This window comes from Tuber melanosporum (assembly GCF_000151645.1).
Source record: "Tuber melanosporum whole genome shotgun sequence assembly, scaffold_96, strain Mel28".
In the NCBI taxonomy this organism is placed as follows: domain Eukaryota; kingdom Fungi; phylum Ascomycota; class Pezizomycetes; order Pezizales; family Tuberaceae; genus Tuber; species Tuber melanosporum.
The window spans coordinates 27390-93327 of NW_003299146.1; the positions used below are offsets into that span (position 1 = coordinate 27390).

General features: G+C 44.5%; 8 protein-coding genes; 2 read left to right on the forward strand and 6 right to left on the reverse strand.

Moving 5' to 3' along the window:
* Positions 1-21712: 21712 nt before the first annotated feature.
* Positions 21713-25587, reverse strand: GSTUM_00012092001 (uncharacterized protein). XM_002842340.2 has 2 exons: positions 24912-25587; positions 21713-24746 (listed from the first exon to the last, which is right to left on the reverse strand). The coding sequence occupies exon 2, from the start codon at positions 24663-24665 to the stop codon at positions 22335-22337; it is 2331 nt and encodes a 776-aa protein (XP_002842386.1). The 5' UTR covers positions 24666-24746; positions 24912-25587; the 3' UTR covers positions 21713-22334.
* A 3207-nt stretch (positions 25588-28794) lies between these two features.
* GSTUM_00012093001 (uncharacterized protein) lies at positions 28795-30294 on the forward strand (the record flags this gene model as incomplete). XM_002842341.2 has 2 exons in its annotated part: positions 28795-29063; positions 29120-30294. The coding sequence occupies exon 2, from the start codon at positions 30040-30042 to the stop codon at positions 30292-30294; it is 255 nt and encodes an 84-aa protein (XP_002842387.1). The 5' UTR covers positions 28795-29063; positions 29120-30039.
* Positions 30295-34119: 3825 nt separating this feature from the next.
* On the reverse strand, positions 34120-37026 carry GSTUM_00012095001 (uncharacterized protein). XM_002842342.2 has 5 exons: positions 36393-37026; positions 36155-36298; positions 35384-35751; positions 35166-35223; positions 34120-35000 (listed from the first exon to the last, which is right to left on the reverse strand). The coding sequence occupies exons 3-5, from the start codon at positions 35524-35526 to the stop codon at positions 34935-34937; spliced, it is 267 nt and encodes an 88-aa protein (XP_002842388.1). The 5' UTR covers positions 35527-35751; positions 36155-36298; positions 36393-37026; the 3' UTR covers positions 34120-34934.
* Positions 37027-38456: 1430 nt separating this feature from the next.
* On the forward strand, positions 38457-42492 carry GSTUM_00012096001 (uncharacterized protein). XM_002842343.2 has 4 exons: positions 38457-38637; positions 38731-38955; positions 39010-41354; positions 41411-42492. The coding sequence occupies exons 1-4, from the start codon at positions 38596-38598 to the stop codon at positions 42015-42017; spliced, it is 3219 nt and encodes a 1072-aa protein (XP_002842389.1). The 5' UTR covers positions 38457-38595; the 3' UTR covers positions 42018-42492.
* A 138-nt stretch (positions 42493-42630) lies between these two features.
* GSTUM_00012097001 (uncharacterized protein) lies at positions 42631-43390 on the reverse strand. XM_002842344.2 has 2 exons: positions 43289-43390; positions 42631-43225 (listed from the first exon to the last, which is right to left on the reverse strand). Exons 1-2 carry the CDS (start codon positions 43350-43352, stop codon positions 42942-42944), a joined length of 348 nt encoding a protein of 115 aa, XP_002842390.1. The 5' UTR covers positions 43353-43390; the 3' UTR covers positions 42631-42941.
* An 829-nt stretch (positions 43391-44219) lies between these two features.
* Positions 44220-47416, reverse strand: GSTUM_00012098001 (uncharacterized protein). XM_002842345.2 has 4 exons: positions 46435-47416; positions 46053-46375; positions 45818-45971; positions 44220-45759 (listed from the first exon to the last, which is right to left on the reverse strand). The coding sequence occupies exons 1-4, from the start codon at positions 47156-47158 to the stop codon at positions 44774-44776; spliced, it is 2187 nt and encodes a 728-aa protein (XP_002842391.1). The 5' UTR covers positions 47159-47416; the 3' UTR covers positions 44220-44773.
* A 1303-nt stretch (positions 47417-48719) lies between these two features.
* On the reverse strand, positions 48720-51718 carry GSTUM_00012101001 (uncharacterized protein). XM_002842346.2 has 7 exons: positions 51235-51718; positions 51032-51168; positions 50894-50968; positions 49734-50825; positions 49369-49678; positions 49313-49322; positions 48720-49259 (listed from the first exon to the last, which is right to left on the reverse strand). The coding sequence occupies exons 1-7, from the start codon at positions 51269-51271 to the stop codon at positions 49241-49243; spliced, it is 1680 nt and encodes a 559-aa protein (XP_002842392.1). The 5' UTR covers positions 51272-51718; the 3' UTR covers positions 48720-49240.
* A 1589-nt stretch (positions 51719-53307) lies between these two features.
* Positions 53308-54639, reverse strand: GSTUM_00012102001 (uncharacterized protein). XM_002842347.2 has 2 exons: positions 54084-54639; positions 53308-53973 (listed from the first exon to the last, which is right to left on the reverse strand). Exons 1-2 carry the CDS (start codon positions 54117-54119, stop codon positions 53701-53703), a joined length of 309 nt encoding a protein of 102 aa, XP_002842393.1. The 5' UTR covers positions 54120-54639; the 3' UTR covers positions 53308-53700.
* Positions 54640-65938: the final 11299 nt, after the last annotated feature.

A 65938-nucleotide genomic window follows, 5' to 3' on the forward strand; every position in this document is an offset into this window, starting at 1 on the left:
CTTGGAACAGGAAATAGCCTTTCAGGAGCTTAAGAGAGGATTTTCTTCAGCCCCAATTTTACATCATTTCTTCCCAGAAAGAGAAATAGTAGTGGAAATGGATGCTAGCAATTTTGCTTTGAGTTGCATCCTTTCTCAGTTTGTGGAAAAAAGACTATATCTAGTAGCTTTCAATTCCTGCAAACTAAATTCCACAGAACAAAATTATGAGATCCACGATAAAGAACTATTAGTGATATTGAAAGCATTCAAAGAATGGTACCAATATGTTGTTGAAACCGAAAAACCAAGAACTGTATATACTGATTACTAAAATCTCCAATTCTTCCTTACCTTAAAGATCTGGAGCGGGAGCCAAATACCTTGGGCGCAAAAGTTAGTAGATTACAACTTGAAAATTATTTACAGCCCAAGTACCAGAGAAGACAAACCTGATGTACTCAGTTGACAGCTGGAGTACTGTTCTGAGGAGAGAGTTGCACATTACGAACAAGTGATATTAAAGCCCAAACATTTCCAAATCAGTTCAGCAATGAGAACAGTAAAAGGGGAAATTCAAATATGCTTAATAGTGGGCAGCATAGCAGATGATACAAGTACAGGTGATATACAGAAAACAGCAAATTAGAATAACTCGGACCCATGATTCGAGTAAAATGATTAAACACAAGAGCAAGGTTACAAACTGAAGGTTCAGGGATGGCAGCAGGCTACAATCTCTATGCTATCCAGGAAGACATAGTCCCTGTTAGATGGAGATAACCTGATAAGCTTCAGAGTTGTCTAGGCCAACCAAAATTCGTTTCTGTAGACAGAGATTGTCTAGGAAGGCTCAGACTTTACTCATTTCGTTTATGACTAAGAGTGAAGTAAAAATAAATAAAGTAGAATTGAATTGTGAAGACAATATTATATTGTTAAGATCTCTTCTCCATTGCTTGATAATGTCTAAAGCTTGGGAGGCATTTTAATATTTATATTCTGCGTTTGAGTGTTTGCACACTACATCTATTTATTATACAACTATATATCTCTCTGATTATAACTTGCAACATTGGGTATTATTAAAAGATGTGAACACTTGGAGACCTTGAAAATCACTATACTCTCTTCAGCAATTACGTTATAACTAACTGGAAACTATACTGTTCCCAATAGTAGTTATCTGATCATTAGAGTCTTTAGACTTATGGCCTAGTTCTCAAGTCGAACTGAGTTGGCCCCAATTGTCTCTATCATTGATAAAGTGATCAGTTTCATCTGCAGGTTGCATCTGTGAAGGTAGTTGTAATTGCAACCTTTCTAGTTCGCCTGACTTTAAACCTTCATAACTCCTTACCCAACTGATCGATATTTTTCGAAGGATTTCCTACTAATTCACAGAAAGCTATTCTATCAGATGGACAAATATTTCCTCAGTTGGCAACCCTTCATTGCTCTGGGTAACAGGATTCCAATTGCTGTTGTAGTATTAGTATAACGTGTTCGCAAGGTGCTAATCATGTTATCGGTAATAGATACGATAGTTGGCAGGTGGCCTGCTCTTCCAGAGAGGAGGTGAGAGCTGAGAACTAAAGGAGGCTTTGAGGGTGTACTGGGGAACAAAGAAGTAACTGTTCAACCAAGTATATTGAAATACTGTCTGTCGAAGTCTCCCTTTTCTATTGTAAAAACAGGCGGTCTTTAAATACACAAATCTGTTCATATCTAGCATGAATGAAACTAATCAAAGGTATCAATCGATACACTTTGGTGAAACTAATTAAGTATCAAAGCGATACTTAAAACAAAATATAAAACAAAACCAAGTATCAAATGATACTTAAAACAAACTAAGTATCAAAGCGATACTTAAAACAAAACATAAAACAAAACCAAGTATCAAGTGATACTTGAAACAAACCAAATATCAAAGCGATACTTAAAACAAAACATAAAGCAAAACCAAGTATCAAGTGATACTTGAAACAAACCAAATATCAAAGCGATACTTAAAACAAAACATAAAACAAAACCAATAACCAAGTACCCGTACCGGTTACAATTAGGAGTCATCTCCACAGCTACAATGTGTTCCAAAACCTAGTTGTTGTTAGGCGGAGACAACTTGATAGACTTCAAGATTGTCTAGGCCAATTGAGATTCGTTTGTCTAGACGGAGATTGTCTAGGAAGGTGTAACGTGTTCGCAAGGTGCAAATCACGTTATCGGTAACAGGTACGATAGTTGGCAGGTGGCCTGCTCTTCCAGAGAGGAGGCGAGAGCTGAAAACTAAAGGAGGCTTCGAGGGCGTACTGAGGAACAAAGAAGTAACCGTTCAACCAAGTATATTAAAATACTGTCTGTTGAAGTCTGCCTTTTCTATCGTAGAAACAGGGCGGTCTTTAAATACACAAATCTTATTCATGTTTTTTTGCATAAACGAAACTAATCAAAGGTATCAATCGATACACCTTGGTAAAATCCCTTAAGTATCAAAGCGATACTTAAAACAAAACATAAAACAAAACCAAGTATCAAACGATACTTAAAACAAACCAACTATCAAAGCGATACTTAAAACAAAACATAAAACAAAACCAATAACAGAGTACCCGTACCGGTTACATTCCCCAAAACAAAACAACTGTTTAAACAAACAAAACTAATAATCATCAAAAGCGGATTCCGAGAAACTCATGGCTTCAGTTTCCGCTAAAAACTCTTCATCGTAAGTGTCACACCAGGGACAAGAGGAAACTCTAAGGAAACACTTAGACTCGAAGAAATCTAAATCACAGTAGTCATGAATACCAGATTCGTGCTGTACATCAATCCAAGCATGATCGCAATCAGGACAGTAGTCAATCCAGAGGATTTCGAAATAGTCTTCAAGTTGAATAGCATCGCGGTTCAACAACAGTCCAACAACCTGTTGTCGCTACCTCACATTGAGCTCCACATAGTTTGACATCGTTATGGTATTCGGATGGTGATTGGTGACTAGATAAGGTTGTCGAGAGCCTGCTCCATAGCTTGATTTTCCTCATCGCTGCTTTCGAACTCTGACTCAAAGTATGGTGCCCAAAATCCATCTCTAGCTTCGAGTTCTGCGTGCCATCGCTCAGTTTCTGGCATTGTAGGTGTCCAGCACATGGTGATATAGTTGATCGTTGGAGGGAGGGATTCGTTTGGCATATTGTCTTTCCACCATTCGTTTACCATTTCCATAGCGTGCTCTAGTCCTTCTAGTGGTTCCCAGCTGTTCTCGCTCGTCGGGTACCCTTTCCACTTGACTAAGAACTGATCATTTCCATGCCAAAGGCGGTGGTCTCGGATTTCTTCAACTTCCCATTCGTCTTTCTTTTCAATGATGATAGGTGCAGGACGAGAGTGGGTCCTTCCAGGGAATTTGGAGTCGTCATTTGGGTGGAATCGTTTGACAGCAGAGGCGTGAAAGACTGCAGTATTGCGGCGGTACATGCGTCCATCCATCTGTACAGTGTAGTTCTCTGTATGCTCGTCAAAGGATATGACTTTGAAGGGTCCATGCCATTTGGGCTGCAGTTTCTTACTGCGTCCGACATTTGTAATGAACATGTTACCGTGAACCATGAGCATATCACCTGGTGAGATGGAGACATGTTTGCGTCGTCGTTTCTGGGCAGTAGTGGTGCTTCGGAATCGGGCAGCCTTAACGGCTTGGAAAGCATCGTTCCGAATGGCTTGGTGGCGGTTTAAATGGTCATCGGAGGCGGGGACTGAGGAGTTCTTAAATAGTGTTGTAGGTAGGAGGGGGTATTGGCGGCCAAAGACTGCCTTATATGGTGACATTCCCAGGGTATCTGAAAACCCGGCATTGATATATACCGCGAGCTCAACAAGGGCTGGTTCCCAGTTGGTTTGTCGTTCATTGATCATGTTCCTAATTCCAGTTTTAACCTCGCGGATCTTCCGTTCTGCTTGGCCATTAGTCTCATGGTGTCCTGGGGCAGCCATAATGTGGTTTATTCCGAGAGAGGTCAAGGTTTGCTTCCAGAATCTGGCGGTAAAGCGGGGATCAGCATCACTGACAATAGATAAGGGGTACCCATGGGGGGTAAACAGGTATCATTGGAGGTTATTCCAGGTGTCTTTGGGGGAATCGGTAACCTTCATTGGTATGAGCCATGTGTATCCAGAGAATCGATCCACAGCTACCAAGATGGTATCATATCCTGCCGACTTGTTGAATGGTCTTGCGAAATCGATGGCATATGATTCGAATATTTCGCATGGTAGTTGCAGGGTCTGTGCCTTTCCTTCAGGTAGTTATGTTCGCTCCTTATTTGCCTGGCAGAGTTCACATTGTTTGATGAAATCGCGGAAATCCTTGCACATCTCAGGCCAGTAAACATATTCCGAAGCATATTGAAGGTTGCGGTCCGCACTGTGGTGTCCTTTGTTGTGAATCTCGGATATGACATATTCTCTAATTGTCATTCCATTGAACATATGGCCTTTCGGGATGTATAAGCAATGTTCTCCGTAACGGGTACTGGTAAAGACCATTCCGTTGGATATGTTGTAGGGGGCGAGGTCTCCATGCCTGGAGCTATCCATGGCTTTGAAGTAAATCGGGTCATGGCGGTATCCTGCTATCATTTGGCTTCGGAAAGAGGAGGTTAATTCTTCTGTGGTCGATCTAACATCTCGTTCATCCTCGATTAGGGATCCTCTTGTTGGTTCGATAGGGGCTTCCTCTTCCTCAAAGGTTTCATAGAGTTGACGCCGATGCTCGGGAATAGTAGGGGGTATGACCGAGACAATGGTTTCATTGTTATATACTCGTAAGGGTCCACCATATAGTGGTCGTGAATCGATTATAGGAGGAGATGATGGTGGGGCTGACTGTGGGGGGTGTAAATAGGATATTGCATCCACGTAGGCTGCTGCTTGTTCGAGTTCTTCAAGACCTTGGTATCGTGTTGGAACAGGATTAACGGTAGGAGGAGGTTGGGTCGATTCATCTTCATTGATCATCTCTTCTGCTCCTTCCACGGTGTTGAAGCTGGTGTTTTTGGAATCGTCAGCAGGCATATAGTATGGTCGCTGGTATCGGTTGCCGAACTTGATCTCAGTCTGGTGAAAAGGGCAGGTGTCGTGGTAACAGTGGGACCAGTGGAGTCTGCTTTGTTCAGGTTCGTGAGGAGGTGTGCTGCGGAGCGTGCAATTGTCTTTCCATTCTTCATCAATGTCCTTTCCTCGTTCTGTTCCGGCAGCACTGTACATGGTGTAAGAGAAAGGATTGGAGGGAGCGGTAGGGCTGGCGGTAGCCATTGATGGTTCTTGTTCATAGGAGGTGTCGTCAGGGCTGTCCTCGCTTTGTCTTGTGTGGTCGTGAACGAGAGGAGGGTCTACGATGTCTTGATTCTCATATAGGCGGGAGAGAGCATCAGCTAAGTAGTTCGTTCTTCCAGGTGTATAGATGATTTTTGCATCGTATTTGCTAATCTCGCCTATCCACCTCGTTCTTCTTCTTCCAGGTATTCTTTCTGTTTTAAGATTAGTGAGAGGTTGGTGGTCGGTGACAATAGTGAAGGTATTGCCCATGAGGATGTGGTTGAACGCGGCGAGGGCATCAATCACAGCAAGGGCTTCCTTGTCTGTTGTCCCATAGTTTATCTGTGAGTTAGTGAACTTCCTGCTGTGTAATGCCGCCGGTCTTGCCGTTTCATGGGAGGCCCCTTGCCCAACCCATGCTCCAACTCCAACATCCGATGCATCAGTAATAAGCCATATTGGTTCTGGTTTGCTGTAGTCAATAGGTTGTATAACGTTGGCGCTTTTTATCAATTCCTTGATGTTGGTAAAGGCTTGGTCATGAGTGTGGGTCCAGACAAATTCTGCATTGCCGGTAAGGTCCGTGAGCGGCGCTGTCACAGTGGCATGGTGTGGTAGGAACTGGGCAATATAGTTGACTAGTCCTAGGAATCGCATGAGTTCTTTTTGATTTCGGGGTGACGACCATTCCGTTAAACAGGCTATTTTTCCTGGGGCTGCATGTATTCCTTCATCATCTATAACATGTCCTAGGATATCGAGTTTATCGGCAAACAGGATTGATTTGTTTCTGCTAGCGTAGAATTTAGCTTCCCTAAGTTTGGTACAAACCAAACCTATATGGTAGGCATGTTCTGTTGCGGTGTTCGAGAAGATGAGGATATCATCAATGTAGACCCAAACAAAATGGTGGAGGTATTCGCTCAGGAGGTTTTCCATAATTCGCATAAAGGTGGCGGGCGCATTCATATCACCTTGTAGCATAACTCGGCTAATGAAACTTCCGAAGGGTGTTTTGAAACTGTTGTAGTGTTCGCTTTCTGGATCTAACCTTGTTTGGAAGTAGGCATCGCTTAGGTCAATCTTACTTCGGAATCTTGCCCGTCCAACTGCATTTAGAATCTGGGTCTGGTTGGGGATAGCGGAACTGTCCATAACCCTGTTTTCGTTCCGTAGTTTGAGATCAACTAAGGGGCGAATTCTTTTGCCATCTGCTTTGGGTTGAACAAACATAGGAGCGGCACCTGGGGCTTCTGCCCGGTAGATGACTCCTCTTCTTTGTTGTTGGTTGATCCAATCAGAAAGTGGGCTTTTGTAAGCGTCAGGAATAGAGTAGGTGGGTTGGTTCTTGAGATTGGAGGGGTCTCGGAGGCGGATGTGGTGGTTCACTTCTCTCATAGGTGGTAGTTCTTCAGGTATTTGATCAGGGAAGACATCTGAGTATTCGAACAACAGTTTTTGGGTAGTTGCTTCACAGACTGCGGCTCGGTATTCTCCGCTTGTTGGCTTGCATGAGACTCTGACCTTTTGATCTGGGAAATCGATGGTTGATTCCCCACACCTAATTATAGCTTTGTGGCGGTTTAGGAATGGCATGCCTATTAGGGCATCGTATTTGGCTAGGTTTCCAACCAGCATTTCCTGGGGGGGTAGGACTGCAGAACCAAGTTGAATGGTCGCGCTACAGGTTTTATGGCTTGTGGATCATGATCCCTTTACTGCCATATTGACTGGTATGGGATGGTTAAGGTCTCGAGTGGGGAGTCCATGGACAGAGACAAAGGCATTACTGATCATATCTCTTCCGATTACGCCAGTATCAAATAGGACTCGGGCCCTTTTGCCATTAATCAGGATAGTACCTTCCAGGGCGGTGTGTGCTTTGAATGTAGCCGGGGGTCGAACACTGTTGCATTCAACATCGATGTATCCAATATGGATCTCTTCATATTCACTGGATTGAGCGTTATCGCTTTCAACATTGTTGGCCGACGCCCCTTGCTTAATTGCTTTTCCTTTTCCTTTCTTCGTAGGACAGTTCTTTGCCATATGCCCTGTTTTTCCATATTCAAAACATTCTCCTTTTTGCCGTCTTGATTCTTTGGAGGATTTTTTTTTCTTTTTAAAAACCCGTAGGGTATCGTCTTCAGAGTTGCTGGAGATTTTGTGTCGTGGCTGGCTGTTCCTACTAGAGGAGGTCTGTGTTTTGTAGGCCTTGGTTTCATGGAGAATGGCGTCCTTTCGTTCTGCTCTTGCAATAATTACTGCAATATCATCGCCATCTTCCTCGAGTGGTTCTACTTCTCGCCGGAGGGTAGGGTGCATGGTGTCATAAAATCGTCACTTCAGGATGTATTTGGAGATACTCCCTCTCTCCATCCGGTCCTTATACATTATTAGGTCCGTAGCCACATCGGTGATTCGTTTGACATGCGTTCCGTTAACTTGCTGGAGCTGGTTGAATTTGTTGTATAGGAGGTGGTTGGTTATAGAGGATTGGAATCATCCTTTCAGGTAATCGAGAACTGTAGATCCTCTTAATCTTACATTCCCGCCGAAATCCTTATAGCATTGGTGGTATGCGTCGGTTGCCTTTCCTTCGCAAAATGATCCAATGATAAGTCCGCTTGTAGGGTCTTCCACATCTTTTCCTTGTAAGAGTAGGAAGTGTGAGAGTTCTGTTGCCCATCGTTCAAAGGCTTCAGGTTTGAGGTCCTTTCCTTCTCCCGTGAACTTTGCTGGGAGGTGGAGTTTAAACTTAGGGGGTTCAAATGCTGCGGGTACCTCCTCTTCTTCAGGCCTTGCCCGAGATTTCCCTCCTCCAGAAGGCCCTCCTCCTGTGCTAGCCATATCTGATTCGCTACTGGATTCAGGTTCGATTGGAGGTTCAAAGGAAGGTTTCTGTGCTGGAGTAGAAGGGAATTCTCCTGGAGGTTGTGTATCTTCCGTGTTTGCAGGATCGCCCGGCTCTTTAGCAGAGCGCCGGGGTTGTTTCTTTCTTGTAAGGTCTTGCCGTGGGATTTGCTTCCCACTCCTGGTCGTCAAAGACTCTATTTTGGGTTTGAGATGAAGCCGAATGTGCTGTGATTCTGCGGCTTCTCTCCGCTAGTGTTCTAAGGTGGATATCGATAGGTTGATCAGGCCTAAATCCAGGGACAGGTTCTTAACCACTTGCTGAGGTTAAAAAAATGTAACATGTTCGCAAGGTGCAAATCACGTTATCGGTAACAGGTACGATAGTTGGCAGGTGGCCTGCTCTTCCAGAGAGGAGGCGAGAGCTGAAAACTAAAGGAGGCTTCGAGGGCGTACTGAGGAACAAAGAAGTAACCGTTCAACCAAGTATATTAAAATACTGTCTGTTGAAGTCTGCCTTTTCTATCGTAGAAACAGGCGGTCTTTAAATACACAAATCTTATTCATGTTTTTTTGCATGAACGAAACTAATCAAAGGTATCAATTGATACACCTTGGTAAAATCCCTTAAGTATCAAAGCGATACTTAAAACAAAACATAAAACAAAACCAAGTATCAAACGATACTTAAAACAAACCAAGTATCAAAGCGATACTTAAAACAAAACATAAAACAAAACCAATAACCGAGTACCCGTACCGGTTACAGAAGGCTTAAACTTGGCTCATTTCGTTTATGACTACTAGGAGCGAAGTAAAGTAAAGTAGGTAGAATCGTAAAAACAATATTATATTGTTATGGTCTCTTCTTCGTTGCTTGATGATGTCTAAAGTTTGAGAGGTACTTCGATATTTATATTCCGCATCTGAGTGTTCGCGGACTACATCTATTTATCATACAGCTATGTACTTCTTCAATCGTAATTCACAATGTCGAGTTTTCTTCCAAGGTGCGAATACCTGTAAACCCTGAAAACCATCACACCCTCTTCGGTAATTACAATATTTCTTCTTAGGAAACGTACTGTCCCCAATAGTAATATCCCGATTAGCAGAGCCTTTAGACTTATAGCCTAGTTCTTAAGTCGAACTGAGTTGGCTCCAATTGTCTTCGCTATTGATAAAATGATCAGTCTTATCCACGGCTATATCTGTAAAGGTGGTCGTCATTACAACCATTGTAGGTCATTTGATTCCAACCCTTTGTAACTCCATACCCAACCAATAGATTTTCTTTGAATAACTTCCTATTCACTCGCAGGAAGCCACTCCACTAGACTGGTAATTAATCCCTCAGTCGGCAACCTTTGGTTGCTCTCTGGGTAGTAGGTTTCAGTAACCATTGTAGTATTTGAGAATCACCCCATGATTACAACGTGTTCCAAAACCCAGTTGCAACACTCAGTGAAGTTTGTTGGCTTCTTTGGTAGTGTCTTTTGGAGTTCAAGACTCTTCTGGTGTATGCGATTGTATCGGTCTCTAGTAGAGATCCTTTACAATTTGATACCATCTCATTATGCGAAATCGTCCCGTTACTTATGGCCCATACCAAAGGTCTCATACCTTTGAAGCCTAGTAACCCTCTGTGTAGTTGACAGAATTACTCCGTTCTACTTCTCAGGCCTAGCCGAAGGTCCCCTCTCATATATCCTGTGAACAGGATCCAGTCGGACGGACGGCAGCGACGTATATGGTGTTATTCTAACACCTTCAATTCTGTGGTAATATAGTCACAGGACGCAACTGAGATTGATATATGTGATGACGCGTGGGCTCCGTAAGGGAGCCCGAGGGGGGTGTTGGGGACCAGAGATTCCGATTCCAAGTGGGGTTACCCTACTTAGGATGGTTCCTAGGTATCAGGTTCTGGTATTCCTAACAGTTGTAGTACTCCATGAAGTCTATTGGCTTCTATGGTAGTATCCCTCGAAGTTCTAGACTCTTGTGATTATTTTAGGGTGAATGTGAATGTATTGGTCTCTCATTGAGATCCTTTACTATTCAATACCATCTCTTCATGTGAATGCGTTCCGTTACCTACGGTCCATGCCAAAGATATTACATCTTTGAAGCCTAGTAGCTTCCTGAGTAGTTGACATACATACTCTGTTATACTTCTCAGACCTAGCCGAAGGTCCCCTCTCATATATCCTGTAAAGAGGATTCAGTCAGATGGATAGCAGCCAGGTATAGGTTGTCATTCTGACACCTTCAATCCTGTAGCATTATAGACACAGGATACAACTGAGATTGATATGTGTGATAATGTGCAGGTCCTGTAAGGTGGCCGGAGAGGAGTGTTGAAGACGAGAGATTCCAATTCCAAGTGGGGTTATTCTACTTAGGGTAATTCCTAGGTATTAGATTCCACTATTTCTAATACTCCTGGTATAGGGATAGTTAATGGTTGGGACCAGTATTGCAATTGGGCCACTGGTCGGAACTTGTAGAAGGATTGCACTTAGAAGTAGATTAGTGGTCAAAAACCCTATTTCTACTGGTACTGGTATAATTGACGCAGATTATACCAGAGAACTCAAAGTATTACTATTCAACTACAGAGACGCAGACTGTCACAATAAAGCCAGTCATCAAATTGCCCCGCTAGAGATAGAAAAGGTTAATACTACTAATATGATGGAAATAGACAACCTAGAGGATACTGAAAGAGGTACGTCAGGATCCGGCAGTATGGATATTCCAACAAGTGCTATTACTATCCGCGAATTGAAACTGGTAGTCAGCCAGCTACTAGTATCAATAGACTAAAATACACACTGGTACAATGCAGCTGAAGTACCTGAATGAACTCTCATAATTAGTGCTATCCTAGCCCCTAAGGAATTTAAGAAATTGAATCCGGAATTCTTGAAGCAAATCCTAAAAGGCATTCCCAAGGATAGAGAATAGCTTAGAAAAAAAAAACAATTTGGAAAAACTACAAGATAATGGCAAACTTTTCCCAACAGACTGGACCCTATCCGAGGAGTTACTTTACTACAAGTAAAGACTATTGGTGCAAAAAGAAATAAAACCTTTATATAATAATAGCAGAAAGGTGCCATGATGCCTACATAGTAGGACACTTCGGACAAGAAAATGCACTTGAAATAATTATAAGCAACTTCTATTGGAAAGGGCTAGCAGATTGGTTAAATGAGTATGTAAGGTCGTGTGATGATTGTTAACATAACAAATCTCCATGATACGGAAAATATAGTCTACTATAACGGCTGTCAATACCCTATATAGTATGGACATCAATTTCCGTTGACTTTATTACACAGTTACCACAAAGTCAAGCTTCTGCCCAAATTATAGTAGTAGTTGACCAGTTTACAAAAATGGTCTACTTCATTAGATTAGAAGGGATACAGGAAATATAGAAGTTATACGGTTTACTAATAGTAATTGTCTCAGATATAGATTCGAAGTTTACTGAAGAATTTTGAGAATCCCTATACAAAACATTAAATATAAAAAGGAGGATGTCTACAGCATATGTCACGAACGTGGCTTAGTGAGGAAAGGGTTTTCACGTGACACATGGTTATGAGTCACAGTTATGTTATTGTTTCGCGCATATAACCTATTCGGGTTGTATGATTAGTTATGTGTGGGATTTGTGATGCTTTTGCACATGGCTCGAGTATAAGTCATGGGACATGTGCCTGACGAGTATGCCTTACGAGTATGCCTTACGGGCAAGCCTTGGGCATATGATTTATGTTTCGCACATGACCTCAGTATGATGTCATGGGTTTCGTGCATATGACTCAGTCGAGTCATATGACTTGTTTATTGCGTTATGATTTGTTTATGAGTTTTGCACATGACCTCGCTATAAGGTCATGGGTTTTGAGCATGTGATTACTTTGGTCACATGATTAGTTTGTTTTGATTTGGTTTTGCACATGTGACCACTTTAGGTCACATGATTAAAGGCGGGAAGAACACTATATAAGGAGGCCAATGTGGCCAAGGAAGATAGGTTCTTCACGCTTTGTTCTAAGTACTTTTCCTACTTATTACTTTAACGAATATAAAATACCTTTATGATCTTTATCCTTATTGCAACGTTATCGTTATGCCAAGGTAGGCGCTTTACGAAGAAGAGTTAGAGATAGCTTACGATAGGCGTTCCCGATAGAAGACAAAGGTCTTGTACTATCAGTAACGTAGGCAGAGACCTAGTGCTATCGTAGGACAAAGAAAGAACGAGACAGAACTGATAAGTATCGTTCCCCATCGCCAAGAACTAACTATCTGAAAGGGGATCGTTACAGCATAACACCTCCAGATGAATGGATAAACCGAGCAACCAACCAAGTACTGGAAGGTTACTTGCAAAGCTTTATCAACCATAATCAGGATGACTGGTACTAATTGCTACCTCTAGCTGAACATGCTTACAATAACTTGGCAATTAATGAACATAGAATGATCCCTTTCTACCCAAACCATAGATTTCATCCACAGACTGAATGGATGAAGAAATGCGAGATGTAAAATCCAGGAGCAACACTTTATGCAAACTGGATAAGAATCGATCCACGAGCAAGTAATGCAATCACTCCATCAGACTTGAGAAGCTATGGCCAAATACTTTGATAAAAAGGCCAAGCAATAACCTGACTTCAAAATCGGTGATAAAGTAAGTTTAAATACAAAGAACAATCATACACTTCAGAAGTCAAAGAAACTCAGTCCAAAGTTATATGAACCATTTGTGATCTTAGAGAAAGGAGGAAATCGTGCCTATAAACTCAATATTTTGGATCGATAGAACATATAACCGGTATTCCATGTTTCTCTGTTGGAACCTTACAGGGAATTGGTATACGCGGATAGACAACAACCTCTTAAGGAGCCTGAGGATATTGAGGGCAACTTACAATTGAAAATAGAGAAAATTGTAAGAAGCAAGATATGCTCTTATTGAAAGAAGGTAGACGGTCACTACCAGGAGGTATGCAAACTATAATACTTTATTAAATGGCAAGGTTGTTCTAAAGACGAGAATACCTGAGAACCTGCTACGGTTATGGACAACACAAGGGAAATGGTGGATGAATTCTGCTATGATAATTCAGAAATGCCATAGGGGATAGAGGAATGACGATGAGGAAAAGATTTTCCTATGTAGCCAAGCTAATGTGGAAGGGTTTTTACTCTGCTCTCATCAAGTCATAAAGGAATTAATATTTGAGGTTTAATAATTAATTATTTTAATTTCATTTTAAGTATATAAATTGTTTTATATATATCCAAAAAAGGTATTCGAGGTGAAACCTAAAGAGGACGGAGCTCATATTAGGAATACCAGAATCTGATACTTAGGAACCACTCTAAGTATAGTAATCTCTCTCAGAATTGGAATCCATGGCTTGCAAAAACCCCTTCTGACCCCCTTACAGGGCCCGCACATCATCATATATATTAACCTCAGTTGTGTCCTGTGACTATAATGCCACAGAATTGAAAGTGTAAGAATAATACTAAGTACGTTGCTGCTCTATATTCGAATGGATTCGATTCACAGGTTTTATGAGAGGGGAGCTTCAGCTAAGTCTAGAAAGTAGAACAGAGTATATTCACCAACTACCCAAAAGGTTACTAGGCTTCAGAGATGTGACATCTTTGGTATGAGCCATAGATAACAGGACATTTTTGCATGAAGAGATGGTATTGAATGATAACGGATCTCAACCAGAAACCAATACATTCACACTCACCCTACAATAACCTGAAAAGTCTAGAACTCCAAGGGATACCACCATAGAAGCCAATGAACTTCATGGAGTATTACAACTAGGTTTTGGAATACATTGTGGTTGCAGAAATAATTCCCAATACTAGAATAGTGACTGAAACTCTAGTACCACGAGCAACCAAGGGTTGCCGACCAAGAGATTATCTATCAATCTAGTAGAATAGCTCCCTGCGAATTAGTAGGAAGTCTTCAGGAAGGTATCTATCTATTGGGTAAGGAGTTATGAAAGTTCAAAGTCAGGTGACCTAAAAAGGTTGTAATTACAACTACCTTCACAGATACAACCCACAGATGAAACTGATTATTTCATCAATGACAAAGACAAATAGGGCCAGCTTAGTTCAACTTAAGAACTAGGCCATAAGTTTAAAGACTCTGACAATCGAATAATTACAAGTGGGGATTGGTATGATTCCCGGTTAGCTATTTTGCAATTACCAAAGAGGGTGTGGTGATTTTCAGAGTCTTCGAGTGTTTGCACCTTGAAAAATACCCAATATCGTAAGTTATAATTAAAGAGGTACATAGTTGTATAATCACTAAATGTAGTCCATGAATACTCAGATGCAGAATATAAATATTAAAGTGCCTTCCAAGCTTTTAGACATTATCAAGCAATACAGAAGAGACCTTAACAATATAATATTGTCTTCACAATTCTATTCTACCTTACCTACTTTGCTTTGCTCTTAGTTGTAATAAATAAAATGGGTGAAGTTCAAGTCTTTTTTGACAATCTCCATCTACATAAACAAATCTTAGTTGGCCTAGACAACTCTGAAGTCTATCAGGTTGTTTCTGCCTAACTCCTACAACCTTGCCTCCTTGGCTAGTATCCTACTACTCCCTCCATCCGCCATGTGGTATTCTGGGGTTTCAGTCTGCTGTCTGTCTATGGTCGATTTTTGGCTAGCAATCTACTGCTGGGCAGCATTACCTCTGCCAAAATATCCACTCCTTGGGCCTGGCACTGAGACTTCTATTCTCAATTGGCAGGTCGTAGTATTGTCCTACATCTGTGGCTTAGCTGGTTGGGTGTGTCTGGCCTGAGGGCACTTCACTGACTACCCACTTCGGGGGTGGTTATTTATAAATAGCAATCTGGCAATTTGGTGAGCAGTTGTTACCCTCTTTTGTGGCCCTTACGGGTCTAGTAATTTATGAGATAGAGTTTTTCCTTATACTTTCCTGCCTAGCTTGTTGGGCTTTCTTTCTATTGGCTACTTGTAGTTAGTGGAAGTTGTAGTCTTTCAGGCGAGGAATTTTCTTAGACATATGGTTGGCTTTTTGGTGAAACCTCATCGTATTCAAGTCATGAGGTCTATGGACCAGGCACCTGAGTTGATCACCCCTGTAGTGTATATGCTTAAGCCAGTACCAGAGGGTTTTGGGAGTACACATTTTCTCTTGGTCTGAGGTGGAGGAGTTTTCTTAATACCATAACTCGCATTGCATACAGTGTTCTTGTACCTTAAAAATAGAATTAAATAATGATTAAAAAAAAAAAAAAAAACTGGACCTCTAGTACAGCACACTTTGTCACTCCTATTTCCCTCTCATATAGTTTGGCAATACCACATCAACTATCTTGGGCCATCCACTCCTTCCTCTGCCCCCTTGGTGGTTTCTACCTAGAGGTAAGATTTCTCTTTAACAGCTTCTCCCGCCTTTGCCTCACTTATTTTCCATTTACTTAATGTGGGAGTTATCTGGGCCTCATCCAATAGTTCTGTCTTCATTAGTTGGTTCACTTAGCTTTAGCACGGTCGGTTCTCCCTCTTCACTACTGGTTGGTACTAGCAGTAGTGGATATTTTTTTCCCCAATTGCACAATCTCCATTGGTGAACGCTTTGGCTAGTAACTTTGAGGTCTGTCTCCTAGTAAGATTCAACCATACCCTCCTAGTGACTCAGTTCAAATTGTTGTCATCTTCCTCTCTTCACCCTTTCCTTTCTTTACTGCCAGCAGGATCTCTTCCATCAAGTGACGTCATCTCTCAGAGAACAAAGGACTTTATGAGAGATACTATAATATAGCAATAGTTCAGTCATATGATTGGGTTTGCTCTGGAGCCTCTGACCCTTCTTCTACCTCTCCACTTGGATTTCGTTAGCTCATACCCCACTACCTCCCCTCCTTTGGCTAGAACCCCACTACTGGGCAGTATCCCCTCTACCAAACTATCTACTCCTTGGGTCTGGCACCATTATCCCATTTCTCAGCTTGCGTACCCTTTTATTGCACTACTTCCTACATTCAGTAGGCTGGAGACTTCAGCTTTTGGGTCTATCAACAGCTGCATACTGCAGGGACGGTTGTATATCCGGCAGTTTGAGGATAGTGGGCCATAATTTACTATCCATTTTAGTTTTCACCAGTTTACAGATAGAGTTTTTCCTTATACTTTTCTACCTAGCTTGTTTGGTTTCCTTCCTATTGACAACGTGTAGTCGATAGATGAGGTTTCTTTCAGGCAAGGAATCTTCTTGGACATATGATTGGCTTCTAGGTGAAACCTCTTTATGTTAAAGTCATAAGGTCTGCAGTCTGGGCACCTGAGTTGATCGTCCTTAAAGTGTGTGCAGTTGGGCCCATACTAGAGGGTCTTGGGGGTACAGGTCTTCTCTTGTTCCTCCTGGAGGGGTTTTCTTAACGCTATAGCTAGCACTATATGCAATATTCTTGTGCCTTTAACAAGAAATTAAATGAAGTTAAAAAAAAAAAAAAGGACCTCTGATACACACTCCTCATGCAACCACTTATGTTCTTTCCTATACTACAAGTTGAATCAATACTGTATACATACCTTTCGTAACACTATATGAGAAAGAGCTCTCTCTTACATTAGGCAATATGAGTACAAGAAAATCTTCATTATCAGAAGTGATAGTGATAATAAGAGCTCTCTGAACTACCACGATATCAAGAGAATAGAAGAGTTAAAGTCATTACCTATTAAAGAACTAAGTAAGAAAGAGTAAGATCATTACATTGACTTTAGCATCTTATTCTTCTTAGAGATCTGCTACCACTTAAGGTATGAAGAGAAGCATGTCAAATTGTAGTAGTAGAACAGAGGAGAAGAAGTAGAAAGTTGATACTTGAAGTAATTACCTTGGAGTAATAGGTCTTTACTCTGCTAATGAAAACAATATCATGCCTAAACTCTCCTATATCTTTTCTAGTACATCTGTTTTCATTGGCAGAGTAAAGTTCTATTGCTCCAAGGAAATTACTCTATATATTAACTTTCTGCTTCTTCTCCTCTGTTCTACTACTACTATCTGACATGCTTTTCTTCCTGCCCTAGGTGGTAGCAAATCTCTTCAGAAGGACAAGATGCTAGAATTATGGAATCTTGTATATACGGGAATTGTCTAGGAAGACTTACTGTAACTCCTTTTATTTAAGACTGTTAAGAATATGAAAGGTTTTAGTAAAGATAAAGATTTGAAGATAAAATTTAATAATATTATATAGATAAGATTTCTTCTCCATTGCTTAATGATTGTCTTATGCTTGGGAGATGCTTCAATATTTATATCCTGCATCTAAGTGTTTACAGACTACTTCTAGGTACTACAGTAATTCTAGGTACTATACTATAGTAATAAAGTAACTCAGCAAATTTCATATGCAATGCCTAGAATCTTCTCAAATGTGAACACCATTTGCCTATACCACTTCAGCTTTGGAGCCCAGAATTATTGTCTCAAAGTAGGTTGTAAACTTAATTTAAACGTTCCTGTCGAAATTTGTGACACGGCACCGCACTTACCCTTATACCCAAGTACCAGTTTATCACGCCCGGAACCATATTAACTCCACGAGCGTCCGCTCACTTTTTCAACCCTACTTGCCAGAATGAAAGGGGGAGTCCTAATAATATTATTAAAGAAAAAGAAGAAAAAGAGCAGAGTCTAGTCAATCTCGGCAAGGTAAATAAAATACCCCAATGTCTTGCTACTATTCTTCTCCTATCCTCACACCCCCATGCAGAGAAATCTTATAACTTTCAAAGGCCGAAATTTATTAATATTCTTCGATACTACATTCATTTCGTAATCAGCATTCATTATTGAAAAAAACATTTGCCTCATGTATATTACACTACGATTTCTATTCGAATCCCATAACACCACTCAATCTAACACTTTGCAAACGAAGCCCAACGACCTGAGGTTTGTCGTCAATTTAACCAACCAGATTGGTCAAATGGCACTATGCTGACGCCTTCCGAATTCCAACTCCAGCATTCGTGTCACGGCCAGGAAAAGCCAACAGAAAGGCTTACCAACGCGGTAGACGTATGAGGAGCTTCTCCCTCTCTGCCAACCTGGACTGTCGCACAAACTTTGTTAGAGTGCCGTACATCAAACTCTCGCTACCAGTATACGGTACCGTATCACTGCAGGGCAGGGGAGAGCCAAAACCCGGGATTCAACGATGACTTTATTCGGCTCGGAGGTCTGTTATTTGCCTCTGGGTAGACGGAGATCGGGTAAGTTCTGCTGTGCGTACCGCAGTGTTTCGTGCGGTCTCCGTTGGATCTTTGTCTCTCCTACTCTGACCTGCCAGCCCGGTAAAGGTTGAGCTTAGTACCTCTCTGGTGGGGAGAAAGACTCTGGACCCTGGCGGTACCTTGATGGCTACCACCACCTATCACCAACTCTAAGGGGGGAGTGCAAGTCCCCGCCAACCAGCATTGCTGCTGCCGCCAGCCTCCAAGCTAGTCAGGTTTTCGATAAGCAGTGCACTGTACTGGTCTAGACGAGTATAGATGGTCCTCGGCTGCCCACAGCTCTGGATGGTCCAGTATTATCATAGCCACGATGCACTCGAGTGTTCCCTCGCTAGCGAGAGCGAAAGTTGCCCCGGAAAGAAAGCCATGATTTCTAGGAAAGGTTGAATCGTTCCTGCTGTTTTCCGATGGCGGAGTGGGCATGAGAGCGATGAGAATTTGTGCACAAAAGCGAGGCCGGAAGATAGGAATTGTTGGAGCTTCACCCACATCTCCTTTTCGTGGCAATTGGTCTCTCATATAGCGGTGTGTCCAGCGCAATTAGGAAGAACGTTTGACGAAACCTTTATGATCAAAATGAAGGCCTTCGGTATCTCTTCTTTGGCCGTCCTTGCCTCAGGTGTGCTTGCTACCCGAGCCCCAATCACAACTATTACCGTACTGCCACGGGGACCCCGCTTCTATCATACACCGTATCTCGGGCCACGTGTGCTGAGCGTTGCCCATCAGGATGAAGAGACATGTTTGCTGACCAACATATGCATGGGAATTGGGGTCCACGGGTCGTGCAATGTCATTGAACGCCAATTGACTGCTACTTTATCAGAGTTGGAGGTGTACTCCCCCCTTCGCAATAAATCATACCAGAACTGACAACCCTCAGGACCCCGTCTCTGCCGTCCAAAGCCATCTCCTCCCCACCGGAACCTGCACGCCAACAAGTTCGATATGCTCCTGCGCTACGACATCGACGAAAACTGTGCCCGACCCTGCTAGGCAGGCCACTAGTGTGGTTCAAATGCCATCTCGGAGACCGCCATTTTCCCGCTCTCATACACCTCCCGTCGCCCTCTCACCCAGACGCGCGACTCGGGCCGGAACGTTGCGAGCTACAAGGCAAATATATTCTCCGCTCCGGACCGTTTACGCCGCCTCTTCCATATCCCAGCACTGGCGAAGAATAGGAATCGAAGTCTCGCTGTGAGGAACTCGGATTCGCTCCAGTGGTTTCGCCGTGGAGGCTTATGCAAACGAAGTCGGAAATCCCGGCATCGGATGTGCGGGTGGTCCACCGCCATCTCTTGTGCTACCCCTGCCGCTCCCACCGCTTGTACTACCACCCCCTGTACAGTACCAACCCCATCGCTCCCACAGAATTAGTATCATAACTTCCAGCACTCGCCACCCACTGCCACCTCCACTGCCATAAGTTACCCACTCCGGCCGCTCGGCTCACTATGATCAACTCTGAAAGCGAGAGGGAGGAGGGAGGGGCAAGAGAACATTTTTTAATACCTGTAAGTCCCGCTGCGCATGTAGAGTCGATCGATCGCAGGAGCGTTACATGAGATATTAAGATGCTGGCCACGTCAGGATTCTTCTTTTCCGTTTCCTCCTCCCCCCTTTCGCCCCTTCCCTTTCTCCCGGGGGAACGAAATTAATTTTGAGGATTGGGATTGTTTTTTTTCTTTCTCTCCCCTACGAAGAGTAATTGATACTACCGAGGGGCATGTAGTTAGTGGTCTCCAAATGTACTCGTACAGTACTCGTTCTAGTACGGTATGAATTGAGTCACTCCTTCACCACACCACACTACTATCATCCTAGCAGACAGCAGACTACAGTTACTCGTACCGGTACCTCGAGCGGGGCTCGATACGGTGCAGTAAGGTTAAAAATAGGAAAAAAAAAAAAGTATTTTTATCATCCCATACAAGTCTCTATGAAGAGAGGATCGCCGCACGTATACGGTACCCATTCCGATTTTCTACCACACCCCCTCCCTCCCCCCCAAGCAAGTTATCGCTACCGGTACTTAACCCAACCCAAACCACCACAAGGCCGCATCTAACTTACAATGCAAACCCCCTTGATACCAACAACAATACAACATACCCCCCAAGCAAGTATTAAAAATATAAAAAAAATAAAAATAAAGGAAAAAGTCCTCAAATCATCCGAGTGATACCCCATGACCGCACCCTTCACATAACAACCAACCCACGGCAATAAATTACGCAATACCTCACCTCACCACCCAACCAGCAACTCAACGCACCGCAAACAGTCACGATACCAGAGCGCAAGTACCGGTACAGTACGAGTACATTGCGAGCCCATCTTCACCTCCCGGACCGCGCGCCGGTCAATATGTAGATATGATAATAACTCTTAGGGATAACGATGTGTGTGTGTGTGGGTTTAAATAAAAAAACGTCATCGCCACGTCCTTCCCATTCGTCGTCCACTTCGTTAATTGGTTGGGTGACAGTCTAACCGTACGATAACCCTACTCGACATCGGCCGTTCGTGATGGTTGGTACGGTAGTTTAGGGAAAAAGGGGAGATTCGGGCTGCTGGTTGAGATCTGGAGTTGGACTTATAGCCGTTGTAGTGGGTGGGTGGGTATGAAACCGTATGATATGATAGGGTGATTTTTTTCCTATCATACCGCGAGTGAACATTATGATAATATGGGTCCATTCATTTGGTCGTTAGGGCTGGAAGGGAGGGGGGGGGTGGAGTTATGGAGTGGAGTACTCGTATCATACAGTAAGAGGTGTCCATAAACTAAACTGTCATAAAGTCGTAATAATCACCCCTCACATTTCCTTCCTTGTGGAGGGTAATACAGTCAATAGGGGCACGACGAATACCGGCAGGTGAGGAACAGGGGTGTTTGGCAAAAATGGTGGATTCCTCAAAGTAGGGTAACAAAAAAATATACTGATCCCTGCCCGTCAACCCGCCGGGTATTCGCAGTTCGGTATGCCCCCGTTGGAGACTGTGGTTTGGGATTGATATATCATGATAGCCACCGATATAAATATTAATACCACCATTACGGTACTCTAGTATCCCGATAGCAGGCCATCTTATGAACGGCCACGACGAAGAATACCGATATCACAAGTTTTCAGATGACAAAAAAGGACTATTTTTTTAGTAAAACATATCCACTCCCCTACCCCCGAATTCAATCCTTCCATTTTTTGTAATACCGCCCCTAAGAAATGATGAATATCCAAATGGAAAAAAAAAAAAAAAAAAACTCGACCGCGGTATATCAAATGCAGTACAGTACGGTGGAGGACAGACAAGACAGGCAGGCAGATAGAAGAGGGAATAGAACGATAGAACCAAAAATACACCCAGAGAAAGATGCACGCATGCAAGAATCGAAGAGGGGGGCAATCAAAAGGATGAGAAAATATTAAAAGAGAACGAAAAAGAAAACAAACACATTGGTAAATAAACGAACCTGGATTTGAGAATTCAAGCGACAAAAGAACAGCAACAAAAAACGAAATGATAAGCCCAGCCTAACTCCCGACCCAACGATTAAAACACAAACCTATGGTACAGTAGGAAGCAGAAGAACCCCCAGAGAGAGAAGAGAGAAGCAGGAAAGAATGAAAGGAAAAAGACCTCTTCGTGTCGAATTTCGAATAAATAAATGAGATAAAAAAAAAACATGCGTTAAATCGTGATGCTCATCATTTCCACTAACCATCTTCAATGACCCCTCCCACTTATGCAAGTTCAACCCCGTCAACTCCGTAGCAGAACACCCCCCTGTAAGCAGACATTGAAACAAAACACAGTTAGTCCGACTTCTGCTGAGCAGGTCCCGATGCCGGCGTCGAAGGCGACGAAACCTTCCGCGACGGTGCCAATGACATGCCCTCCTCGCTCAATACACTCAACCACCCGCTTCCAACTTCGCTCCTGAGAGCTTCAACCTTACGTCTATACTCGTCTCCCTTCTGAGCCCAATCGACATTCTCACTCGGTGAAGAGTGGTGGTTCGGAGGAGAGGATTCTGCACCAGACGACGTCTCCTCTGGCGGGTGATATATCTCTTTGGGCGCTGTCGGTAGCTTTGACGAAGAGACAACCACCGGCCTACTCTGTGAGGTCGATCTAATAGCTGTCGGCTTTGTATTTGATTGCATATCTTGGTGGATCGACACATCGCTATCATCCCGGCTCAGTTCGACAACTCTCCGCCTCCCGACCCTCTTCTTAGCTCTAGCCACCTCTCCATTGCCGATCTTGATGATCTTCTCGTTGTCATGCCTATCCTTCTTCTTGGAATCCACTGGTGAGACGGTATTTACCGCAACAGTGGGCGATGGTGGTACCCTCATTACAGGAACGGCAGGGTTCTCCGCTACCCTATCTTTTAGGTTTCGCTTTTCCATCATTCCAGGCTTTTGCGAGTCTAACGAGATATCGTCAGAGTATCCAGGTGTTTCTCGGAACAAATTGAAGATGGTCACACGGTAACAAGAATGGGTCTTGGTGAATGGATTCGAGGCAATCCAGATCTCCGCTATATTAGGTACACCCGTTAACCGAGCCAGTTCTGTGGGGTCAGTGAGTCTGTTCTCCCGCAAATCTAGGCGTTCCAGGGACAACAATCGTTCTACCCCCGCAATTGACGCTAGCACATTGCCACGGAGGTTAAGTGCGGTTATGGCCGGGAGTGGATTTCGGGTCAAGGAGTGGAGAGAATCGATCATGTTTCCAGAAAGGTTCAGAGCACGTAAATTGTAAAGAATGGAGAGACACTCGGGAATGGACTTGAAAAGGTTATTCGAGAGATCGAGCGACGATAAGGAGCCAGCCAACGGGGTCAGGGCAGCTGAGGAGATCGATAGTAAACCATTATCCGCCAAAGAGAGGTGTCTCAAGAAGCGCCATTTTGTATTGGGGAGAATGGCTGGCAGTGTCAGTCCATGGGACGACGGAAGAAGAGTTGAAGTTGACGACGAGTGGCTACTGCCAGAGCCAGATCTCCGCATCCTGTGGGAACGAGAATGCGAGTTCGTAGCAGTAGAATTAGTCCTAGAGCTAGCAGGTCTTGTAGGCGAATTGCTGCGGGGTCGGTTCTTGGAGCTCGACCTTGAGGAATTGGAGGGAACCCTAGACATGGCATGGTAATGGCCGGCAGGGGCACTGCTGCTACCAATCTGACCTAGGGTTGGAGAGGGCGGAGTCGATGGCTCCCCCTCATTGCCCAGACCAGGGCTAGAGGAAGGATACGAAATTATTGGCGAAGATGAAGATTTAGCAGATCTCCGGCGTCTCTTGTCCATGTCATCCAGGACAATAGCAATGATAAGTTCGGAGGGGTCCTTGATCCCACCCCGTTTCACAACCAAACTTCGTAGCCTCTCTGCCAGTTGGTCCCATCCAAAGAATTGGCGGATATCAATATCACAAATCTCCAATGCACTAACATTCTTGAATGCCAACAAGGGGACCGCAGTATCAAAAGGAAACTCTTCAAACCCCTCAATCAGACGAGCTTTCCTATCAGGTGCAAGCCTCAAGCATGGTATCTTAGTGAATGCTGAGTAGAGGTATTTCAAATCGGCCTCCAGGGCTGCCTTTGCCCTCTCACTCTTGACCGAAGCGGACGTCCCGAGTCCGATGGAAGACCACAATGATGACATTCCAGACATGACACTCCTGACACTGGACACGGAGTGTATTGACAAGCTATCCGATGAATGATTCCTACGTCCAGATGCATCCCTCAAGAACGAAACATAATTGCCTGGTGAGCTCTCCGCATGAATGTTCTCCAGACGAACCCCCATAGGCCCAACCGGGATGTTGAGCTCCTCGAACCGACTCAAGAGGTAATAGAGGTGGTGAGGCGTGAGTCCCAATTTTGCAGGTTTAAGGTGCTGCGAGGTGAAGGACAAGGACGGAAGCGAGAAGGCAGCAGCCAGAGTGCTGGAGGTGGAAGAGGAGCCATGGACATATTGAAGGCTGGCAGGAGTCCTTCCAGACACGGCCGGAGCCGTGTCGCTACGACGTGGCTGTCGCCTTTGAAGCTGTAGAGCATTTGCGAGGGCCTTCTCGTGTGTACGAACGAAGTGAGCAAGATGCTTGATGTATGTATGACCGTCCTCGGAGTCCATTATGAATGCATGCAGGTTCGGGGAGGTTATCTCTGTTTCGAGGAAGGAGAGTGGTTTGGAAAAAGCTTATCGCGAGAGTAACTTCGAGGTGATGAAAATGTTAGTGAGGCGGTCGTCCCCATAGGAAGTACGAAGGCGAGACAAGTTGATGACAAGGCAACGGACGTGGGAAAGGGTCATAAGTAGACTGAGCGAGAGAAAACACGAACGCAGAAGCGGTCATAGTACTTAAAATAAGGTACTTACACTGGACAAGGCCACCGAAAACGGGTTTTCCTTTTTTTTTTTCTTCTTCAACAGAAAACCAGGGAAAGCAGAAGGTAGAAATTATAATTATTTCTCACGCACACAAGAAAGGTCCAAGCTATCGGAACCCCGAAGAAAATTCCGGCGAGATAAAAAAGAGCGCTGGTATTTAGGGGGTGGGGGGGGAACAGTAATTAATCGTTGTTCGTAACAGTTCGTTATTACCAAACGAGACTACTCGTAGGCAAGCAGGCAAGCAGGCTATCCGTTCAGTCTTTTTGCTTCGTCCTTTTTTCTCCGATCTCCCTTCCTTTCTTGCCCTACCGTACCAATTGCTGTGGGGCTTATTTGTTTCCTTTTCCACACCGACGTTTCACGAGCAAGCACTTATACCTATAGTCCTCTGGGAGACGTCACAGAGGATTGAAAGATTAAAATCCGACCACTTCTGCAGCGGGCCCTACCAAGTGTCCAGTACCCTCCTCTTCAGAGTGTAGGTAAAGGAGTTGGGGGTGGGGGGGTGAAGGGGGACAACGGGAAAAACAGATCGAGAAGATCGGGGGAGAAGGGTTATTAAGGGAAGAGGAGGAAGAGAGAGAGAGAGGTGGGAGGGACGGAGAGGATAGCAGAGACGAGGATGAAGGAGAAGAAAAGGCTTCCTTCACTCCTAGTGGTGAGAGGGAGGGGGAGGGGAAGAAAAGGGAGTGGTGGAAGGAACACGGGGAAACAAAAGGGTGCTTAAAGGAGGAACCCTTTGCTGAAAAGCAAGGTTGAAAGGGAGAGGGTAAGTGTATCACTATGGAGGTGCATGTGTGTTATGTATGTGAGCTTGGGGGGTGGGGGGGGCGCGGCGAGGGCGTCTGTAACGCAATATAGTAGAGAAGGGGGCGAAAAGAAGAAAGTCGTGAGAAGAGGAAGAAACGGGGATGAGAGCGAGGGTCCTGGAAAGGGAGGGGCTTCCTGTCCGTCAGTCTGTCCAGTGCCTCCCTGCCGCAAAGACGAACGTCCAAGCGTCAGTTTTGATTCCCACGGGCCCTTCCATTCTCCCCACAACAGTGTGGCTCACATAGAAAGCCGTATCCGCTGAGCGCATAAACAATATCGTCGTCACCTGCCGAGTACGTTAAATTAGTTCTACCGAAATCAACTCCTCCCCCCCTCAAAAAAAAAAAAAAAAACGAGAAATGATGTATGGTCGTGTCCGCAAAGTCTCCATATTCCTACTCGGTAAAGTCCTTGTTAATAGCTATGGACATTAGCAGATATCCCATTGTTGAGCTTTTACCAATAAATTAAAAATACGTATATAAAATATTAAAAGTAACTTACAGGTTATCAGCTAGCCTGAGTAGAATTAGTAATGCTAACATAGATTTGATTGGTATAATATTACTTTCTTTAAGATAAAACCAAAAAGTTATCAACTTTAGGACAGATTAGTAACTTGAATAAAAACTACTTATTATGTAACAGGAACTCAATCTTATAAACAAAAATAAAAACAAGAAAATTTAATCAAAATAAACATGTTACTACTTGTGATATTAGAGATTTTTCTAAAGTAAATTAGATGTTATATATTAAATAATACTCTTAGTAGCAAATTTGCTTTTAATTAATATATTAATTAAAGTACTCTATTATAATAATATTATCATAGGAGAAAATACAAATTAATTATTAATTACATATTTTACCAACTCTTACTAGTATAAGAAGTCTCTGAATTGTATAGAAATTAATTTAAAATTATTTGAAACATATTTGGTAGTAGCTGACTCTTAAGTTTATTAAAACTAAAAAAAATCAAATTTTTTTATTTATAATGGAGATTTGACTAAGAAGGTTTCAAAATATAGTAATCATATAACTCACTAATATATTTTAAAAGTTTTTATGTTAAGATCACTCTTTGATTACTTCAAGAATATACTTATTTAACAGGTAATAAGTCTTATTACAAAAGTAATATATATTATTACTTCTGCTTTTTTTTGATATAGTAATCATCTTGTAGTTGTCTCCTATTGCTTAAGAAAATAATTTTCTTAAGCTCTTCCACTGGCAACAATCATTCACTATACTTGTTATAGTACCGTAAAAACTCGGTAGATCTATTATTGGGGTTTGAGGTTTGGCTGTTACAACAGGAGAGTTTGTATGATAGTATTAAGAAAGTAAGTAATTATTTATTACTGTGAAATAAGAAACTCATATAGACTGTAACATTCCTAAGTTCTTGTTAAAATATAGTGACGAGTAATGATACTATTTCTTAATATATATATATATATCCTCTTTCTTTGATAGTTCTTAAGCCCTTTAGCCTACATTACTGATACTTACTTGGGTAATACCTATTGTTGTGATATATAAAGATATTGCCATTAGGCCCATGGAAATTGTAAAGGATAAAGAGTGTGAAGATGTTTTATTCATATAAAGTAATAAGTAAGGAAATTACTTAGAATAAAGTATGGAGAGCCTATCTTCCTTGACCCTATTGGCCTCCTTATATAGTGCTCTTCTCGCCAACCCTAACCCTGATGACTCATAGCTATGAGTCCTGTAGAACCTTATAAACAAGTCATATGACTTGAGTGAGTTATATGCACAAGATGCCTGACTTATAATTAAGTCATATATGAAATCCTGTTACATTTGTGACAACCTATTTTAAAATCTTTATTTATATAATATATCCTGATTCTCAGACATTCTGATATTCCAAATATTTTAATATTAAATTATTGTCTTCTCAAATACTAAAACATATAAAAAAATTAGATGATACTACTTTGGACCAACTACATTTTAGTTACTATTATTTAATAAACATGCTAGCCTGGGAACTTAATTTGACTGTAGAATTTCAGGTATCATATCCTACTCTGGTTGAATTGGTTAAAAGTATGGACCCGACTTTACCATGATAACCGCCTCCAGTTCCTCACTTCCTCCCGGTTCCTGCCAGTACCTATCATACTGTACCACCATACCATACAACCCCACAAAAACCCCAACGGGCATGACCACGCACCGACACAAGCAAGACCATCAGCGGGTTATGTCATACAAAGTGTCTTGGCGAATGCTGGTCCCATACAGATATGGCTAGTTCGTTTAACCCTTCTTAAAGTCGATATCATCTATTATGAAAATGAGAGCACACAACCGATCCCTCCCCCTTCCGTTTACTTTAATACCCCATCTCCCCCCCCCTCTGACCCCCCCAAACAGTCAGGATGTCGTTACACACCCTAACCCAGGCCCAAGCCCGATGACGATATACGCCCATCCAACCAACTAGCCAACCAATAAACAAAGCGAAGCGAAACAAAACCATTCCCAAACTCAGCCTAGCGCTCGGCACCGATACCATATCATACCGGTTACTGGATGTCTCATAGCAGCAAGCGTGCGCCTAAAGCGCTACCCGCAAACCCATGCCATATCGAAGCAGGCTGTAAAAAGCAATTGCTAGGCTGACTGTTTGGTTTGGTTTGGTTTTTGGTTTGGTTTGTGGACGCCCCCGCTAGAGAGGGGGCCCTGACGTTGACAAGTATTCGGGACGATCTTTTGGCGCATTAATGTCGGGTATGAGAAGAACACCCTGCTCCTACCATACAGTGTTAAGTAATCAAGTCCATAAAGCGGGGCCAGCAATACAAGTACTCCGTCAACTTACCGGGAGGTAAATTTATGATGGAAGCCGCCCCTTCAACAAGGCCTTTTTCCCACAGCAAAATATTCCGTCTTCCATTCCCCTCCTCCCTCCCTCCCAGCGCCGTCCCAAGCGTCATGATACCGTGCCAGCGGTTTAAAACACCCACCCACCTCCCTTCCCTCCCACAGAGGAACTCCGTCACAACTCCCAAGGTCCGAACCCATCCCAGCCCAAGGGCCTCGACGATATCATCATTTTCTTGCTTTTCTTCTTCTTTTTTTTTCTTCCCCACATGCGGGTTTTGGCTATCTGGACGGTGCGTGTGGTGTTAACTAGCGCGAATCAAGTAAGTTTAGTTAATTGCGGTATGGATAGACAGGATATTTCCCGAAGCAACTCGTACATTATGATGCAGCGGTTGGATGCCACCACCACCACCACCACCAGGGTGACGGCAGCAGCAAAGCAAGGACTGGATGGCAAGAGTAATTCATCCATTCATCTCGGTGTGGATAATATATTAATAAGATATCATTATCAGATCATGCACGTTGGGAAGAAAAAATATATGCAGTATTACTGCTATTATTATTATGGTGAGGAGGAGGAGGGCGGACATATAATACGACCTCTCACATTCTCCTCAACAGACATAGGATTGCAGTATCGTACCGGTATTTTCCCACGACAAGGACAAGGACCTTACGCTGTTACATACCATACCGGTACAGTACTCGAGTACAGTAGCGCTTTCGCACGGTCTCCGAAAAGTATAAAATATTTTATCATATCCGCACGATAGTTTTTTGCTCGCTTCTCATGCTGCGAGCGGAGGTCAATATTGTCACGGTAGCTGCTTGCTTTTTTCTTTACTTCCCCTCAGAGGAGGATAAGTCTAGCCAAGTCACTTGTCTCCTTCGCCCTACACACCATTTCCTTTTTTTCTTTCTAGTATTTTTACTTTTATCCTTTGTGAGGCTGGGCTGGGCTAGTCTGGTCTGCTCAGGGTGATGGACCGTCATATCTAGCTGCAGGGCAATCTGGCAGTTTAACTACACCATCAAAGGGAACCATTGAATGAAAAAAAAAAAATCCTCACTTGTCCCCCCTCCTCCAATTTCCATCTTTTTGCCTTCCTGTGGTGTGCTTTAGTATACCTTCACTGCTACCCCACGGGGTTCGTCCACTTGTCTCCTAGTAATTCGAGACCAGTGTAACTCGACATTCGCATGGACGTTAGCTCCCAGAAGGGGAAACCTTATCTATTCTCTCTTCTTTCCCATGATAATACCGGTACTATGAAACCACAACCACATCACACAACATCACTCGAAAATCCCGGCACATCCGAAATCTTCTGAGTTAACCGTAAAGCAGGTGAAAAAAGGGAAAAACATGAGATAAAAAGTACCGCAGATTTGGCAACCCCAAACGTATAATACGTATGATACAGCTCAGTTCATGAAACGTACGTACGGCAGATCTATCCATACCACCGCCCCTCTCTACGCGTTTTCCTTCCAAATCCTCCCCTGGAGATCACATTTTGAGCAATTATATGGGGTAAAGGGATTCACTACGATACCAGTATCTCCTCAGTCGTCATACATGGCGTACCTGTATGGTACGGGGTATGTGTTCCCCCCTCCCCCCATTGCTCCTTCACATCCGCTCCGCCCTTCTCCTTCGAATTCTCTTACTTCATGCTTCGAATGACCCTTGCCGCCCCACTACTTGTAGACATGGAGCTCCGCTCCAAACCAAAACCAAATACTTTCTGTAACGATTTCTTCTTCTTCTTTTTTCTTTTCCTTTCATCGCTTCGCGAAATACTCGAGCACACGTGCGTACATGTGCCTTCGTCATAGGGGATAGGGGGGAGAATGGAAACTTAACCCCTCATGGGTTGCGTTGTAGTCTTGTAGTCGAGTTTAGTATTCGACTAACTTGAGGCATTTGAGGACGAAGAACAGGGTCTTCGGGAACGTTTCTATGCGGTTGTCCGTGTTGTTTACGGGATAGGACAGCACAGGGCGGGATGAGATGGAATTGCTGCGGGTTGAGCAGGAGAAGCAGGAGAAGCAGGAGAAGGGTAAGGGGAGGAGGTTATTTCGGATGCAAGCAAAATTCTGATATTCCATCATCTGCAAAACGCATAACCGCCCGGACCGACCGAAAATAAACCACCCTCACACAAACATCACCTGCTTCGGCACAGTACTCGTACCTGTGTCAACGTCGGCCACCGACCGACCAAACGAGATGAGAAACAAAATATTCCAAACTCACACCCCCACCACCACCATCAAAACCCACGCAAGGGAAATAATCCTCTCTCTCATGGTCGCTGCAGGGAGTTGAGCGAAGATAAGGGCGTCACCATTACCGTGCAAAAGCCTCACGGTTCGCCAACAAGCCCTTCCGATGTCTCACGAGAGTAGCTGAAATGCGGCCACTGTGAGACACACTCTGTGCGAGCATCCTGCTCGCGAGGTTTGTCTTTTTTTTGCCACGATGATCGCGGGGCTGCTGGCTGATTTTGGCCGGATGTGGGAGAGGGGGGAAGGCCTCCGTACGTGCCGATACGATACCACTGTCTAGGAATATGGGGTTAGGTTGCAATGGCGCCATCTAGCGCCATGTTTCTGAAGGTACTGTATTTGCTACTCTAAGGCTTAATTTATATCGTACCGGAATTCCATGATTACTGAAGGTCGGCAATCCTGGCCGCTAAAGTCAGCTATCATATAGCTAGCCTGGGTCTCCACCAAAATTATTGGGGGGCTGCAAAACCTTACTGTCTGTCTTGTGCTCTCGGGTATGGCAGAAAAGGGCGGAAAAAAAGGATCATGTGGGGTATCATTTAAATCTGTATTACACGGTATGAGACACCCCTGTAAACGACCATTGCCAAGGAATATGGAAAATCCTAGGCTAAGAGTTATCAGGCCCTCAAAACTAGATCACCACCTGCCACCACCGAAAATAACCTTCCAAGCTTACAGGAAAACTAGAGGGGCACCTATGATACTGTCAATATGATACTACAAAGGGTAGCTACTCATTGTTGTATGTAAATGAAGTCTGAGTGGCTATTTGCTCCGAGTAGGGTATTTGTATGTGCGATGTGTACTGTACAGTACCACTTGGCATCTCTCCTCTCCAAATCAATCAAGTTGTTTCCACCATGTCTCTATAAAAGAAGCGGTCAACGGGGGTACTTACCTACATAATATCAACTATAAACGAAACAGCAAGCCGCTGAGACAGGTTGCTAATCTGGTTGATCTACTACTATATGATAATTAAGTGTGGTTCACCCCCACTGATCCCCCCACCTGCAACCATTTTTACCCGTTATATCATAGTTTACCATTAGAAACCTTTCCCTATCCAAGCCCTAGTCGTCCGAACGAGGGACCTGTGGGTTTCGTCCACGCCCTCCTTTTTCCATTTCCAGTTCTAGAGCACTCGCACAGGCACAGTGATCGTAACTGCTGGTGGAAAGGCATTCTCATTCCGGGCGAACACTCTATAGAAAAGCCATAGCGGTACCATATCATACCCGGCAACAGTTGTATGATAAGTTAACAATCAGCAGATCAATCCATCCATCCATTCAGAACGAACACCCTTCAATCCCAACCCTGCACCCCCATCTGATATCGATATTGATATGAAAAAGACAGGTAAGATTCGGGATCATGAACAATCACTTTGTCGTATGTACGATAAATACCCTAACGGACGGTATATCATACGAGAGCACTCGACGAAAACAGTAGGGTATCGTACCCGAAATCGCTCGGACGGGGGAAGAAGAAAAATCACTTAGAAAACCATACACCGTCACTCGTCACCTGCCACCCGCTACTCTATGATAACTTTCTCGGATGGCAGTAGTTCTCACACCCCACCCCCCACCTAAACAAGAGTTCCTCCCTTGACGAATAATTGACTGACTGACCGACCCCCCCCGCGGTCAAGAGGAAAAATTATGAGAAGGAAACTAATCTAGTATTCGCGCAAGCACGGAATCGCAAAGGGAAGGAAAAAATAATAATGAAAGGAAACATCGCCAGTCCAGCCAGTCAGTACGCGGAAAAAAAATAAAACTCAGCGAAGTAGAACTAGTAGAGTAACGTATCGGCTGATATAATAATCACTGGTTAGGTTAGTCGGTCGGTCGGTCGGTCGGATCAGATCCGTTAATCTAAGATGTATCTTACCGGTGTGATATGATGACTATTACGAGTTGTGGGAAATTCTCCGGTCCAGGGGAATTCAGTACCAACCCCCCCCCCCTCTTACCCCGATCACCTATCGCGGTTTTTTTCACAAGATGTATGATAATAATTATCATACCTATCGTATCGTACCTCCCAGGATTTCACCTCAAAGGGCTAAGGTTGCGAAGGATCAGATCACCAGAAATCACTCGATGGGCTCTCGGTCCGGACCCCACCACCGGACTGATATTAATGTCGACGGGGGTATCGTGTGCGATATGATACCATGTGGAGTAGGAAGTAGCGATGGTTTTTCCACCGCCAGAGACTAGGAGAGGGAGGGAGGGGAGAGAGGGAAACTATATCGAGAGTCACAGAGAACAAAAAAAAAAAACTACCCAATTATGAGTGAGTGAGCGGCGTACGGTGCTTTGTGCTTGTGCTATCATACTAGATTCGATGGCGCCCTGGCACAGTATCACACACTTTGAATATTTGTTTACGGGGTGAGTATCATATTCGTGTCACAGTTCACGTTTACAGTACCTCTCAGGGCACCTTCGATCTGTACCCCCTATCCTCAAACGACGCAAAGGACGCACACCAATGGCCTCAATAAACTTCATCAATTCCATCCATCCATCCATCCACCCATCCATTTGAAGGCCCCTCCCCCTCCTTCATCCTCCTCCTACACTTTCCATAAGCAGTGGATAACGATGAAAAGCTGGTATCCTAACATTACAGACGTTCACTCTGTACCCATCCACCAACTGGCGGACAGAAAAATAGTATATAATATATATATATATAAGAACCACGAGGAACGGAAAAGAGATGTTTTTTGGGTTTTTCCGGGGAAAGAGTTGGGTTTTAAGGGCAGAGAAACAAAGGAAATAGACATAGGGAAATGACAAATAGACAGGAAGATATTCAGAACCAACTCCCCGTAAATAGAATAAAGCACTAGCAGCAGGCGAGCACTAGCAGCAGGCGAGCACGAGACAGGTAAACGGACATGAGTAAGATGGATATATAAATGGGATAGATGGATATAGGAGCAGCATAGCATAGTTAGCTAGTCCGGGGACCTCTCCTTCTCACACTCCAGACAAAAAAATCACTTTGGTTGAGAATGATGATGAACCCTCTTCTTTTTTTCTCTGCTTCAAGCCCCTCACTCTTTGTTCCGCTTGGCCTCTAATCCTTCCTAACGACAAATCCGACCCAGCTCGAAACGTTGACAGCCGATTTAATTTATCGTTCTGGGCCGATAAAAGTTCAAACAGCTCCCCGGGGTATTGCTCATCCGTTTGATCTTCAATCCAGTCAAGTAGATAGGCTAGGACCGCACCACATTATCGGAACATAAAAGGGAGAACACGCCAAGTCAACAGCAAGATATGTAAAACACTTAAACAAAAAAGAACACCTTCCCAAGAAGTTGCTTCAAGAAGAATACACCAGGCCCAGTAAGAAGACAAGAAAGAAAACCAAGAGAAAGTTCGAAAGACCTGGTATATACCCGCGAAAAGACAAATTCTGTGACAACCAAAGCCAAAAGAATATGAAATACAGGAAAAGTAAGACCTAAATAAAAGCGAAGATGAAGATTGTGAAAAACCCAAACACTAAAAAAAGTTAAATAAAATAAACGAAAAGAACACCTTTTTGACTCCCTATTCACTAGTAAATTGCTGGAAAGACATCCGTAAATCCCTGCCCCCCCCCAAGAGTAGACTATAGATAGAGATGAAAAAACCCAACTATAGTCAAAAAGCAAGAGGATCAAGAAAAGGCGACGAGAGTGAGCAAGAATCCAGACATTAAATCTCATCAGACTCCTCAGCAGAGCAGCCTATGGCTTGCCGCCCCAACAGAAGTTAATAGATATTCGGTTCGAGGTTGCCGGGTCGCCGTGCTTGTGCCGGGCTGGAAGAGAAGGAATTGTTTTCGAGGTATCTAATGGTCCGAAGGGGAAAAGGAAAGAAAATAAAAGAAACAAGGTTGAATAAGAGTTTTTTTTTTTCCCCTCTATCAATTGATAGGAACGAGGTCCAAGAGAAAAGATGGTGGGTGTGATGAGGCATTGCATGAGCTCCGTCGCTTGTTACATCCCTACCATATCTAGCAGATGACGCAGCAACCAGCTCCATTTGTTATTGGCGCATATGGATCTTCACGTTTATCCACCTGTAATTTGAACAAAAATAAAAATAATTAGAATATCATCCCAATAGTGGATACACGTGGTGTTGGTATCAACCAAGAGGCCGAACGAGTTGTGCAACAATTGCATTTGAATAACGCGTAGCCTTGTGCGAAGATAACTATAAAGAATGAGAGATACAAACTCACTTGACCCCATGTAGAAGGAACCATAAAGTCCTTAGTATTGCGTGTGTAAGCGATCATTCTGACCAGAGTTGTTAGTAAAGGATTTCAATAGTGAGGAGTGACAAGGGAATAGAGTAAAAGGACGCGATACAGCGCAGATAGCGCTAGCTCAAAATGCTTGATGAAAAAGAGTTTTTAAAACAAACGCGGTACATTAATAAAAGAAGGAGCAAACATACGAGTGGCACGCTTCAGAAACCTTTACTCGTGGTCTTTCCAGATCCTCCCTCAGCCTTGCATTCAGCTCCGTTAACCGCCTCAATTTCAGCTCGGCCATCGTTTGTTTCTTCTCCCTCACAGCTCCGGCGGAATGAAGAGCCATTTTGTCGTTAGACTATATTATTATCTAATAAAGTCGATGATAGTAGACCCGCTTCCGAGAGAATAGTATTCCACAGAAGAGCGAAGAAATGGGGAAGTTTTATGTGTTCCGACAAAAGAGGGTCGAATCTCGTCAAGAGGCGCAGTCGAGTAAAGGATTGCGGAGAGGAAAGCGCAGAGTAGAAATAAAGGGCGGAGAGAACGTAAAAAGAAGCTTGACGAACAGCTGTGAAGAGATGAGCAGATGAGAGGGAGGACGAGGGGGGAGAAGGTGAGGTGGATTAGGACGGAGTAAAGACTGAGGATGGAAGTCTTCTCGGGAAGATTCTTCTTCTTCCTCCTCGTCGAAAAGGGGGGTGTGTGGAGGGGGTAGTGGTTGAGTGTTGATGTTGGACAGGTAGCAACGGGGGAGTACGGCTGATGAAAGCGAGAGGATGAGAGGGAGGAAGAAGTGCTTGGGCTAGTTTGCTTTGCTGGGTTGAACCGCTTCGGTTGGTGGGAGGGTGGGAAAAGAAAGGGGAGAACGAAGTGTCGGTACCGCGACAGGCAAAGCGCGGACTGGGGGGGGAGAGCAATAGGGAATAAGGATTGTGGAGAGGGGCCTCGCTCGCAAAGGGGGGGATACAAACGGCTGCGGTGATTCAGAAGGAGTGAGGAGGAGAAAGGAAAGGAAAAAAATAGGGTGGACAGAGCTTTTTTTTTTTCCTTTTCCTCTCACCCTTACTGTAAAGTAACTTCTATCCGTATATATTTTTCACCGTATGATACTGTTCCTTTTTCTCTCTTAAAATGGTTAGACTCCAATATTTCATCAGAGTTTACCGTAAAAGCGTAGGATGATCAAACACCAAAGAGAAAGCGACCTACCGGTACCGTATAGGACGATATATTGTAGACTACTACACCGGTATCGGGCACGGTATTTTCGAAGTTAACGAGGAGGATGGATGGATGGATGAATGGATGTTCTGCTCCGGATGCGATGAGACTTTCCCCAGATAACTGTGAGTAATTTGTCGCCGCAAGTGTTGGTTACTTGAACAAAGATCCCTCGGCGCTGTTGATTGTGGAGAGGACAGAGCCAGCTAGGTTGGTTATGGTACGAGTACAGGTATGGGAGCAGGCAGGGTGAGGAAGGAAGTACCGGCAATCGAGCAACCGATCAACCAAGCAAAGCAGGGAAAGCAAACAAAGCAAACAAATCAAGCAGGCAGTGGCCGAGAACTTCCAGACCAAAACAGTTGTCTTTTCTCAGGGGTCTTGACAGCGTTGCTGCACCATAGAAGCAGTGTGGGGCAAGGCAGCGAAGTTTAAAGAATCGGACGGCTCGTCACCATTCTTTTCTTAGGTACTATAGATACCCTAGACGTGCCAAACGGTACCCGTACGGTATCGTATCATACGAAAACAACCAGTGCTTGTAATAGTCCACAGCACGGCACAGATGCTGTGAATTGGAAGAAGGGACGAGACGAAATGTGCGCAGAGGCTGCAATGGAGCATACCGCAAGTGGAAAATGGAAAATGCGTGAAAGGAAACAATGAGAAAAGGAAAAAAAATGTGGGCTTCACAGATGGTTCCACCAGTCCGGAAATGGAGTTTTCGTGCAAGGATGTGTGCTCAGTGAATATCATTTATCGCACTGGACCATGATACCATGATGCCGGTCCAGTGCCGGTCCCCAAGTGCTCGCGAAACTCGGGGATACACCCCGGCCCCGAGGATCTGCATCATTTTTTTGCTGGGGTCTTGGCATTAAGGTGTCCGGACACTTATGAAATTCGCGAGACAGCCCCATCAAACCACTTCACAACCCCATCGATCAAGCAAACTGTTAATCTATCATAGCACGCAACCACGATGGAACAGGATTCAAAACAACATGCACCCCGAGTTCCTCTCCAATCCCTTCCCCCTCTACCCCCCATCTGTCTCATACTGTGCACTCATCCCCCATCCACTACAAGTGAATCGCTTCATATATCACCATAGTAAGTGATGTCAATAGGTGGAGTGCCCGCGCAATAGTATTACAACTCCGAGCTTCAATACAGCACAGGTACTAGATAATTTCAGATCCCTGCGCCCCCTTTACTCGAGTATGCTACTTGGACTGGAAGCACTGAGGCAACAATACGTCCGTGGTGGTTTACGGTAGCTGTGCTGCACCTTACAGCGCTATCCAACCATGTCGAACGTCTGCCGAACCACGATCACGCACTTGAGAAATGGATACAAATCCTCCGGAGCATTCGGATCACTACCTTACACTGCTGTAGCGATAGTTTATTGGGGACAGCTCTTCCGCCCATCACAGGAGATGTTGGGGGGGGGGAAGTTCCCGTTAACAAATGAGAATTACCCTTACGCATGCGGGATACCGCGCCAGTATGGCCCGGGCACTTCAGCTAGCCTTCAATTTGGCTGCCAAGAAAATCGGACGAATTGCGGGTTATGAACCTTTGATATCAGTGTCAGGCCTTGGGGGTCGGCAGTTGGGGTCACTTATGGCTTTCGGGTTTCTATCTAAGGGAGGAAGGTGAGCAAGGCAGGTGTTGAAGATATCAACGGGAAATTGTCGTCGAAAACTACCACTACACACGTGTGCTGGTACTGGCATTGGTTCTATAAAAGGTGATTGATTGGGATATCCAATTCTGGTTTTCGTGTGTCATTTTTCACAGTGATATTTTGTGATTCAATTGCCTTGGTAGATAGATCTCACGCAAAGCCTTTGTGTCGCGGTAGTGCTTCTGTCAGCAGTCACACACCCTTTTACCAAAAGAAAAGAAGATAAAAGGGGAAAAGAAAAAAAAAGAAAAAAAAGATAAGAGGGTAAAATAGCCTTATCGGTAAATAGTATTTCCCCTTAGGGGATCACCAACGAGGAAAAAAAAACCATCTCGCAGCCCACTCCAGATTAACGATCCTCCCCACTTCAACTTCACGACTCTCAACCGCAGAGTCAATTCTCTCAGTGATTTCTTATCACACAATTTCATATCAGCAACTCCTGTCTGAAATTGCCTTTTACTCGACACGGCGATCGGCTGGCTCTAATTTACGAAAATGCCTCCACCTCCTCACGCGAAACCTGAGAATGTTCTCAAGGTTTGTCGGAGTCCTTGCCCCGCAATAATACTCTCCCCTGATCTTTGCTCTATGATGGATTTGGTACAGGTCTAACCTTTTCCTCAAATATAGCGAGCGCAAGAACTTGTTGCTGTCAACAAGAATTTGAGTGCTCTTGAACTTCTCCACGAACATGTTACCGCCAAACGATCGCGACTTTCACCCATCGCTTCACTGGAGCCCGTCATGGTGCTCTTTGTGGAGCTCTGTGTCAGCCTCAGGAAAGGAAAGACGGCAAAGGATGGGCTGTACCAGTACAAGAATATCGCCCAGAATAGCAGTGTCCAAACGATCGAGGTTTGTAGATGGCGTTGTGGTTCTTATTCGATGATATATCTGACTGTTGTATAGATGGTTCTTCGTAAATTCATCGAACTTGCGGAGGCAAAGGTTACCGAAGCCCAAGAACGGGCGGAACAGATCACTTTAGATGCCATCGATGATCTCGAGGCTTCCGAGACACCAGAGTCTATCCTCCTCTCTACGGTTTCCGGCGAACAATCCCGGGATCGAACGGACCGAGCCGTCGTCACGCCATGGTTGAAGTTTCTTTGGGAGACATACCGTACTGTCCTCGACATCCTCCGGAACAATGCTCGACTTGAAATTATGTATCAGAGCACCGCCTTGCAGGCATTCCAATTTTGCTTGAAATATACCCGGAAGACCGAATTCCGAAGACTCTGCGAGCTTCTTCGGAACCATGTTCAGAATGCTGCGAAATACTCGACTCAGATGCACGCCATCAACTTGAATGATCCCGACACCCTCCAGCGTCATCTTGATACCCGCTTCCAGCAGCTCAACGTTGCAGTCGAGCTGGAGCTATGGCAGGAGGCTTTCCGCTCCGTGGAGGATATCCATACTCTTCTCAACTTGAGCAAGAGACCTGCCAAAAACGTCATGATGGCCAACTACTACGAGAAACTGACTAGGATATTCTTGGTTTCTGATAATTACCTTTTCCATGCCGCGGCCTGGAGCAGGTACTACAATTTGCTTCGGACCAGCGCTGCTCAGGTTGCCGCAGGGTCTGCTCCGGTGAAAAAAGACTTTCCCGCTGCCTCCGATGCAGATCTCTCGCGCGCAGCTTCTCTCTATCTCCTCGCAGCTCTCTCCATCCCGGTGATTAGTCAGGCTCGATCCAAGGGTGCCCTTCTCGACGTCGATGAGGCAAAGAGAAACAAGAATACCCGCTTGACGAATCTCCTTGGCATGAGCAGAGCTCCTACCAGAGCTGCATTATTCAAAGATGCAATTAGCAAGGGGGTTCTTAAGCGTGCTAGGCCGGAAATCAGGGATCTGTATTCTATCCTTGAGGTCGATTTCCATCCTCTGAGCATTTGCAAGAAGATCTCCCCTATATTGGTTCAGGTTGCTGCGGAGCCTGATATGAAGCCCTACGTTATCCCTCTTCAACAGGTCATCCTCACTAGACTATTCCAACAGCTCTCTCAGGTTTATGATACCATTCAACTGAGCTTTGTCATTAACCTTGCATCCTTCCCCGAGCCCTTTGAGGTTACTCCTTCTATTATCGAGAAGTTCATCATGAATGGATGCAAGAAGGGTGATTTGTCGATTCGTATTGACCATGCTGCGGGTGTTCTCACATTTGAATCCGATATATTCTCCTCCACCAAGCCCTTGCACCCTGGCTCGGTGGCTGGATCAGCCGAAAAGGAGACAGGTTCCGTTCAGAAACTCCAGAGCACCCCTTCGGAAATTGTTCGCAGTCAACTCTCTAGACTCGCAAAAGCGCTCTATCTCACTTGCTCACACGTCGATCCTGATTTTCAGCAGTACCGTCTGGAGGCCAAGGCTGCAGCCTATGCCAGGGCCCAAGCCGGTGCTCAGGAGGAACACGAGGATACGCTTGCTCGACGGACCATCATCGAGAAGAAGAAAGAGGCTGCTGAGACCGCTCTCCTCAAGAAGGAGAAAGAGGAGGCTCAGCAGCGCCTGCTTAGAGCGGAAGAAGCCCGTGCTGCAGAGGCCGCTCGTGCTGCAGACCAACAGAAGAAACGCGAGTTGGAGAGAATGAGGCAAGAGCAGGAGAAGATTCGGAAAGAGGAACTCAAAAAACAACTCGACGAACTCTCGCTTGATGCTAAGATAGATGTCGAGAACCTCGAGGATCTTGACAGCAATCAATTGAGAGCGATGAAACTCGCCCAGTTGGAGAAGGAGAAGAGGGAGATGGCCGAGAAGCTCAGGATAACTGGGAAGAGGATTGATCATCTCGAAAGAGCACTCCGCCGTGAGGAGGTTAATGTTTTGCCCAAGGACTTGGAGAGGCAGAGGGCGGAGGATCTGGCCGCGTATGAGAAGAAGAAGCGAATTACGCTCGCAAACTCCAAGAGGCAACACGAAGAGGCAGTTGCTCTGAAGAGGCGGCTTAGTAGACTTGTGCCTATCTACGAGACTTTCAGGAATGATATTAAACAGCAGAGGCACCAAGAATTCGAGTCGAGACGCAAGGCTGCCGAGAAGCAGCTTGAGGTTGAGATGGGGAAGCGGCGTCAGGAAGTCCGTGCTGCTAAAGAGCGGAAGAGAAAAGAAGCGGAAGCCGCCGAGAGAAGAAGAGTCGAAGAGGAGGAGAGGGCGCGCAAGGAGGAAGAGGAGAGGGTCCGGAAGGAAGCGGAGCTACGTGCTAGAATGGCAGAGGAAAAGGCGAAGCGTGACGAGGAGCGGAAGTAGGCTATATTTTACTCTATGACTATCTGGGTGATCATGCTAATCCGCGATATAGGAGACTTGACGAGATTGCCGCCAAACAGCGTCAACGAGAGCAGGAAGTCGAAGAACGCAAGGCTCGTGAGAGAGCGGAGCGTGAGAGTCTCAAACGAGCTGCCCCCGTTGAAGAGACGCCTGCAATAGAGGCGCCAGGGTCTCGACGCTGGGCTCCTCCTAAGGCTAGTAGCTGGCGTGACCGTGAAGCTGAAAGGAAGACCGGCGATTCTGCATCTCCACTTAACGGAGCCAGGGATAGGGAAAGAGATAGAGATAGCGCCAACGCGTCCCCAGCACCTGCTGGTGAGCGCAAGAAGCTGAACATCGCTCCAAGGACTCTTCCGAAGGAAGATATCCAGGTGCCACCTCAACTCACCGAGCGTACTGTCGAGCGTGGGGCCGCTCCATCTCCCGACGCCGCCGCACCGAAGCCGGGTGTTTATAGACCTCCTGCTCTCAGCGGCCGCACACTCCAGACTGACCGCCCCGCTTCCCCGGCCAGCGGTGGAGAGGCTGACAAGCCGAAGAGTGAGAAGTGGGTTCCACGCCGTCGTCTTGGAGGGGACAGTAAGGAAGGCGAGAGTAGCGAGAGGAGGGGTGGAGGCAGTTGGGGATCAAGGCGTTAAATTATTGTGCTCTCTTGTTCTAGGTTTCTTTTCATCTTTCTCACTATAGGGGTATTAGGGGGGCGACGGCGGGTTTGCAGGAAAGGTAGGGGTAGAAAAGTATGATGGGATTACGAGGTAACGTATTGGAAAAAAGGGTAGTAGTAGCTGTACTGTCTTTTTTTTTTCCTGCCCCTTTTCCTTTTCATTCCCCTACAGGTCATTCATTTGTTGTGTTGGTGGTGTCCATGAGTCTCTGGGTTGAGACGCAATGTAGTGGAGGTGGCGGCGGTCGATGAGGCTTTGGTTTTCCTAAAATTTCCTTCTGAACTACGATCCGCCGACCGATTGGTGGGGGGCTTGATACTGCGTTTCTTTTCTCTTTCTATTTCCTTTTCAATTTATCTAAAAAAAAAAGGTATACCTATTCCTTGAGCCCTTAACTACTCGAGTACTGTACCGGTATCATACCGTACCGCACCTCTGAATTATAAAACCTTCATGAACTCTCACTCGCATCATAATATGATCATATCCCTAGTGGAGGCCGTTTGGTAACACGACCGCGGCCAAGGTGCGCCAAAGTTGGGGATCATATTTGGTTTGGGGGGGAATTTTTGAGAGTGTCTAGCATGTCTGAAGTAAAACATATTTAACTCAGGCTTTTATCCCAGGTTGGTGCTCGAGCACAGAGCCGCAGGCCCGAGAACTAGGTATGAGAGGACCCATCGCAGCGCCCCTTTCCCACACACAGCAAGAAGCCACAGAACACACCCCCTAGCAAAGAACATTCCACCAAACACCAAGAGAAATCTCAGGAGTATAATAATAAGAAAAGAAAAGAAAAGAAAAAAAACCCCATATTTCCACCCATTCCAGGTGCCTTCCACCTCCTTCTCCTTCCCAACCAACCAACCAACCAACTCACACCCCATCATACTAACCTTACTTACACTCCTCACACTCCGCCACTACCCCCCCATCAACAACATCAACATCAACATGCCCCAACCCCCTTCCCGGCTGAACCAAATCCCGAACGGCGCGCTTCAACGCCTTAACCTCCGGGAACCCGCCGTGCAGCTTCCGATCCCAAAGCACCTTCGCCCCCTCCGCTTCCTCTTGCACGAGGATTTCAATAGTGAAGGTTCCGCCGCTGGCCGGGCGAAGCGACACCTCGCCGAGGGTCGGGAAGGTGCTTAAGAGTTCTTGGGCGAAGTAGGCTGCTCCTGTGATTGCTTGTTTGTTAGTTGGCTGCGGAGGGGGGTAGGGGAGGAGGGGAAGTAACTGACTAAGAAGCCATTTGCATTGCGTGCAATAGGTTATTGTTATTTTTGGGTAGTGGGTTGTCGACATTTTGGTGCGAGGCTCTGTTTGGGTGGTGGGGTTGGTTGGAGTTGTGTCGTTCGTTCGACTTGGTGGTTGTATGATATTATCAAAATGCTGATTGTGCCAAGTGTGGGGTTAAAGTTAATACCTGCACTCGAGTATGATGCTTATTTGCGCCGAAGGAAGTTATCAACGGGGGTGGTTAAACATGTCCTGGGCATCTTTCTAACTTCGACCAAAAAAAAAGTTCAAACCAGTTTTTTCTCTCTCCCTCTAGCTAATCAATGTGTACCGTAGGTAGACAATCACCTACTTTGGAGTAGTAATTCTCACAGGAGCAATTATCATTAAAAATCCTTCTCGCGTTATTTCCTTTTCTTCGCACCACAGCAAGTTTTTTGTATGACGTTGGTCACAGTTAGTAAGGACCAATTTCAAGCGAAGTGATCACTACGACCAAGATGGCCTCCTTGGGATCCAAAGGTCCACTGAAATACGGCCATGCACCTCCTCCGTTGACCTGATATTCTTTGCGGGTGTGGATTGCATATTTTGGTTAACTTATTAGAGATGGGTTTTGGGAGTTTTTCGACTCCTGGTCGGCGACAAATTATCATATGAATGCCTGCAAAATTGGCAAAATATGCCAAGACGTAGCTTGGTAATCAACCGAACAATCGGAATCATGCTATCATACTTGTAAGTTACTATAGAAAAATGTGGGTGGTGGGGTTAACATGACGACAAGTGAGTAGGAATTAGTCATGCGGGATGATGTCAGGTTTGTTGTCATGTGCTTTTTTTTACACGGTATTGCAAGACTCCGAGATACCGTAGTAGACTAGTGGTACAACAGTGCATTCACAACTTCACAAACTCAATCAAGTCAACTCGTAAAAAGAACCCGTATCATGACACAACTATTCACACGCATCTCGGAAAGCGTCGTAGAGTACAAAGAAACGAACATACAAAAGTCAGAAGCCATCATATCGCATCCTCTAGACGAGCCAGAAATCCACTCTATGAGGAGAAAGACAAGAGTAGAAGAAGGAAAATGGAATGAGAGAGGGAACATAGCAAATCATCGGCTTCATCTTCCTTGGCCCATAATCCCCGGACATATCCCCTATTCCCTCCCCACAAAGCACTCAAGATTCGCAGGAGAAAAGGGGGTGGAAGAAAAAAAAAATTAATCTTGGTCAGTGCAATTAAAATGATAAATAATTCCTTTTTTGTACGTTCCCGGGAGGGATGAAAGGTGAGAAGGATAGGTGCGTGGGAGGGGGGGGGCCAACGGAACCTAACAAACCGCATGATAAAAGGAAACAAGGAGAAAACACAACTTCCACTTCCCCTTCACCAGGACCGACATAAATCATAGGAGGTTGAAAGGAAAGTTCATTAGAGAAAATAAAGTTGATGGTGGGGGGAGGAATGCGCAGATATCACTTCAACCCTTGAAAGTTCACAAGACCGGATTGCTTCAAGACCCACAAACTCACAAAGCCCACAATACCACCATATCCAGCAATCCTCAAGAGGCGAACTGCCTTTCGTCGAACGTTCTCATTGAGAGCAAGGAGGCCGAGTGGATCCCTCGCATTAACCATTCCATCCCGCGTATCCGTAACCGCGGTGTACTTGTTGGCTAAAGGCATCGATGCGGGTACCAACTGGCCATCGGCAATACACTCTCCCAACCTCTCGGTGAGCCAAATAGCACGTTCCCCTCTCGCCAATCGTTCGTAGCGTTCTCGCTCCGCTTTAAGACTACGCTGCAGGTCATGGGCCCATCGGGTGAGCCGTACCTGAGCGAGCCTCTCCTCCCGTTGGGTATGGTCTGCAACTCTTGCCAGCGCAAAGTTATTCGCTGCTACCTGTGAACCTGAATCGGGAATATGTATTAGACTAGAATTACTCGCAGAAAGCAACACAGAGGCCGATGTACTCCTCATAGATCTTGGTGAGCCAGGGGTGGAATTGAGGCGTGTCAGGGATGATTCACGGTTTGATGTGGTAGCGTTATTAGACCACTGAATGTACTTCTTTGCGGATGCATGTCTTAGCCAAGCGATATTATCCGGATCAAACACGTGGCCGACCAACTCAGAAAGCTCAGAGCCGACCAAAGGTGCTACATAGTCGGGAGACATAAGCAAGCTGGCATCCATATTCTCCGAGTCACTTGAAAGGGCCGATGATATAGCGAAAGGTGCACAAGGCATGTTTTCAGACATGCTCCTCGAGACATCGGGAAACGTCTTTCCGAAGAGAAACGGACGTACTCCCGCACCGCGAAGGTCATTCAATATTGATAGTTTAAGGTTCTGAACTTTTTGGGGCGTTAAGGTATCTGCTTTGGCGAGAATGGGCAAGACACTAGTGAAGGGTGAAAGACGGCGGATGAATTCAATATCCACAGGTTTAACCCCTAGAGGAACACAAAGTTAGCAGCGATTAACCCGTATATATATCGGAGGATGCCTCACTATGAAGAATAGCATAAAATACAATATCAACCTGCGGGGTTCCATCACCCGAAAGCAAGGGGAGCAGATCTCCACTGTTTCCACCCACAATGGCGCGCGTGCGCTCTAGCTGGCCTTCGACATATCTGACCACGGGCTCGACACACTCAAGGAACTGTAAATAACCAGGTCAGCTCACGAACGTAGTCGATAAGACATAGGGGATGAGATTTTGGGAAATAAGGAAGCTTCGTACAGATGTGCCAACACCATATCCCGGCGTGTCTACGAAGCAAAGATTTCTCTCAATGACTTGGTCATCTATTCCAGGTTTTGACCTTCTCTTCCTAAGAAGTCTGCTATCATCAAGTTCTGACCACCAGTGTGGATAAGGTCGGGTGCTCGCGTAAACTTCTGTAATATCTTTTGTGCTGTCTCCATTGGAACGGCTGTTAATTGCGTAGTATGAGGATCCAGCACGAGCTCCTGTTTGACAGCTATTGGAAGATATGGGATCGACGTGTACAATATCTTCACAAACTTGAACGATAGATTTGATTAAAGAAGTTTTGCCAATACCTTGGTATACTCAGTCAGCTACCTTTTCATGATACCAGGGTGGAGGAAACGCGGCATACCAGAGTCACCTGCAATCAGAACCTTCAACTTCGCTATTCTCTTCCCCTTGTCAGTGAAAGGTCTTCTGCTCGGTATTGTAATCTCGGGCATAATAAGCTGCGGGGCATCAAGGGTTTCCTGCGATATCTCCTTTGTAGAGGTGAAGCTGGGCCTCCTAGCAGAAGATTCCGCGCCCTGCTCACTACGCATGTCCTCAGATCGGTAAGAAACACCAGAAGCGCTACGCGGAGACTCGGGATCTGAATGAGGACCCAGGATAGGTGTTAGAGGCACAGACAGAAGTCCGTGCGGTGAACGAAACTCAGGGTGGGCGGAGGACTGGAACGAGGCTATTGAGCGTTCATCAAGCCCGCGGCCATCTTCGTCCTCCTCGTCCTGATCTGCCTCGTCATCCTCGCCGTCATTCACATCCACCCCTTCCCCACTCTCGGTGCAAGAAGCTCTAGAATACTCCGCGAGCGACGGCGGCTTCTTACAGCGTAGATCAGACTCCTCCACGGAAGCGGCCAAACCCCTAGAACCAAAGTTCGAACTAGCTGATCCACTAGCTGCGGAAGCGGCGACCGTGGCCTCGTCGGCGAAAAAGTAGGTTATGGGAGCAGATGGATGGATTTGATGATGCTCTTCTCCGGGTGTGTTGGTGCCAGGAGTCGCCGGGTGTTGTTGTTGTTGACCCGCAGCAGACGACTTTCTTGATCTGCCGTCTACAAGGCCCGCGTGCATGGCTTCGGAGGAGGTGGGCCTCATAACTATTGACTCTCTGTTACCGCGGGGCGGAGGTTTTGGGAATAGTAAAGTGGTGCTATTGTTGTCGCCGCGAGGGAGGGCTGTCTAGTAATAGCGGGGTACTGTCTGGCGCGGTAGTAGGAGGCCGAACTTGATCACAACGTCGGAACAACTACTGCGGGACGAGTTTATTTAGCTCTGGTGTTGGTTAGCGAGGAGTTGAAGGTAAAATATCTCGTTTCGTGTTGTTATTAGGAGGGGGTGGTGGTGGAGGTGGTTGTGTCGAAGAAGCCCAACTTAAGAGCAGGCGGAGAAGAAAGATGGGTATGATACAGCACGTATAGTACTGTACACCTCCGGTACCGGTATTATTGAGGGGCTCGCTGCATAGGGCGATCAAAGACATGGACCGGATATACGCAGGTCGCCGCGGCACTAGTAACTCTGCAATCTCGCCAAGGAAGTGCTCGCTGCATGCCAGGTTAGCAATCAGGGCACATTCAATTAACCTATCTGACCCTACAATGAATCCTTAAGGAAACCTTTGAGCCAAGCCCCTGTTTTCTCCTCCTCAATGAGCTCCACCAGTAAATTTACTCGTACAGCGCAGAAAGAACCGCTAGAAATTGGTGAAGGAGGGGAAAACTAGTGGTCATACAATCACTCCCCGCACTAGAGGAACAGCTCTGGCTCTGAATTGAATTTTGTTTTCACGAACTTAAATTTACTAGTACTGTAAAGAAATCATGGTGTGATTGGTACGAGAGAGCAAGATCCAGGGTTTCCCGGCAATATGTCAGTTTCCATTACTATCATACCATCATCATAATAATATTATGATAATAATATTATTATGACAAGTTAAGTTAATGAGTGGTCGACCACCTAATAGAACATCAGTCAAGTCACAGTAAATTATTGTACTCGAGTAGATTGCACAACCATGGCTTAGCTTTCTTTAGTTCCATTTTTTCATTCTCATTTCCTCATTCAAGGTGCTCCAGGCCATCATCCCTAACACTCGATCCGATTGGGCGTTAAGGAGAAAACCCCTCCCATATGGTACTATAAGATAAGATCGTCGGGACTAGGGACTGCCTAACTTATTGTTTGCATCATCGTACACTCCAACTTGAATAACTAAGTTATGGTACACCTGCAATAAGGTACGAGTATGGCACCGCGGTAAACTTTTTACTGCGATGAACTGCATGATAAAAGCTCACCCAAGAAACCCCAAATTGACAGTAGGTGAGAAGGAGAACCCCCGGCAGCCGGGGCACCGAAGGGACATGGCCGGACCCTGCATTTTTTCCGCACAGTGGGGGAGTAAAGTAAATAAAGATAAGAACGAAGATATGAGAAGATGAAAGCCAAAATAGAGATCAAAATGGGGTGATTGGCAGCACAAGGGAAAACATTCCGATGTGGAAACGGGAGGGGCGAGCCATGAAACGTAGGGGAAAAATAAGGAAAGGGCTTTAAAACGCACAGATAATAAAGATGCAAGTATAGATAGAAGAGACGAGGAAACCGAACTGAAAGCGGACAGAGGATATAACAATAACAGTCATTACTTTTCCATTTCCCATTTTCCTGATAACATCCGATAGAAATCATAATCCCCATTTTTTCCCCCTTTCACCTCATCAACGATAATCCTAGAAAACTCGTTACCCATTTCCAAGGACCTGTTTCCCCAGTTATGCAAATCCTGCATCAGATAACCCCTAGAGTAAATACGAAGAGAGAAGAACCGAGAATTTACGCTCCTGATCAAGATAAAGTACCGAAGAAAAGAAAATACAATGACAGTATAACCTGGGTGAATTGGTTCCAGACTAATGAGATAAGAATGAACAACGAAACTAAACTGAGAAATATGAAAATCATGAGATGAATCACGATAGCAGAAACAATGCCCACTCCAGGGTAAAGAAGAAGAAAAAGGCAGACAACGAGAAGGAGTATGGAAATAAAATAATAGCAGAAATAGTGAACCTAGGATCCAAACGTCCGATATTAGTTGCCACCGCTATAGGATCCACAGAGTGCAGATCCTTATAAGAAGGCTAAGATCTAACAAGACTCCAAATCCCTTAACATGAATGTTAGCAACCTCACTAGTCCATGGGGATAGAAAAAACATACTTTGCTCCCACTATCAAAGAAAACGAAGAACTTTTAGTTTGAGGTAGTTGGGGTACTGTTTCCCGGTCTACCAGCAGCACCTCCTCGATGCTGATTGTAGTTACCCCTAGCACCACCTCTAGATCCTCCTCTTCCACCCTCACTTCTCCCACCCTCACGTGACGAGAATCCACGACCACCCTGCCCTCCTGTGCGTGAGTCCCTGTTGCCAAAAGGACCACGACCTCCTGAATACCCAGGGCCAGAAGCAGCGCCACGAGGGCGGCGCTCATCAACATAGACATTAGCATCACCAATCTTGTGAGGATTGCTGGCATTGGCAGCAGCAAATCCGGCCGATGTCTCGAATTCAACAAAAGCACAATTCTGCGGATGAAATTAGCCACCTACTCTGAGCTAAAATGAAGGAAACAATCTTCACCTTTTGTCTATTGATCTCAATCCGTTCCAACGCTCCGAACTTAGTCAAAGCATCCTCCAATGCCCGATCCGTAACACCTTCAGTGACATTCCTGACATATGCAGAGGTTTGGCTGATAGCAGCATTAGCCGATACAGGTGCTGGTCTAGAATGGCGCTTGCTCTCCGTGGTGTGCCATTGGGAACCGCCGCGAGGAGTTGTTGGGGTGCTTGGGGTAGCACTCGAAGAAGTAGTCGATGTAACAGGGGTGGTAGAATTTTGAGCCTGAGATGGCTGCGCTTGCTGGGCCTGTTGGATCTGTGGAGGTGTAACAGACTGGGGAACGGCCGCCGGTGCACCAGTGTTTGCTGATTTGGCAATAATACTAGCCCAAGTTGTTGGTTTTGGAGGACCTGCTGGAACTGGTGGGGGAACCGGAACTGGTGTGACTGCTCTGCGTTCGGGCTCTTTTTCCGGGGCTGGCTTTTTCTCCTCAATGGCCGGAGAAGCAGACTCCTCAGGAGCTGCCTCTACTGGAGGAACAGCGGGCTCTTCAGCCTCCGGTTCCGGCTCTGGCTCGGGATCCGGCTGAACCTCAGCCTCGGGTTCTTCTGCAGGCGCTTCGGCCGAGGAACCATTAGCGCCCCCATTGATTGGGGGTGGGAGTCCCTGGGTCCCTGGAATTGGCAAAGCTGGTTCGATCGTGGTCGTCTCCTCAATAGTAACTTTGTCCTCTTGAACCTCAATCTCAGTCGTTGTGGTTTCCTTCAAACCCACATCCTCTACTGCCTCGATAACCTCTTCAGTAATAGTCTCTGTGACTTCGGCGTCTTCAGCGACTCCTTCAGCCATATTATACTCATCGTATTCACCTTCCTCGGTTTCCTCATCATCTTTCAAGTAGCGGAATATGTCATTCAGGACATAGTATCCATTGGGCTGCTTGGCTAGGAAAAAAGTCTGGGAGAATTTGCGGTTTGGAAGACCATTGTTGCTCATCTCGCCGAGAACTTGGATCACAATCCCGTCATCAGCCGATGACTGGGCGTCCACATTGGAAACACGGACTTTACAGTCCTTAAATTCGTAAGAGGTGATCTTATCTTGAATGGCCTGAAAATCTTATCAGCCTTCGACGGGATAAAACACTTGGTTCGAGAGCTGGTGCAAGGAAAACATACACTACGACCATGAGCAAGCTGGAGGTTTTCGCCCTCAGTTCCCCAAACAAACGAAGAAGTCTTGTTATAAAAGAGCTATGCGCAAAGGGTTAGCAACACCATCTTCACCCAGCTCGAGGGATGATATAAAAAACTTACGTGAAGACGCTCAGGAGTTTTGTTTAGGGTGGTGTAATATTGTTCAACGAAATACCAGCCAACTTCGTCCTTGGGAACATCGGAATTGCCAGTATTGTTCTCGGAATGCTGAGGAGTAGCTTGGCCTTGATACCCACCTGTAGAAGAGGAAGGCGTCTGGTTAGTCGGAAAAGAATGAGGGCCAGCTTGCTGGGGGTAGCTACCGTTGGTTGGGGCAGCCGGAGGTTGAGGGGATGCCATAATTGGTGTTATGAAAGCGTCTTATTTTGAAAAGAAAAGATGAAGAGCGAGGATGTGGCGGGGCGGATACTAGAAACAACTATACAAAGATCTGCGGCTGCAAACTGGTAAGTGACGAGCAGACACTCTCTGAAATGCGGCCAGACGATAGATATCTCCGGGAAGTTGTTGGTCGAGTGTGTGACGAGTGTAGGATGTGGAAGAGCGTGGGAAACAGTGGATGTCCGTGCCTGGTGGGCGTATCTAGGAAAGAAGTACAGAAGGAAAATATAGAAAATGGAAAATAGAATTAGAGCGCAGAGAGTGAAAATTGAATTGCAAGGAAATGGTGGTGAAGCCGGAGGGGGAGCGACAGAGAAGATGTGAGCGTTGATGAAAATATGTGATAGAGGGGGAGCGTTGTGTGTTGACGAGAGGACGAGGGGTGGTGGTGGAAAAGAAGTGGTTGCGGGAGTTGTTGTGCAGAGAGGACGGGAAAGAAAAAAAAAAAAAAAGACGACTTCCAAGGTCAAGTAGGGAGGGCAGGGCAGAATGAGGAAAAAAAATTGAGCCACAGGATGACCGAAAGATCACTGTCACAGTTACAGTACGCCCTTTTTTGAAAAATAATTAAAAATCAGTAGGAAACACTTTTACCAATTACAAACCTTTGATATGGGTTTCAAATGGAATTTGTGAAGACAAAAGATACAAGTTTGAGCTTCGTGACTTTCATTCTTTTTTGTGGGCGGAAAGCTCATACAACCGCGCCACTACTTGCTGTGGTGCATCCTTTTGCTTTGCTCTCGGCGTCCTACAGACAAGTATATGCGCGAATGATGTCCGAAGAAAGCCGAGCCAGTCTTTAGGCCAGTGCGTGTCATGATTATCCTAGCGTAATTGTGGTTTAGGTGCTCCGGCAGAGTGCACAGTAGTAGGACTTAGTGCTTCTATCTGTAGAGGCGACAGGGACGGAGAGAGAGATAAAGAGATGATTCTATGCGTCCAATAATGCTGACTACAACGCACAGAACGCGCCCTGCAGTTTGACTATTGTACCGTACATACTGTAAGCAATGAGCTCAGTCAATGGCATTCTCTATCAATTCCCCCCTACGATACGACTCGCAAAAGATACTTGGGACGTCACGAGTGACCACAACATCTACAAGCAAGAGATTTGTGCGGTGCCAACAGAGACAGAGAACGGGAGAACATAGGAAGCAGTATGCAAGGAATCACGAGCTTTGTATTTGCGCAATAGAAAAACATCCTTTCGCCGGGCAGTAAATCATGTTACAATACCATACCAACAGTGTGGCACAAGTAATTTTCCCTGTCTGGATAATAACATTCCAAGCCAGGCTTCCCGCTGTCGTCAGATACAATCACAATGTTGGCGGCCTAAGTTAAATTCGACAAGATCTGACTATCATCAGTGGAAGCTTCAGTTCCCAAGATGGGCGGATTTCCCGGTCCCGTCTTCAATAAAAATGACCCTAGAAAAGCCTGATCAGATCATTGGGATCTGCTATGCATTCATTTCATTTTCGTTTGCCTTGTTGAAGCGGTCAATTTGCGCAGCCGGAGCCAGGCATGGTGTGGAGGTGAGAAAGGTGAGTTTTGTCACCCTTGTTCACACCATGATCAACTCACCAATCATGAAAAACCAAACCCTCAATTGCCTGTCTTAGAAGCCACAGGATCAATAAAAACTGTGGATGAGTTGTGGCTTGCGTGCGGGAATGAATTTCAATGATGGTGTGGACAGGGGTGACGAACTTACCTCTCTCTCACCTTCTCGCACCATATCTCATGGCACAGTAGCCTGCGCAGACGCCTGAAGCCGACCTTTAACTCATCGCATTCTGTCATAGACACAAGACTAGCATGGAATCAACATAATAAAATTTCCGGGGCAGCGTTTCCTTCTATGAATGTACGTAGGGGATATAGCGGGAAGTAGTAGTTGGTCTGATAATCCTTCGTTCATGCAAGCCCAAGTAATCTGCAAATCCCCAGCGCCGCATTTCGCAACAACTGAATATTGGAACTGGTTGCAAAACTAAAAAATCGTACAGTATGATATTATAGAGATTGAAAACTGAATGACAAAGTGCGAGTTCCGAGCGCCCCGTTAATACCCACTAAAATTAAGAGACAAAAAATGAAAGCCCACGCCCAATAGCTCCTCCGTTCGGCAATGGAGCCCTATATAACAGATGTAACCCCTGATAAGAAAAAATGGCCTCAGCCTAGCCACAAGAATACATCTGCAGTCGACACTGGTCGACTACACCGCATTCATTCAAGGTTGCCCCAAGAGTGCAGAAGTATCCCGTTGGTTGATGTACACCATATCATAACTCGTAAATAAACGAACCACCCGTCATTCTCTGCGCATACACAAGGTGAACAGCTTTGTCCACACCTGGCGCCTATCCGGGTAGCTAACCAGTCTTAACTCGCGGCCTTCGTATGGCGTCTTGCGTGTCCATTCTCCACCTTAAAGCCCTCTCCAATTTCGCACTCAGGGCCAACTTAGAGATCAACTCACTCTTCTTCTCACTCGGCACGAACCTCTGGCTCATGTACCGTCTGTCCTCAAGTCTTCGCAAACCATCCTCGATCTCGATGAAAACAGCCTTCTCGGAGGTTGGCGCAATAGAAGGGTTCGAAGAGATGGTAGTATATGATGAGAAACGGTGGGTGTCCCCTCTAGACTAAATGTAATATTAAGGTTAGCAAGAGGGTTCACACGAAAGGAAACATTACCAGATGCAACCAAGGCAACAGGAGCAAACTGAAACAAAGGGACTATAGGAGAACTAACAATCATTGGGCTGGACGAATCGAGTGAGTGAGGCATCTTTTTTTTTTTCGAGAACGAAGAACGAACACCGATCAAGGCTTTCCTTATTGCTAGAAATATGAATATTCACTCTGTGATTGGAATTTTTTTTTTTTGAGATGCTGGATGCGCTCAGGAAAAAACGAGGCGAGGGGGGAAACGGCTCTTTAAAGTAATAGGGGGGAAAGAACTTCCAACGGGGTGTGGCAGTGTCTCGTCCAACAATGACGGCGTTTAAAAAAAGAGGTGAAACAATACACTCGGTTTGATCTCGATTCTCGGAGACGGGATGGATGGATGGGTCCAAAGTAGGAAAGGGCCTGTTGCTTATAATGTGTTGTTGGTTACTTGTAGGTATCGTATGGTAGGGTAGGGCAGTTGGATCCACTACGAAGGGTGGGTGATGCAAAGGGGGATTTGGTTAAGTGGTGTATGAAGCGGAGAAGGGGTTTGTTTTCTGAAGCTGCAGATTGGAAGAAAGAGGTGCACCAGGTTTGAGGCCAGGGAAACAGTAGAAAAATGTGGAGAAGGCCAAACTATTATATCCAGACTGGGCGCCTTTGCAGTTAAAGAAAGCATTATCCGATGCCCTGCTATCAAGGGTCAGGGGGTGATTTGCTCCCCTCTTTCCCTCCCACCCCCAACCTGGTGTTGCGGAAAACGTGGCAAAATAAGCAGGCAGCCCACCACTAGAGTCCTCGTAATTCTCTGACGTTTGTAATAACGACCTTGTCCGCATACGCCTGCATTTGCTGGATGGACAAATAACATCAGTGGTGGCAAGCCATAAATATCAAGTGTGTGACTGAAATGTACTGTATGAGTACCGTACCGTATATTGGTACAAGTACAAGGTGTAACAAGTCCCCATTCCTATCCCTTTAACCGCTGAGACCTTCCAGTCCTATTTGCAATCTAGAACACTAGCCCATTCGAGTAATCGGGATAGAAAAAACTCCGGGACTCGGTATAAGTTGCAGTGCTCAGAACACAGCAATATCTGTACTGTTTACCAGGACTGTGACAGAAATGGCTTAAAGTAGGATTGCTGTAGTAGATGTGGTCACGATCACTCAGACATGCTTGTGTTCTAAACCGTAAACTGGACTGGAAGGCCTCGGCGGTTTGATCTAAGGGATGCAATTCTATTCTGTGATATCCAGAAAATATAGGGGAAGAGCCAGGGGCATCGGCCATTCGAAACACCGCCCTGGCCTGGCCTGATTATGAAATGATCTCCATCCGTATGATCCAAGGAGTTGTGGCCTTTGGAGAAAACACCGAATCCTCTCACCACCACCACCACGGTCCATGGGTCAACCTGTCAAACTGTAGCAATCTGTAAATAGAGAGCCGCTTCCCGGAAGGCGAAATACTACCATACAAGCACCACGAGTTTCATTGTCTGAAAGGGCTCGAAGGTTTTATCCACAGATCATGCAACTATAATACCGTACCCCACCGATAAAAATATCGCTGGCACACCACACAATGCGTCATACTCGAGCACAAGGTGGAAATACGGTGCCGGCATCCCACAACCCTATAGCATGGAGGCTGTGGAATGGATGGGAGGACAGGATAAAATTTGCCTGATCTCTCTTCTGAGAGGCGGACCGGGCTCGGATCTTCGACTGATCCGTATAAAACTCTGAGAATTCAAACCGCAACATAGAAATCATATCCGAAGGGTACCGTACAGTAGGGAAAACCTCCTATCACCGGTATCATAGGAGAATGAAAAAAGAAAAGAGAAAAAAAAAAAAGAAAAGGGCGCCTGTGAAAGGGTAAAGTGAGGTTACATCAACTGCATCGGCATCGAGATGCCAGGATCGTATAAAGAGGAAATTCTCAGCGAGCGAGAAACTCCGTTATCTCTCTACGAGTACTCGAGTATGGCACAGTGGAATTTTTAGACACGGCGCGCACGTCTCGATTTCTTGAACTCGCGAACATCGTACTCTCGATTGGACTCCACGGAATGGCTCCCGCACCACCAACAATACCGGTACGGTATGAGTTCTCACTTCCAAGTACCGTGCTCGAGTTCCGGTACCCATAATACGGTGCTGTATCTCGAGTATCGGGGTGAGACATCACATAAAACGTTGAAAGAAGTGTCGGGTTAATAAATAGCACAACACACCCGTACTCGAGTAACAACCAGCGTTTCGGAAGAAAGCGGGGAATCGGGGACCTACAGCCGGGCCAAGGTTTTTTTTATAAAGAACGGAAAGAATGAAGCAAAAAGAAAACAATAATTTAGCCATGTGGCCTCATGATAGCCGAGCAAGGCACCACCACATCTTAAATTTCGTAGGGATAACCCGAAAAATGGAACCAAAGAGGGATGGTACTCTGGCGCCAATAGATGGCGCCCCGGGAAACATTTCGAGACAATCTTCCGAAGTGTTTGTACGAGTACAAGTACGAGCATCGAGAAAAAAGATAAAGTGGTGAAGGGTTAATTTCAGTTGACCAGCAAAATTATCCCTGTCTCGTGCAAAAAAAATCTTCCCTATACCGTAAGAACTTGAATAATGAACCTCACACCAGGACGTTGGAGTTGCCCCTTCCAGTAAGGTCTGGTATTTCTCTTTTTATCCATCTCGCGGAGGGCTGAAAGCCAGTTTCTTGCTAGGTGAATCCCGCCCTACCGTATCCGAAGAGGGGAATTCCAGACGTCTTAACGTGGGGTTCAATTGCATTTGTACTTGTATTCCAGTTCCGATGATATTACCGTACTCCCCATCACAGGACTCGAGTGGCCAAAAAACGAAAAATAGAACCCAAGTTGGATCTAAACCATCGATGCCAATGTTTTGCATAATGTTAACCGTTTTCTTTCCCCCCAGCCTTCTTTCGTATTTTTTTACTCAACAGGGACGTTACACAGCCCCGCCCTTCGCTCCATCCAAGCTTAAGAATACCGGAATCGGATAAGCGGCTGGTTCTCCTGCAGCTGTTTCTTAGTCCATGCCAGACATACATGCGCGGTGCACTCTTGTCTCCAGGCCATGAATTGGCATCCGTTTGCCCTTTCCTGATGGGTCTGTACAAGTACCCAGCAGCTATTCTGGAAAGGGTGCCAGACAAGAGTGAGCCAGCGCCCGGCGTCCCGGTTTTTCTCCTTCCTCCCGATGCTCGAGTACTAGGTGCAAGTGGATTGTGAAGCTTGGATGAACGCTGAGGGTGAGTGAGGTTTTGTTTGGGGCGGTGGGATGAAGTGGTGGTACGGTAGTTGTTGGCAGACTATCCACGAAGTGGACTGGAGTATCATGGTTTTCTTGCTTGGTGTTTGGGGGTTTCTGTGGTGCATTGTTGCGGGTTTTTATGGTACCGGTACGCGTGCTGTATGAGTATGACGCTTTGCAGAGTGCGCTTCTCCCCTGCTGGAACTGGGAGGCGTGGTGCTTGTGCTCGGGCAGAGTGATTTCCACTCAAGCATGCGGCCTGCACTCCCAAATTTGGGGGGGATACTCGAGTAGGCACACTACCGTTTGCCCATTCCAAAGGTTTCCGGACCACATGTCTCTACTGCGCAGTATCCATGGTACTCGTACCACAAAAGTTCTTGGAGTGCACAATCAGATTACGGTACCGGTGCTCGAGTATCAGAGGAAATTAGCTCGTCAGCCCACAATGGGTTTAGTTTGACAGGTTAACAGAATTGCGAATACGGTACTCGAGTACGAGTGACTGAGACCAAAAACATACTGTACTAGTACTTGTACGAGTACCCGTACTCGGGTATGGACGTGGGTGATCGGACGGACAGGGATTAGAGGTACTCGAGTATAGCCTTTTGGCTTGCTCTAGAAATTGCCCTTCCAAACACATTATTTTATTTCCCACGGGAGTAGCGCAGTCACCTCCTGAATCCCTTGTCTATCCGATCATCTGCGTCCACACCGCAGCACAGGTATCATACCCGGGAAGATGTTTTCGTGCTAGGCAGGATTGTTAACCGGCAGGGTGATTCCTGTCTTGCACGAAAACATCTCCCCCAGTACTCGAGTACTTGTTCTAGTGCTCGGGTATTTGTAGTGAGCCGATCTTATACAAATACCGTGTCAATAAAACGTTAATCCTTATCGGGAGCCGTTTCATCTGAATCCGGAGAATACATGACTGGCGGAGATACCAGTAATGGATTTCAGGAGTCATTGCGGTATCTGCCCTTGCGCTTTGTCAGCATGAACTTGACAAATTGAAGCCAGCGACAACTACTTGTACCCATACAGTACCATAAATAGAACAATGGGTGCCATAACTATCGACCTCCCGGCCCATGAGCCCATCTGCACATGTCACCCTCGGCACGCCTCCCCCAGTCCTGCGGGTGAAATGGCTCACGCGAGGGCGATTTGGTGCGATTATTAGCCGAAGCATTGACACTCTGTCAGGAGAGGGGTCGTGGCGGCTATCATATCATAACGTTTACTGGTACGAGTACTGTACTTTGCTCGAGCACTTGGGCTCGTGCGCGATTCGTGCGGAGCGGGATGACAGGAATCCTGGGCAACGGCCCGTGTGGGGTGAGAATTACCGTAAGAACTCGAATAATTGTCACTCGCGCCAAGAGGTTAAAATAAAGTGTGGCCCTCGTAATATTAAATGAGAAGGAAATCCTTCAGAATCTGTAGCTGTCTTAGACTATCAAACATACACTTTGATCACTACTTTCAACCTCAGCTCGTATAGAAAAACCCGAGGAGAAGTCTAAAATGTAAATAGAGAAGAAAAAAGGGGGGAGAGAGAGAGTATAGAAGGCAGATGTAATGTGTTCGCAAGGTGCTAATCACGTTATCGGTAAAAGGTACAATAGTTGGCAGGTGGCCTACTCTACCAGAGAGGAGGTGAGAGCTGAGAACTAAAAGAGGCTTTGAGGGTGTACTGAGAAATGAAGAGGTAACTGTTCAACCAAGTATATTGAAATACTGTCTGTCAAAGTCTACCTTTTCCATTGGGGTAACAGGCAGTCTTTAAATACACAAATCTGTTCATGTCTAGCATGAACGAAACTAATCAAAGGTATCAAGTGATACACTTCAGTAAAACAAATCAAGTATCAAAGCGATACTTAGAACAAAGTATAAAACAAACCAAGTATTAAATGATACTTAAAACAAAACATAAAACAAAACCAAGTATCAAGGCGATACTTAAACCAAAACATAAAACAAATCTAAGTAGTAAATGATACTTAAAACAAACCAAGTATCAAGGCAATACTTAAACCAAAACATAAAACAAACGCAAGTATCAAATGATACTTAAAACAAACCAAGTATCAAAGCAATACTTATAACAAAACATAAAACAAAACAAATAACCGAAGACCCGTAATGGTTATAACAGAGGAGAATAGACTTTTCATAACAGTAGAATTTAAAAAAACACTCCATTATCTGTCTTTTGATGAACAATTGCCCATATTTTGCCATTAAACATATCCCTAAAACTGGTTGGAAGGGCAAAGGTAGAGCTAAAACTGCCACTCCTAGCTGCCGAAAGATTTTATGCAGGAGTGAATAAAAAGCTAGGCCCAAAACAAAAGCATCTTGCAACAAAACTAAAATGTGTACCCCTTTCAGTGGAAATACCCTATAGATCATATAGTATTGAGTATAAGATCTGTGTACTTTCATATGGGGCTATAGCGAGTATTACAATTAGGTCAATACAGCTTTGAAGATCAACTCTAACTGAAACTGCCAACTGATTTAAAGTGTTAGTATAAAATCTATACCAGTGGAAGAGGGAGGAAGAAGAAGGAAAGTTTATAAATCAATTGAGCGAGCAGTATCGAGTGAGGAGAGAAGGGTGGCCGGGAAAGTGAGAGAGGCTTGAGTGAGAACTCTATAACTGGTTTTGACATTGACAAGCTTCTGGGGCTATTATTCGCCAGGGATGATTCCATCTTATTAGCAAAGAGCTATATCATGAATTATATCCTGAAGAACAGCATACCTATTTCCTATTTTCAAATAAGTAGTTCCATTGTTTCCTGAACTAGTACCTGATTAGTTTACAATTTATATTAAATAAATCCAGCAAACTGCCCAGTGACTTCAACAGTAAAATACTAGACTGGATGTGCTTCAATAGGAGAAACTTAAAACTTTGTCCAGATGATGAGATGGAACTCAGAGATCAGCCTACTACTATTGGCTGTTAAAGACTAAGTAAGTAATATTGACAACATAGATTAGATACCATTACCATTTGAGTATTTGGAAGGGAGGACTTACCACCAAAAGGGAGAAAAGACAATTTGGGCGCAAAGCTCACAATTCGGCTTGGATAAGTATCAGGGGACGATCTAGCATACTGAATTTGCAGACGGAATCCTAAGGGTCAAACCACTAATCTTCTTTCTGGGACTTGGAGTTGGGGGGGGGGAATACTTGCCGAAAGAAGGACCTACAATCCTCGTGTAGTGGTGAAATTTAATGCTAAAGCGTATGCAAAATCTTCTAACATTGTTGAATTGTTAGATAAGCAATTTGTCACTGTACTAGAAAATCAGCCAACTCTTCTTGCTTTAGATCTCTTAAGAGCTTACAAGATAAAGGAAATGCTTAATACATTTCATGCTAATGATATAACCATTAGCATTATTCCTGGAGAGTACACATCACTTGTACAGCCACTGGACATTTTGATTAACCGCCTCTTCAAAGATACTTTAAAAGTAAATTCCCACTTACATTTAAAAGAAAACCCCCCCTACAGCCACTTAACTAATCTGTAATAGGAGATTTTAGAGGAAAAATTAGATGTGTTTGAAGAGGCAGAGGAGTGAATATTGTTAGCAGGTGGTAAGCTAATAGGGAGCATGGTGGGAAGGAGGAGAGTACTTACCATATGGGCAGTGGGGGAGACATGGGAGTACTTCTCGAATGAGTGTCAGGAGGTGGTAATGAAAGTGTTACCAGTTCTCAGTTTGTCACTACCTATAGATGGTAGTTGTGATCAGGAATTATTTGTAAAAGGGATAGATAAGACATACCTGGTAGAGGGGTTAAAAATTGGGGGCAAGGAGGAGGAAATTGTACCAAAAGTAGCAATTTAGAGAATGAAGAAGTGCTTGACGGAGCAGAAGATAATCTTGATGTATCCTATGAAGAAAATTAGCGAAATGTGAAACTGATATTGCTCAATACACCTTGGCAAGACATAATATAGTTTAATTTGACCTCTTAGCGCAATTAACAATTATTCGAGTTTTTACAATATGGTGGATAGTGTTTATTTATGTGGATACTTTCCACGTTTTATCGGGAGGATGGGTGAGACGGCAGCGCCATGGGGGTACTTCATAGACAAGAAGTATCTGGAAATAGGGATTTGAAAAACATCAATACCGGTATAGCAAAAGATCCGCGCGTAACGCGAATTCTCCAGTTCGTGTTATCAAATACCCCTTGCCTGCTACGAGCGTGTAGGGTGCCCTGGAGTTTGAGGTTGGCAGGTAGGCGGTGTTTTTTTGGAGGGAAAGGAGGAGGAAGGTGTGGTTGCGAGTGATGCTAGATGATCGGTTATGTGCTGGCTAGTGCAAGTGTTATGATATGAAGATTTTGTATTAGCACTTCTTCAGGTGTCATACTAATGGAGACTGAAAGACATACCGGTACCCTTTGAAAAATCGCCTGTATGCTATCCTAATACCGGTATCATTGGAACTCGTATGATAACAACATCAAATCTCGTGTAACCCCTTGGCGATCTCGCCTGACGTTCCACCCTTCCGATAACTCCTACATGCGTTGGGAAAAAGCAGCGCTCAAAGCTCAGGGTTATGATAAAAGTTTGTTACCTTGGTGATACGACCTAAGTTTCGGCACACGTGTTATCTTCAGGCGGGAGTTAAGGCAGATAGTCCGACTCCTCGTAGGCTGAGGGTCCTAGGAAGAAGGCGTTACCTTAGGCCTAAATGTTGGTTTACTACGGTATTGTGCGGGGTGGAGGAGGAGAGGATTTTGTGGGGCTGAGGGGGTTGCGATAATCGGCTGTGAGGTTGTAGGGGTTGCATCCCAGGCAGGTCGAGTTGTTGGTGGCTTGCAGTGCGGGGTCTGTTGTGGTTGGTGGGCCCTGGAAGAGGGCGGAGCAGCATGCGGCACCCAGCTATACTCGAGTACATACTGTACTCATACTAGGACTCTTTTGCCTTTGTCTATGCTAGCCTCGAAAACCCAAGTCCCTTGCGAAACCTGCGGGCCAGGGCCCGCCTCTTTACCCGTTGCCTGGGTGGGCTCGGCAAGAAACTTGCTTGTTTGTATCAGAATGCGAGCCCCACCTTGGCTGTGGTTTGTTAAAAACTCGTTAAAGCCACTCTTCGCCCATCGGCCTTGGATCTTCCCGGTCAGAGACAGGGTGCCCTCAGAAGGCTCCAGGCGGGTATGTAGCCCGGGGGAACAGGCTTGATGGATCTCATTAACCGGTGTTAGTTATTTTGTTAACCTACCCTATTGAAGCTTATTGCGGTTTAGCCGTGATTTCCGTTGAGGTCTCCGATAAGTGGAGTTTTTGCACCAGTGCTATGATAGTATGATACGATACAGGAGAGGACAATAGGAAGGAGGAAAAATCAGGGTTCTAACCAGAACAAAGGCCAAGACTATTCTTGAGAAGCAAGGGAGACCATGAGCGATAAAACTGTCAAAATTCGAGATTAGGCATGACATGAGTTTTCTATCTTTAGTTACAACGTATCAAGGCCCAGTTCAACATTCCCCATGCCACAGCGCCGGTATTTTGGAGAAAATAATGTAGTATTATATTATTGAAATTTTTTTTTTTTGGACACGATCGGGGGGGGCATCTGGCAAATAAAGAGGATTTGGTATTCCGGTATGACTACAGGTATGATAATACGATATCTCTTGGACCGGAAAGTGATGGCAGTGTTGCGTGGCCACTGTTTGAAACATGTACGACCAAGGAGGTTTTTAAATAGCGTCCTTAGTATTTCATAGTAGCACAAGCGTAAGTGTGATTATGCAGCTAATGTTGGTATGGTATGAGATCTACAGATTTGCGAAATTTATTGCATTAACAAAAGTTGCTTATAATAGATGCGTATAGGAAAAAATTCAACCAGGTTGGTTGTTAGGAGTACTGGGATCCGATATCTAGGAACCACCCTAAGTAGGGTAACACCACTTGGAATCAGAATCTCTGGTCTCCAACACGCCCCTCTGGCCCCCTTACAGGCCCGCGCATCATCATACATATCAATCATTGTTGCATCCTGTGACTATAGTACTACAGAATTAAAGGTGTCAGAATAACACTGTATATGTCGCTACTGTATGGCTGACTGGATCCTATTCACAGGATATATGAGAGGTGACCTCAGACTAGGCCTGAGAAGTAAAACATCAACTACTCAGAGAGTTACTAGGCTCTGAAGATGTAACATCTTTGGCATAGGCTATAAGTAACAGGACATTTTTACATAAGGATATGATAATGAATGTTAGAGGATCTCTATAAAGAGCCAATAAATTATTATCCACCCTACGATAATTAGAAGAGTCTAGAACTCTGAGGAATACTACCTAAGAGGCCAATAGACTTTACAGAGTATTATAACTAGATCCAGGGATGCATTGTGGTTGTGGGAATTATCACCAATACAGAACAATGACTGACCAATACACTATTACCTAGAACAACCAGGAGTTGCTGACTGAGGCATTATCTGCCAATTTGGTTGAATGACTTCCTGCGAATTAGTAGGAAGTTATTCAGAAGATATCTGGAGGTTGGATCAAGAGTTATAAAGGGTTAAAGTTAGGAATCTAAGAAGGTTACGCTTACAACGACATCTGCAGATACGACCCGCAGATGAAACTGATCATTTCATCAATAAGGGAGGCAATTGGCACTGACACAGCTTGCCTTAAGAACTAGGCCAAAAGTCTGATGGACTCTGAGAATTGGATAATTACTATTGGAAATAGTGCAGTTTCCAATAGGCTTAATAGTAATTACTGAAGAGGGTGTGATGGTTTTCAGGATCTCCTAGTAGTTACGCTTCAGGAGAATACTTGATATTGCGAATTATAATTAAAGAGGAACATAATTTGTATGAAAGATAAATGTAGTCCATGAATACTCAGATGTAGAATATAAATATCAAAGTGTCTCCTGAGCTTTTAGATATTATCAAGCAATGGAGAAGAGACCTTAATAATATAATATTATTTGTGGAATTCAATCTTACTTTACCCTTCCTCACTTCACTCTTAGTAGTCATAAATAAAATAAGTAACCTATTTGAGCCTTCCTAGACAACTCTCTGTCTACTAAAACTAATTCTGATTAGCCTAAATAATTCTGAGTCTATCCTGATCGTCCTCGTCTAATATAGGTTAAATATGAGTAATAATTTATAAGTAAACAGGGTTTAGGATATAGGAATATTAGGATAATTAAGATTATAATTTTATATGAGGTCCTGAGTGGCTTGCTACAAAAATTGTAATTTTTCCACTTTAATAGGATTTTTTATATAATCTGAATATATTTAAATTGGGCTGTGTTTGGCTTTCCACAAAAATTGTGAATTTTATCAGATGTAAATAGGATATAGGGTTATATGAAAGAGTTTCTACAAAGATAATATATAATTAGAATACCGTAGTAGATACAACTTGAAATTAATTTCATATATCCTATTCTGAGTCCACCAATTATTATCAAATAATTTCAATCACTCAGAGAAAGAAAAACTTCAGTTGAGCGGTGAAATTGCCGGTATCATAAGAAGAAATAAATGATAGGCAGTCACTCTGTGAAGAACAAATAATATAATTACTAGAAAGGTTATTTCAATTAGGTTAACATCCTATATAAAATAAGAGTTTATAACTAAGATAATATAAGAATCTAAAAAATCATAGTTGTTACTAAGCACTAATTTTTCCATTTCATAATGTATCCTATTTTCAACTACTATTATGATTTTTTTAAATTAGTACATACCGAGCAGGGCCTAAGTTTTAATTCTAAGAATATACTTTAAGTGTAATAGAATATGATCTACATTTATCATAATAATATACAATTTTTATAAATTCTGTGAATATCAATATCCTATACAATTTCTTACTTAATTATTTTCATTATTATTAAGCAAATTCTAGATTTTCTTTGGTCAACTGGCTAGCAGTTGTGACATTAAATAAAGGTAATTGAAAAAAAAGAGTACAGCTTCAAGATATACAAATAAAAAAAAGGACAATGAATAAAGTTACAGCATAAAATAATAAGTATATTATCTCTCATTCTGATTGTTTATTATTTAATTTTACATATTAGTTTTCAATTAAATTAGTAAAATATATCAATTAGTCTAAAATTTATTGCTATTGCCTACTTGGTTAACATAGATAGTTATTGAAAAATACTTATTATTAAAAATAACTAATGACCTGTTTAGCTTACTACAAAAACTAAGTATTTTTTATATATTCTCAGTTTTTGTGTTAGTATTAAACTAAAGTTTTCATAGAGTATTTGGCAGGTATAAGAATTCTATAGTATTTCAATACTCTGGATTTTTATTCTCTGGATTTTTTTATGGTGTCTTTCCTGTAAGTGTATTAGTATAAGGATAAACTATTTTTATTTTATAAAATTCTAAATCATACTTTCTACAAAAATCAAGTTATGATTCAATAATATTTATATTTTACTATATTACTTTCTTGTTAAATTAAGAAATAACATAATTTACATTTCAAGCATATCCAGTTAATTATAAGAATATCAATGATCTGTCCGAGTTGTGCTTGTGGAGAGTTCTGACCAACGTATTACATGTA

Excerpts from the sequence above, each read along its gene's own strand:
- GSTUM_00012092001 (XM_002842340.2), bottom strand. The coding sequence starts at position 24,665 with ATGGACTCCGAGGACGGTCATACATACATCAAGCATCTTGCTCACTTC.
- GSTUM_00012095001 (XM_002842342.2), bottom strand. The coding sequence starts at position 35,526 with ATGGCTCTTCATTCCGCCGGAGCTGTGAGGGAGAAGAAACAAACGATG. Across the intron at positions 35,224-35,383 it reads GTTTCTGAAGCGTGCCACTC|AATGATCGCTTACACACGCA; the intron begins GTATGTTTGCTC and ends AACTCTGGTCAG. Across the intron at positions 35,001-35,165 it reads TTCCTTCTACATGGGGTCAA|GTGGATAAACGTGAAGATCC; the intron begins GTGAGTTTGTAT and ends TTCAAATTACAG.
- GSTUM_00012096001 (XM_002842343.2), top strand. The coding sequence starts at position 38,596 with ATGCCTCCACCTCCTCACGCGAAACCTGAGAATGTTCTCAAG. Across the intron at positions 38,638-38,730 it reads AACCTGAGAATGTTCTCAAG|CGAGCGCAAGAACTTGTTGC; the intron begins GTTTGTCGGAGT and ends CCTCAAATATAG. Across the intron at positions 41,355-41,410 it reads AAGCGTGACGAGGAGCGGAA|GAGACTTGACGAGATTGCCG; the intron begins GTAGGCTATATT and ends TCCGCGATATAG.
- GSTUM_00012097001 (XM_002842344.2), bottom strand. The coding sequence starts at position 43,352 with ATGTCGACAACCCACTACCCAAAAATAACAATAACCTATTGCACGCAA. Across the intron at positions 43,226-43,288 it reads GCAATGCAAATGGCTTCTTA|GAGCAGCCTACTTCGCCCAA; the intron begins GTCAGTTACTTC and ends AAGCAATCACAG.
- GSTUM_00012098001 (XM_002842345.2), bottom strand. The coding sequence starts at position 47,158 with ATGCACGCGGGCCTTGTAGACGGCAGATCAAGAAAGTCGTCTGCTGCG. Across the intron at positions 46,376-46,434 it reads TCTGATTGCAGGTGACTCTG|GTATTGGCAAAACTTCTTTA; the intron begins GTATGCCGCGTT and ends GAGTATACCAAG. Across the intron at positions 45,760-45,817 it reads ATTTTATGCTATTCTTCATA|GGGTTAAACCTGTGGATATT; the intron begins GTGAGGCATCCT and ends GTGTTCCTCTAG.
- GSTUM_00012101001 (XM_002842346.2), bottom strand. The coding sequence starts at position 51,271 with ATGGCATCCCCTCAACCTCCGGCTGCCCCAACCAACG. Across the intron at positions 50,969-51,031 it reads AAACTCCTGAGCGTCTTCAC|CTCTTTTATAACAAGACTTC; the intron begins GTAAGTTTTTTA and ends CTTTGCGCATAG. Across the intron at positions 50,826-50,893 it reads AGCTTGCTCATGGTCGTAGT|GCCATTCAAGATAAGATCAC; the intron begins GTATGTTTTCCT and ends TAAGATTTTCAG.
- GSTUM_00012102001 (XM_002842347.2), bottom strand. The coding sequence starts at position 54,119 with ATGCCTCACTCACTCGATTCGTCCAGCCCAATGATT. Across the intron at positions 53,974-54,083 it reads ATTCGTCCAGCCCAATGATT|TCTAGAGGGGACACCCACCG; the intron begins GTTAGTTCTCCT and ends TATTACATTTAG.